This window comes from Euphorbia lathyris, chromosome 5 (assembly GCF_963576675.1).
Source record: "Euphorbia lathyris chromosome 5, ddEupLath1.1, whole genome shotgun sequence".
NCBI lineage: Eukaryota > Viridiplantae > Streptophyta > Magnoliopsida > Malpighiales > Euphorbiaceae > Euphorbia > Euphorbia lathyris.
The window spans coordinates 9282918-9355006 of record NC_088914.1 but is presented as its reverse complement, the minus strand read 5'-3'; the positions used below and the strand labels follow the sequence as shown (position 1 = coordinate 9355006).

Genomic DNA, 72089 nt, shown 5'->3' with positions numbered 1-72089 from the left:
ACTGATTATCTTTTGGTTTTGTGTTGAATCAAACGTTCGTGGTTCACGAGTTGATAATAACAAGTTGTGGGTACTTCGTTTGCAACGGTAGATAGTTCATCAATAAAGGTATTACTATCTATCCCTCTTTATATGAAATAACAATTAACAGATCTTGGAAAAGGAAAATAGATAAAATTTTATTATTCCGCTATGCCTAGGCTTGTCTATTTTCCTACATTGGTATCAGAGCCTATGTTAATCTGTTATTTCATATATGTAAATAAAAGATTTTTTCAATCAGATTGAATAGATTTATTGTTAGGTTAAATAGATTAATCGATTAGTTCAATTAACCTAACGATAAATAAGTTTTGATTACTTGTTAATTAAAACTGATTATGCATAGTTCCTGATTATTTCGGTTGATAATCGTTTTAAACAAAATCTAAAAGTTTTATAGTTAGATAATTAAAACGTTTTGTTTTATTAAATCTAAAAGATAAAACTGTTTTAACATTCTGAAAATTGTTTTAAAACTGTTTTGGAACAATAATATATATATTTATATTTAAATAAAAAATATATATATATAGCAGTTCGGGGTCGCTGCCGCGAGGCGGCAACCCCGAACCGCTATTTGCGGCTGGTTGCTGCAACCAGAAGCGGCGAGCGCCGCTGCCTTTACGGCAGCAGCGTCTGTCCGCTAGCTGCTGCCCTACGGCAGCAGCTGTGCCAAGGGTCGGGCCGATTAAATCGGCCCGGCCCGATTGTTGGTACCGGATTTTAAAATTGTTTTAAAATAACCCGTTTTAAATATATATATATATATATATATATATATATATGTTTCAGAATATAATAATTTGTTTTGATTATCAAAATCAATTTATTTAAAAGTTTGTTTTACCTAAATATTTGATATAAGTAATTCAAAGCATTAAATGAATTATTCGAATTAATTAGGATATGCATAATTGAAATTGGATGAAAATTAATTTAAGTTGTTAATTTGATTAACTTAAATATTACATAAATAGTTTGTGTAATCAACCAATTAAATTTAATTTAATTGAGTCTATGCATGTTTGGCATTATGGACATATTAGACCCTCTTTAATTGTTATTTAGTCTTTTGGTATTTAAATAGGACCTGCGTGTCCTGCCTTCTCTTACTCTCTATTGTATTTCTCTTCTCATCCAAATCCCTTCAAGTAAATTGAAGTTTTCTTTGAAATTGAATATTGTTGTAATTCAAGGCGCCAAGGAAAAGACGGAGGACCCAAAGAGAAATATGTAATAGTTAGTATTTCCCTAGGGTGACCCTTTATTCCGTTTCTGGCTCAACGGAATAAACTTAGAGATATGTCCATAATTGTCAATGTTGAATGTATGAATGTCTGATGTATGCTAAAGCAAATCAAGACTAGGTTAGATTATGAGACTTAAATAAATCCCTCACTAATCAAAAGTTAAGTAAATAAGCAAGTTATTAAAATCGGTTGCCCCTCCCTAATATTATAATTCAGCTGGCAGTACTGGGGGCCTTTGGGTTGTTGAGTAAACTCAAGTTCGGGGTCTTATGGTAACACCTGAATTATCGAAAAACTATTTTTCACGAATATGGGGCAATGTTTAAATTAGGATAGAATAATTAGATGAGTAAACTCATGTTGTTATAACCTAATGGGCAATACGGTTGGGATTGATAAAACGACACATATCAGTTACTAATGTGGTTAGTAACCCAACAACCTAGAAATCACATGTTTTGATGTGATTGATTACATGAATCTACCTAATGAATGAAACTAGCTTGTTGAGTAAACTCAAGGTGAAATTTCAGGAGTTAGGATTCTAGCTCACTAAAGGAATTGTGAATATCCTTCGAATTAATATAGAGGGTTATTAATTTGGTAAAATAGTGGGAGCAATTTAAAAACATAAAAGTCCAATGTATTTAAATTGTAAGTGAATTAAACAAATGAATAACATCCGTCACCTTTTCTCACTCTCAGGTTATTAATTTCGTACTCTAAAAACAATCATGTCGAAAACCGATCTAAGAAACATCCTTACCGATAACAAGTTGAATTGTTCAAACTTCGCCGACTGGTTTCGTAACCTCAAAATTGTTTTGAAGTTCGAAAAGATAGGGTATGTACTCGATACATCGATACCCGCTCTTTCGGCTGATGATGCACCCATTGAAGAGATTGATGCCTATTAGAAGCATAAATCCAATGATGAACACGCTGGGTGCATCATACTTGCATCGATGACACCAGATCTGCAAAGGCAACATGAGGAAATGGATGCCTATTCTATTGTCATGCACTTAAAAGAGCTGTTCGGGAAACAGACTCGCTGTGAACGTTTTGAGATATCAAAACTGTTGTTTCGCTGCAAGATGCAAGAGAGCACATCTGTTATGACACATTGTGTCAAGATGATTGGCTATATCACCAAACTTTCTAGTATTGGCTTCGCGATGGATCATGAGCTAAGTGTCGACTTACTTCTTACATCCCTCCCAGAAAGTTATTCACAGTTCACCATGAACTACCAAATGAATGACTTAAAGACCTCTCTTGAAGAGCTCGCTAATATGCTCAAGACAGTTGAGACAAATGTGAAGAAAGATAAAGTGGTACCCGCTCTTGTGATTGAGGGATCAAAGAAGAGGAAAGGGAATTTTCCCAATCCAAAATATCCCAAGAAGAACAAGGGAGGTAAGCCGGCCCAAGCCAAAGGAAAGCAAGTCAAGAAGCCCAAAGGGGAATGCCACTTCTGTGGTAAAGATGGGCATTGGAGGAGAAATTGTAAGGAGTACATAGCTTCTCTCAAGAAGGGAAAGGACGGTGCTTCAACTTCTGGTATGTTCTATATTGAAATTAACTCAATTTCGCAGTCTAAATCTTAGGTATTAGATACCGGATGTGGATCTCATATTTGTATGAATATACAGGAACTAAAACAGACTAAAGAGTTAAAGAAAGGAGACATAAACTTGCGAGTAGGAAATGGAGCAAGAGTTGCCGCTCTCGCAATTGGAAACTATGATCTACATCTACCATCGGGACTTGTAGTAGTGTTAAGGAACTGTTTGTATGTTCCAGATATGTCTCGTAACATTATTTCTATTAGCTGTCTAGTAGAAGATGGCTTTCATGTTTCAATAAAGAACAATTGTTGTGAATTTTATAGAAATAGTATTTTCTATTTTTCAGGAATATCATTAAATGGGATCTATGTTTTGAATGATAAAGTTTCTGCTTTCACAATTGATACCAAAAGACTTAGATTAGATAACTCAACTTACTTGTGGCATTTTCGTTTAGGCCATATAAACCAGAGACGCATGCTTAAGCTACATCAAGATGGGCTTATAGACTCAATTGATTTTGAATCGATGGGAACGTGTGAGTCATGTTTGAAAGGAAAAATGACAAAGACACCCTTTAGCAATAAAGGTCAGCGTGTATCAGACACTCTAGGATTGATACATTCAGATGTATGTGGTCCTATGTCAGTCCAAGCAAGAGGAGGATTCAGATACTTCATTAGTTTCATAGATGATCATACTAGATATGGTTATATCTATTTGATGAAACACAAGTCAGAAGCTTTCGAGAAATTCAAATGCTTCAAGAATGAAGTCGAGAATCAAACAGGAAAGACTATCAAAATACTTGGATCTGATCGAAATGGAGAATATCTTTCTGAAGAATTTATGAGTTATCTAAATGAATGTTGAATATGCTCACAATGGACACCTTCTTATACACCGCAACACAATGGTGTATCAGAAAGGAGGAATCACACCTTACTAGATATGGTACGATCCATGATGAGCACCATTGCTCTTCCAAAATCATTCTGGGGCTATGCCTTAGAAACTGCCCTATTTACCTTAAACCGAGTTCCAACCAAATCCGCCAGTTCCACGCCATTCGAACTGTTCGTTGGTAGAAAACCCATCTTCTCTTTCATAAAAATATGGGGATGTTCAGCATACGTCAAACGTATTGTGTCAGATAAATTAGATCCCAAATCTGACAAGTGTTTCTTTATTGGATACCCAAAGGAAACTATGGGATATTACTTTTATCATCCAGATGACCAAAAGGTAATAGTATCCAAACACGCAGTGTTTCTAGAGAAAGAGTTTCTGGAAGAAACACAGACTGGAAGCACTATTGAACTTGAAGAAGTTCAAGAGGAATCACATGTTGAAAATGCGGAAGAAGTTGAACCCGAACCCATTTCACTAGATGAAACACAAGTGTCATATCCCACTCGTAGGTCTCAAAGAATTCGTGAACTCCCAATTAGATATGGTTTTCTAGTGGGAGATAACGAACTGGTTCCCGTGTTAGACAATGAACCTGAAACCTACGAAGAAGCTCTTGCTAGTCCAGAATCTAAAGCATGGCTTGAAGCCATGAATTCTGAAATGGACTCCATGTATACTAACCAAGTGTGGACTTTGGTTGATCCACCCGAAGGGATAAAACCCATTGGGTGCAGGTGTGGATCTTCAAGAAGAAGACTGAGATGGATGGAAAGGTTAGTACCTATAAAGCTAGGTTAGTAACGAAAGAAAATATCGTCAAAAACAAGGTATTGACTATGACGAGACTTTCTCTCCAGTAGCCATGTTCAAATCCATTAGAATATTGCTTGCAATTGCCGCTCATTTTGATTATGAGATTTGGCAAATGGATGTGAAAACAGCTTTCCTAAATGGAAACCTACTTGAGGATGTATACATGATGCAACCTGAAGGTTTCACGTCGAAGGATGCAACTAAGGTTTGCAAACTTCAAAGGTCCATTTATGGACTCAAGCAAGCATCTAGAAGCTGGAACAAGTGTTTTGATGAAACCATAAAACAATTTGGTTTCGAACAAAACTCAGAAGAGGCTTGTGTCTACAAGAAGACAAGTGGGAGCTCAGTCGTTTTCTTAGTATTATATGTTGATGATATACTACTTATGGGAAACGATGTGGCAATGTTGCAAACAGTAAATGTTTGGTTATCGGGTAATTTCTCCATGAAAGACTTGGGAGAAGCAGCCTACATCTTAGGGATCAAGATCTATCGCGATAGATCAAGGAGACTGCTCGGACTATCCCAATCTACATATATTGACAAAGTGCTAAAACGTTTTGACATGCATGAATCGAAAAGAGGTAACTTACCAATGGTCCATGGTATCAAGTTATCAAATGGTCAGTGTCCTAAAATGGACAGTGATAAGAATCGCATGGCTGTAATTCCTTACTCCAGCGCGGTTGGTTCGATCAGGTATGCTATGCTATGCACTAGACCTGATGTGGCATTCGCATTAAGTATGACGAGCCGATATCAAGGGAATCCAGGATTTGATCACTGGATTGCTGTCAAGAACATTCTTAAGTATCTTAGGAGAACTAAAGACATGTTCCTCATATATGGACAAGGAGAATTGAAAATTGAAGGATATTCAGATGCTAGTCATCTGACTGATGAAAATGATTACAGATCCCAATCAGGATACCAGTTTATCCTGAATGGAGGTTCAGTTAGTTGGAAGAGTTCCAAATAAGGAAGTGTTGCTTTCTCGTCGACTGAATCAGAGTACATTGCAGCTGCAGAAGCGGCAAAGGAGGCTGTTTGGATTAGAAAGTTCATAACAGAACTAGGAGTGGTGCCTGACATTGTAAATCCCATTACTCTGTACTGTGATAACAATGGAGCCATTGCACAAGCAAAGGAACCACGATCTCATAATGCATCCAAACATTATCTCAAGCGATATCATCTCATTAGGGAGATCATAGCCAGAGGAGATGTGAGAATAGAAAAGGTGCCCACTGAGGACAACGTTGCAGATCCGTTGACCAAGCCGTTACCACAAGGAGCTCACGATAAACATCTTAGTTCTTCTGGTATTAGTTTCAGAAACAATTGGCTTTAGTCCAAGTGGGAGAATGTTGGAATTTAGTGTCCTAAATACAATTGTTTTGGATATTAATATTAATGAATAAATTGTTTATTTGGTCATTTGTTTAATCAGATATATAAAGGCACAAATCTTTCGCAAAGGAAGTAATCCTAAGTTTATTCAAGTAGTTATAAAGTGTTCATACACGCATGAAGTGAGACTATACTTTATAATAGACTGGTAGACTTAAAGTAAACCCAAGTCAAGTAATATGTTATAGGGATTGGCATATTGCTGTTGAGACTTGCATGTAACAGTGTTTTCTGTCGAGACAGAAAGCTGATCTCACAAGCTTTAGATATTCTGATATCTAGATAGTTACATGGATCTGATGAATGAGTTCATTAGGATTGGGACCCGACTTGAGATAACAGAATGGAATGATTTATCTAATGTGTCAACTGTTCATCTCATCGGTATTAGTAGGTATAACTAATCCTCAGACTCAAACATTCATTAATTAGTAATTCTGGATTGCGGAGTCGGGTACTTTGATTCTGTGCGAGCACGATCCAATAGGTGAGAGCCTAGGGTGTGTGAGAGTAGGGTTGGGTATCATGCGAAGTAGTTACAGAATGATTAATGTCAGATTGAGCATTCGTCACTCCCGATAAATGGGAGATATATCCAAAGGGCCACTTGTGGTGAATTGACTGAAATCCTTGCAAGGTGATACAGTTAAGAGTAGAAATAAACATTTCACTTAACTTATCTTTCAGAGTAAATTCAACCTGTACAAGTAAAACCGGACTCTTCGTTATATGTAACCTTGACACGTTCCATGGTTATAAGGAATTGACCGAAAGGATATAAATGATGAAGGATCGTATTATACTGTACCTAATACAGAAAGGTTAATGTCAGTTATCAACCTGACTTCTTAATTGCTCTGGGGGAATATCATAGGTTCTGCTAGTAACAGCTCTCGACGGTATTCCGTTATATATATGTTGGAATTAATCGTGATGAATAATTTCAAATGATATATACGGCTAGTGGCAATAAAGAACCTAATGGGTCGCATATGGGACTTGGAATCGGAGGACGAAAATGTAATTAGTGGGACATACACATATGGGCTGAAATTTACATTAATTTAAGGATAAATTAATTTGATTAATAATTATAATTTAATTATGGTTATCAATTAAATTAAAAGATTATCTGATAATATTAATTAGAAGTTTTTATGTGATTGAAACTCTATTTAATTATCCCTAACATTAATTAATTATTAATTTGATTAATAATAATTATCTAGATATAATTAGTTATTATTTAGATAATAGTAAAGTGTTTGTTTAATTATCTAATTAGGAATCTTATTCCGTATAAGATTCCAATTATTTAATTACCTAACACAACTGGGATTAGGGTTAAGAAAAGTCTATAAATAGACTCCCCTAACCCCTAAATTTCGACACACATAAAATAGAAGAGGAGGAATCGTTCCGTCTCTCATCTCGGCTAATTTACTTTATTTCTTACTCTCTCTTTGATCTCGTATCGATTTCTGTTAGAGGCAGTCATTGCGATTGCTATTCATTGAAGGTTGATTACTGATTATCTTTTGGTTTTGTGTTGAATCAAACGTTCGTGGTTCACGAGTTGATAATAACAAGTTGTGGGCACTTCGTTTAAAATGGTATATAGTTCATCAATAAAGGTATTACTATCTATCCCTCTTTATATGAAATAACAATTAACAGATCTTGGAAAAGGGAAATAGATAAAATAGATAAAATTTTATTATTCCGATATGCCTAGGCTTGTCTATTTTCCTACATATAGGCATCCACCGCGTTTAATCGTGAACTCATCTCTTGATTGTTCTCCATAATATTATCGAAGCGTAAATCATTTGACGACTGTGGGTATTTATTTGGTTCAAAATTTGTTGCAAATTAACTTGATCATCAACATTGTGCTCTTCATCAACATTGTGCCTGTGTTTGGGCTTCAACACGCTCCTCCTTCGCACCTTCTCATGCATATCATCATTCCCACCAAAATGTGTCTGCTCATTACCATCCTCTTTAATACCATTACCATGTGAACTGGAAGTATCAACATCGAACTTGCAAACTTAACCAACATTAGCTAACCACTAAATGAATGTGTAAAAGTTGTGGCATAATCCAACATCGAAAAATAAGTAGGAGTAAGTGATTGAAAACTACTCCATAATACTCGTAGCATCCAAAACAAAACCCGTAATCAAAGGACTGATAGTAACTTGCTTATTGGTTGAAATGGAAGCATGGTTAAATATTATCAAAAAGTAGTCCAATCCTATCTACTATGAAATCCTTGAAGATGTAAACCAAAATTAACAAACAAAGCCGGACTTCGAATCCTGATCTTTTAAATTTATCTAATCTAGGCAAAATATGCCCAAACCGGATTAGTTTGAAAATTGATGGGTTTAACAATAAATTATTTTGTATGATTTCCAAACCAAATACTCATCTCGTCATCCCCAACTTCATAAAATTGACCTAAATCCCTAAATATAATCCGCTCATTCTTTTTAGAATAGGAAAGAGTAACCAATACAATAATGTCTGTTTCACTGTGCACTATGTCCATAATAGTGCTTGGACCGCTTGCCCGACCCCATCTGAAATAATGCTGAATGGAGGTAGAGGAAACCTGATGAGTAACCGTCTTATGTTTAGGCGAGATATAAAAAAATAGAGGAGTAAGTTATGGAGTGTGTAAATGGAAGGTGATGTTAGGGTTTGTGTAAGGGATATGTATATATAGGTATGAATATAGGTGTTAGAAATTAATGTAGAAATAGGAAAAGGTTGCAAAATTTGATAAATTTGTGCCTACAGGTCGCGATACGTCAATTTCAGAGAGAAAATTTCTCGGAAAAGGCTCATTTTCGCTGAAGTTACCGAGAATTATCAATTCTCGGCCAAGAATCTGCACCTGGCAGTGATAAAATGTGCGTGAAAACTCCGGTTGTGCAATTTTTCTGGATAAATATGTCTTGTAATTAAGTAAATCTGTACCTGAACTTAAAAACACAAATTTAAAACATTAAATGGAAGGAAAACCAAAGGGTTATCCTTATTAAATTTTGAGTAACGAAACAATAGATGCCTATAATAGAGTGAATGTAGAAACAATGTTCATTAATGCACATAAGGTAAATTAATCTTCTAAAAGATAATGAATGTAAGTTCATGTAGGTATTTATTCATGCTTAAAACTTAAACATGAACCTTATTCAAATTAAATCAGCATTCAAATAATGAAACATGAACCGTAAACATTAACCGTATTCTAACTGATACAGATTCATATGAAAAATTGTATGCTTTATTTTAATAAGTTCATACTGATATATGTAATAATCAACACGATATAAGTTCATAATTTCATAATTAAATTGAAACTCAATGATTGCATGAAAATGAAAATTTATTATCATGTTCAATAGTTAAGAATGATTATAACTTATTAGCATTAGAGTGATTCATACAGATTCATGTGCGAACAGTGTATAAATCTGAACAGACAAAAATCAGAACGAAAAATTAAAAGTATGAAATGAAACGAAGTTTTATTGCATAACACATATTTACATAAATGAATATTAACATATGTACAAGAAAGATTAAAAACAAACAAATAAAAATTAAACAAATCAAATTATTAATCACTTATTCATATTAAATCTGAAACATTGAAACTTATGCAAATTAATAAAATGATATACAGATTTAGTTTAATATTATATACACATTCATGTTTGAAAGTTATACTGTTTCATTTTAATATTATATACAGATTCATGCTAATAACTTGCATGGTTAACATATATTAATAAAAAATAAACAAAGAATCAAAATTGATTTTTATTAAAAATGAAAAACACATATACATAATAACACAAAGAACATACATATAAAAAATGAAAACAAACCTATGTACAAACTATATACACACAAATTAAAATCAAACAGAACAAAACAAATTAAACTAAATTCTCATCCCATTGAATTGGGATTCGCGTAGCCCGATAACGATCAATCTTCGCTTGCACGAAGATCTGTCTTTCTTCCACAGAAAGAAATCGTGGGCCAACTCATATGGCGAGCAGCAGCATTCTTCTTGGAAGATTCATGCTTGGTAGTCATGTTTATGTGTAAAGGAAAAAGTCTCTGTAACCCTTTTTTTTTATAAAGGTTTGAATAAGTTAGAAGAATAGCAGAATAAAGAGGAAAAGAAATTAAAAATAAAGAATTCTGATCTCCTCTAATTATTAATGATGGATTCAGGACAAATCAATGTGTCTGTTGGGAATGAAAAGGTGTAAATTCACACCATTTGGACATGAACAAACTTGATTTTTCGAAATTTTCAGTAATGGTGCATGAATTGAAGAAGAAAGAAGAGATACAGATCTGATATACGCCCGTGCCGCGACTGAGAATGGCGATTCTCAGTCGCGACACGCTGATTTCCACCAGGAAATCACGCGTCGAAACCCCTCTATTCTGATTCTCGGCCGAGAATATAAATTCTCGGTAAGATCAGAAAATTTCTTACCTTCTTGGACAATTCTGAAAGTGTGAATTCTCAACTGAGAATCCTAAATTCTCGACTGAGAATCACTGAATTTCTTCTAATTCGAACTATTAACCTAAAACCTGATTAAAAACATGACTTAAATATATTTTTATGCATCTAAAACTTGATATAAACTAACCTAAAAACTAAAAATTTTAAGAAATAAAAATTGTAATGTTGAAAATATATCAAGTTAATAATTTGTTGGTTTGAAACCAAAAATCATGACTTATGAAAAATGAAAATGTGTCTTTTGTGTTTCTTGGTGAATAAAATCTAAATTAGAAATTAAATACATAGAGAGGAAAAATAATATATATATTATTTATTTTTTTACAAAATATGCGTGTCGTGATCGAGAAATTTGGAGTATCGAACGTGACACGTCTTGTCCCTTGGCAAGGAATGCTTTGCATTGAGCTCTCTAAGTCTATAGAGATTTTCAAAAATCTCAGTTGAGAATTATAAATTCTCAGTAAGTTCAGAAATTTATAAGGCTGAAAAATCAAAAATCTCAGTTGAGAATTAGAATTCTCAGTAAGTTCAGAAATTCCTACAAGGCTGAAAGTAAAGATCTCAGTTGAGAATTAAAAATTCTCAGTAAGTTCAGAATTCCTCAAAACATCAAACAAAAAGTCACCTGTAGAGATTTTAATAATCTCTATACAAACATAAACTTAAATTTTGTGTAACTTTTAATTCAATTGAGATTTTTTTAAAATCTAAAGACACTTTCCTCATCAATTATAAATATTTAAGATACATAACATATCTTGAATATCTTTCAATGAAATTTTTATTTCTAATCTAATTATTACTTCTAAACTAAACACTAATGTATAAACTAAACTAAAATGAAATGTAAGAATTTAAAATATCAAAAACTAAAAACTAAAAAAAATGTGATAATCCTTAAGAATTCTCAAGGAGAATCAAAATCATGGACAAAATCAATTACTTAGACCGGTTTTAAATAATGGTCCTGTCCATTTAACTTACCTGGAAATAATTTCAAGTAGGAATAAAAGAAAGTAGAAATGTACCCCCAACTTGAAATTATTATTATATTTTTTTTTCTCTTTTTTTTTCTTTTTTTTAGCATTTTTTTAGCGCTTTCTTTTTAGCGTTTTCTCAATTTAAGGATCTAATGATTTCGGTTGAATGGCCGAACTTCTGGTTCTGGCCTCGAACAAAAACTACGCACATGAACCGAAACTTTCAAAACTATATTAAAAGTATACAATTTCTTCCTGGCGGATAAGATAATTTCATCCTACTTCTGATATATCTGTCTGAGAAGATTTTCCATGGTGATTTCTTATAGAGATAGATGTAGGTGTTTAAGGATGTGATAAATAGGGAAATTATTTGGGTTTAGTGTAGGAATTGAATAAATTTTTACAAAGAGATATGATGTTTTAGTGAAGGGTTGAGTTTATAGAAAAGGGGTAAAGGTGTTTGGGGAAAAGGTAAATTTTTCTGAAAAGATTATATCTGTCACGTCTGACATCCTGTTTCAAAAATTTGCTTTCCTCTCTGATGTATCTGCTAGCCAAATTTCTTTTCTGTAGACTCCTTCTGTGAATTTATATTGATGATCAAATCTCCAGTTTATTGTTGAAAAAAACTTGGATTTTTTTTCTGCAAACATCTAATTGCAAACGTTAAATAACAACGAGGATTTAGTCCTAGTGACCATCCTCAATAAATAAAATAAAACTAGAAAAAAAATAAATACATATATTATAAACCAAGGTTCGAAATAAAACACGAAAAACATAAATTTTTGTTAAAAATTTGGCGTTCCCCGGCAACGGCGCCAAAAACTTGTTGAACGATTTCCGCAAGTGCACGGTTTCGCTTGTAGTAATAAAAAGATATCGAACCCACATGGAACACTTTTTAACGAAAACTTATTTAAAATCGGTTTGATTTACTTTCAGGGTTTATAATATGTAAAATCGTTTAATTGGATTTGGTTTTGAAATTGATAGAATAAGAATTAGATTAGAATATGAAGAATGTTAGAAATCACTTCTGACTTAAAGATGAATTTACAAGACAGAAACGTTTAGTGCTTAGAAAAAGTAAATAAATGTATTCGTTTGTATTAAGCAAAGAAAACAACTTTAAACTTTGTATAAATTATAAAAATGTAATAACGTAAATTCCTTCAATTAAAAGGCTTTGAACCGCAGACAATCCTCATACGGTCGGGTTAGATTGCTGCCTTAACCAAATTAATACTTTTTCAAGATATCAATTTGTCTAAGTGTTCAACAAAGTTTCCTTGTAATGATTTTGAATTCAACTACGTTTTAATGAAAACACCAGAACTCACTTCGGATCATTTACCATAAGTGCTACATAAAAAACTATCGAATAGAATAAACTTTATTAGATGAAGTATGAATTTGATACAAGTTTACAGAGAACAAGAAGCATGGAAACTTTCGACGACTTTCAAGCGAACGGGTTATCAATCCTTTTCTTGAACCTCGTTAGAGTTTGTCAGGCTCAGGGGCGGATCCTCTACTAAATCTTCTCGCTGAATCTTCGGAATATCGATTGGTCTATCGACTACCAAAATGTAAACTAATATGAACAAATCTAAACGCTACTGTGTTTGTAATTATTTGATAAACAATGTGTGTACATCATATTGCTTTTACAAAATCGAACTTTAATCTCTGACTCATTTCTGAGTCAGAGTTTCTGCATAACTCCTGCACTAATCTTAAAATCTAACTCTCTCATTATTTCAACTCTCAATCAACTTTTTATTTATAGACGTTGAAGAGTCGTGTCCGTTGTGAAGGGTCGTATCCGTTGTGAAGAGACGTTTCTATCCACCCGAACGAACGCGTTTCTTGGAATTTAAACATGTGAATTTAGTGCTGCAAAGACTGCTGATCTTACTGAGAATGGAAATTCTCGGCCGAGAATAGGGAAGTGATTTTTGGTCTTCGAAATAAAGGAGAGAGGCGCTGGACTTTAGCGTGTCGCGATCGAGAATTCGGGATTCTCAGTCGCGGCCCATAATTCTCTACCGAGAATTTGGAATATTCTCCCATTTCTGACTTCGTTCTCGTCTTCCTCGTATCGGCGTGCTGATTTCTTCGTCTTTTGGCTCCTAACTTAGGGTTTTTCCTTCGTTTTTGACCTCTTTTCGTTCCTATTTGGATTTTACTAAATATTTAGGTACATTGCATGAAAGAAACATATTCGGACGTAAAAGTACTCTAAATAGATATAAACAGCACGATTTCATAGCAAAACTGATGTAAATATTAATGATATTTTAGGTATATTTTGGGCTTAACAATAACCTTCCCTATGATGAGCCTATGAGAGGCAAGCTTGTTGTGAGGAATGTAAGCTTCATGTTGAGGGAGAACATTTTCTATGATGAGCCCATGAGAGGTGATCTTGTTGTGAAGAATGGGAGTTTTATGTTGAGGGAGGATCTTTCCTATGATGAGCCCATGAGGTGTGATCTTGTTATGGGGAATATGAGCTTTATGTTGAGGGAGAATCATTTCTATGATGAGGCCATGAGGGGTGATTGTGTAGTGAGGAATGTGGGCTTCATTGATTATTTATTGAAAGGGAATGGCTTCCTGGGGAATATAGAGAGGATGGAAGGAAGCCAAGACTTGGTAAATTCGGAACTCACTATGTTGTTCCTTATTGACATGAATGTGTGTGGGTATGTGTTGTGCTTGTTGAGGAAGCATCAACCCTATAAGGAGTCAATGAGAAACGATCTTGTGATGAAGAGAGCGGGGTTTATGAAGTCTTTGATGAATGGGAATAGCCGCTCGAGAGATGTTGTTAGGCATGGAATTGGCTACATTTAAAGGTGTTAATTATAATGAATTAAGGGTGTTTGTAGTGTTTTATTACATAAAAGAAGATCTTATAGGTGTTTTTATGCAGATAAGGAAAGACTTAGCTGAATAGACTGGAAGCAGCCTGTTCGCACAACCAAGAGGAGATTATGCCATTCTTTGATCCAACGGTCAAACGCCGGAACCTCTGATGATGGACATCGACTAGACGGGAAGCAGGTACGACAGTAGCTGCTGGTAGAAAGGTGGATAAGTGCAGGCGTAAAGTAACATGATGAAAAGAAAGCTCAACCCTTGAGTGTTCAAGCGTCAAAATGATCTTCACCACTTTTAGCAATTTTTAGATTTCTGAACATTTGACTTTGTTTTGTAATATATTTTGTGCGGATACTCTTCTAGTACGGTTTTAGACCCTGACCTTTCCTTTAAATAGAGGTAGTAAGGAAGGAAAGGGAGATCACACTTTTGGGAGAACAAAAGATAGACTTTGTAGAAGGAAGAGAGCTCCATCGATGGAGTTTCAGAGCTTCGAACTATCAGATTGCTCACTCGCCTGTATGAGTGAGTAATCCTTTTGAATGGGCTCGGCCAGTCGGGGCCTGTAATGTAAGTTTTTCCAAAGTCTAGCAATGAATGAATGATGTTAATGCATGAAGTGTTTGTTGAGGCTTTATATTCCAATGCTTGAGCATGTATGTTTGTGTTAGATGAATGATAGGAAACTGCTTTCATCTTCACCGAACTCTCTATCAAACATCCAACCCTGAAGCAGAAATGTTAGGTGGTTTTATCAAGGGTTTTCTCATAAGAAATGTTGTTTCAATCTTAATGCAAGAAAGAACAAACCTTTAGGACGCTACGGGTTTTAGTAAATTTTAGAATCTTAAGAACACAAGAGAGTTGACTTAAGTGAGAGTTAAAACAGAAACCTTGGCTTCAGTTGAATCATTCATGATTTGTTAGGTTGTTTTGAAGCTTACAGTAACCTGTTCCACTGTGCTTAGCTTGTTCTCCTTTTTATCATTATCAAGCAATCATTTTCACACGTAAAGCAACTTTTTTAGTCATTAGTCTTTACCACCACCAACATCTGTCAACATAAAAGAATCACACACAACGAACACCCTGTTCTGTGAAGCATTTCTTGTAAACTTTGGTCCTCAATCCTTGTGGATACGATACTCGACTTATCACTTTATTACTTGTATCTAGTGCACTTGCTAGAGTCAATTCAAGAGACAACAAGTTTTTGGCGCCGTTGCCGGAGATTGAAAGCATCAAATTTTATACGAAATTTTATGTGAAACAAGGTGTTTTTAATCGGTTTGCTAAATAGTGCAGCCAGAAGGAGTCTTTATTGGTTTATGCGTAGAGCTGGACCTCCCGTTTTTCCTATCGATCTCGAGTTAGAGAGAACGTGTAGAAGAAACCGAGCGGGAGCTCGACGTGCAAGACAAAGAGAGCGACAAAGAGAGAGAAGGATGGCTGAAAGGGTACCACCCGAACAACCAGTCCAACCAAACCAGGAAGAAGAGAGAGAGAATAACAACCCTCCTGTCATGAGAATCAGAGACTATTCGAGGCCAACCACGGAAGGACATTCATCGTGCATCGTGTTTCCCAACGAAGGGAACAACATGTTTGAGGTGAAAGCATCTATGATACAAATGTTGCAGGCAGCAGTACAATTCAATGGATACCAGTCGGAAGATCCAAATGGGTATATCCTTGAGTTTATCACACTATGCAACACTTTCAGATCAAACCGAGGCGTTTCTAACGACGTGATCAGGCTAAAGCTGTTTCCTTTTTCTCTAAAAGATAAAGCAAAGAACTGGTTGAAAAACTTGCAACCAGGAACAATCACCACTTGGGAAGAAATGGCCAGCGCCTTTCTGATGAAATACTTTCCACCAAGACAAGCCATTAAACTCAGAAACGAGGTATCCCATTTCGTGCAAGAAGAGGATGAATCCTTAGCTGAGGCATGGGAAAGGTACAAGGAACTACTAAGAAGGGTACCCAATCATGGCATCCCCATGTGGATGCAGATGCAGAACTTTTACAATGGGGTAACCAACATTTATAAGATCCAGATCGAATCCATTGCCAATGGAAACCCCGAAGATCTGGAACCACAAGCCTTGTACGACCTTATTGAGAGAGTAGTAAGCATGAGTTATAACTGGCACTCCGCCAAAAGTGAAGGAAAAAGAGTGGGAAAAGAAGATGTTGTGTCAAAGTTGACAAGCCAGGTAGAACAACTTGCCAGACAGCTCGGCAAGATAAATATGTCCTCGATCCACAACGAACCACCGTTCAATGATATATGTGATTTTTGTGGAGGGCTTCATTTTAACATAAACTGTCCCGGAGTCAAGCAAGGGAAGGGTGCACAGGCAGAATGCGATTATGTAGGGTATAATCAAAGGAATCCACCGAACCCATATTCTAACACATATAACCTAGCCACAAGAAATCATCCGAATTTCGGATGGACAGGCCAGCCCAACCAGCAGGAACAACCACGATATCAACAACAGCAAGGAGGACACTACTAGAGGCAACCTCAGCAGCATTATAAACAACCTGTTCCACCAAAAGAAGATGTAGAGCCAGACATGAAGACGATGATGATGCAGTTCATGAAGCAGACACAAGCGTCAATCAAAAATCTGAAAACACAAGTCCATCAATTAGCTGCATCTACGTCAAAAGGAAAGGGAATAATGCCAAGCAACACGGAGCCAAACCCAAAGGGCGATGTCATGGCCATCACTCTGAGATCTAGTAAGAAAACTCAACCAACTGTATCTACTGATGAAAATGCTGAGTGTGCAGGAACATCCAAAGAAACTGAAGGAGAGCAGGAACAAACTGTTCCTAGTCAAGAAGAAACCGTAAAAAAAAATCCACCAGTGAGCAAGATCAGGGGGAATGCGGAAAGATGTGCAAGCCACCTCTGCCGTATGTTCCACCTGTGCCATATCCAATGCGGTTAATCAACAAAAAGCTGGAAGAACAGAATTCTAAGGTGCTAGACACCTTGAGGAAGTTGCATATCAACATTCCCTTTGTGGAAGCACTTGCCCGGATGCCGACATACGCGAAATTCCTAAAAGACATCTTGTCAAACAAGAAAAAGCTGGAAAACATATCAATGATCCAACTCAACAGGGATTGTTCTTCAATACTCCAGAACAAGCAGCAGCTTCCGAAAAAGCTAAAAGATCCAGGGAGTTTTTCTATTCCTTGTTCAATTGGAAGGTTAAATATTGAAAATGCACTATGTGACCTAGGAGCTAGCATAAACCTAATGCCATATTCTGTATATGCTAAACTAGGATTAGGAGAACCACAATCAACCAGAATGTCAATTCAGTTGGCCGATCGATCAGTATGTTATCCTAGGGGAGTCGTGGAAGATGTGTTGGTCAAAGTAGAAAAATTCATATTACCTGTTGATTTTATCATAATGGACATAGATGAGGACTTGCATGTTCCTATTATCCTAGGGAGACCATTTTTAGCAACGGGTAAAGCATTGATAGATGTGGGAGAGGGACAACTGTTTTTAAGAATTAATGGGGAGGAGATCATTTTTAAAATGAATGAGGCAATGAGATGAGCTAACACTAGTGATGATACATGCTGTTTCTTAGATGATTTCCAAAGTCTTTCCCCTTTGCAGGAACAGGACACTCAGGAAACTCTATTGGGAGAAGAGGTGAACTTATGTGAAGGAATAGGCTGTTCCATTGAATCCAACTTACCTACACCTCCTTTAGATCCTATTGTCCCCACTCATCAAGAACCACCGGAGATACCAACTATACCATTATCTAAACCTGAACTGAAACTGTTACCTTCACACCTCGAGTATGCCTTCCTGGAACCACCCAGCGGGAGCCCAGTTATTATATCTTCAAAGTTAACTCCTGATCAGAAAGCTCAACTCATGGAGGTACTGCGAAGGAACAAGGATGCAATCGCATGGAAAATTGATGATATCAAAGGTATCAGTCCGGCAGTCTGTGTCCACAGAATTTTGATGGAGAAGGATCACAAGCCATCTGTCCAGCCACAGCGCAGATTGAACCCCCCACATGAAGGAGGTCGTGTGAAAAGAGGTGATCAAGCTGCTGGATGCCAGAATTATTTATCCCATTTCCGATAGTGTGTGGACAAGCCCTGTTCATGTTGTACTAAAGAAGGGAAGAACGACCGTGGTACTCAACGAGAAAGATGAGTTAGTCCCCACGAGAACCATAACAGGATGGCGAGTTTGTGTGGATTACCGAAAGCTCAACGAAGCCACAAGGAAGGATCATTTTCCTTTGCCCTTCATTGACCAGATGTTAGAACGGTTAGCGGGGTATGCATTCTATTGTTTCCTTGACGGTTACTCGGGGTACAATCAGATTGCAATTCACAGTGAAGATCAGGAGAAGACAACGTTCACATGTCCATATGGAACCTATGCCTACAGACGGATGCTGTTCGGACTGTGCAACGCTCCAGCCACGTTTCAAAGATACATGATGTTTATATTTCATGATATGGTGGAGCGGACTGTAGAAATCTTCATGGACGATTTCTCTGTTTATGGAGAATCTTTTGGAAATTGTCTAAACAACCTCGAAGCTGTGCTTGTGCGATGCAAGGAGACCCATTTAGTTTTAAATTGGGAGAAATGCCACTTCATGGTTACTGGTGGAATTGTTCTCGGGCATAAGATTTCGAAAAAGGGGATGGAAGTGGATAAGGCTAAAGTGGAAGTGATAGAGAAGCTGGCTGTTCCAACTAATGTAAAGGATGTGAGAAGTTTTCTGGGATACGTAGGGTTCTACCGCAGATTTATCAAAGATTTTTCAAAGATTGCGCTGCCTTTGTCAGCACTGCTTCATAAGGATGTGGAATTTTCATTTGATACGAGCTGTCTAAAAGCTTTTGAACTATTGAAAGGCAAGCTGATCAACTCGCCCATACTAGCAGGACCCGACTGGGAACATCCTTTTGAGATGATGTGTGACGCAAGCTGTCACGTCCGTGTCTAAAATTTATAGATTTTGGAGTATTAATTAATTACGATATATTATTGAGTTAAATTTATCGGGTTTAATTTAATGTGTTTAGGTGTCAATTAAAAGTTTATGGTTATTTTAGAAAAAAGTTATTATTAGAAGGATGTATTCTTAATATTAATAATACAACATTATATTATATTATGTTAATGTTAGATTAATTATAATAATGGGTTGACACTACAAATGGAGGTTACCATTTACAAGCATATAAGTAATCCTATATTTAAAACGTGGCATTCATTTAATTTTTATGAAAAAAAAAGAATAATAAAATAAAATATGTGTCATGCAAATAATTAAGTGTAAAACAATGTGTCAACATAAAATTAGAAAGAGTTTATAATGACAACAAGTGTTATTGTAGGATAGTGTCAATCTATGAAGTGAGATGAATCCTAGTGGATATATATAGGTCTTAATTTTGCATATAAAAGGGGAAAAAAGAGAGAGGAGAAAAGACCCCATAATGTATTTTAGGGGACGAAATCAGAAATCGAGGTATAGACGATTTTATACTATTAGCTTTCGATAATCAGAATTTAATAGACGATTAATTAGAAGTTTCATTTACGGTCACGGAAAAAAAATAGTTGACGCTAGTTAATTATTGAATTGTCACGGTCTAAATCATTATATATTGAAAAATAATAATAATAGGAAGATGTTGAAACTAAAAATTTGTACGGATAGACTCGTAGCAGTATCATGAGTCTAACTGAACCTTAAGTTGGAATTAACGATACCGTTTAGTGTTACACGTTATAATTTTGGCGACAAACATAAATAGTCTCATGTGGTGACAAACATAAATAGTTTCATAAAAGTGTTTGGTTTAAAATTTAGTTGTAAATTATTTGTATAATATTTAAGTGACTTTAATTTATCGAATTAAATAAATTAAATTAGAAGGATTAATACTGATATTTATCAAATTAGAAGGACTAATATCGATATTTGCCAATTAGAGTCAGTGTAAAGTTGAATAATAAAAATTAGTAGAATAATTTGAATATAAAATTAGTACGAATAAGACATCTAGTAATTTAACGAGTCTAAGAGTATTCATAGTTCAAATTAATTATTCCGTTTAGAATTTTGTTTCGGTGATCGGAACTAGTCCGATAACAATATTTATTTTTAAGCGATATTAAATTTTTATCAATATAATATCTTGAGCTATTTAATTTTTGAAGTTTGATTAAATTATGAATCGATGATTTTATACGAAATTTTAACTATTTTAGTTATATTAAAATATTATTTGATTTTAATAATTGTGATTATTTTTGCGGAAATAGTTATTTTATGTCAAATGATTTTACGGTTATGGAATTATTTGGAAATTTGATTGTGAAAGGAAATTTGAGCACGTTATATTTTTCTGAATTTTTATATCCATCTAGAGTAATCCGGGACGGGTGGTTTTGATATTTGAAGACCATGTCCAGTGAGGGACATGACCTATGTACACAGTGTAAAGACCTAGTCGGGTATTGGCAGCGAAGTGTGGGGTAAGACCAATACGGGATTAGGCAAGGTTAAAGAGACGTCTCGATTATGTGATATATGTGGTTATGGATTGATACATAAGGGGAGAAACTCTAGAATGGATATAAGGTTTTATGTTTTCGGATATGAGCTGATTTGGATATAAGGTTGTATGTTTTCGGTTCTGAGCTGATTTTGATATAAGGTTTTATGTCTTCGGTTATGAATTGATTATGATATAAGGTTTTACGTTTGATTAATTACGAGTTTGATTGATTACGAATTTGATTTGATAAAGCATTTATTTGATTACGGAGTTGGTTTGATAAAATGTTTGATTGATTACGAATTGGTTTGATAAAACATTTGATTGGTTACGAGTTGTTTTGATAAAATGGCGATATAATGATGTCGATATTTATCTGTGATTTAATTTGACTTGATAACGTGATTTTAAGGTTTTTAAGTTTAAATTTTATATTGTCGAATCGATAAAGTATTCGCGTATATTAAATAAATAATAAATAAATTTTAGACGGTCTGAATAAGCGTTTTTGGTCTATTCCGAAATTAAGTTAAGTTATTAGGAAATTGAATTAAGTTATTAACGGGTTAAAAATTGACGAGTCGAAATCGTAGATCGAGATACTAAATATATTGTGAATGGTAGTAACGATAGGACGAAACTATATGAAACGAAACTATATATCAATAAAGTGAAGTTTATTAATTTCATTAACACGTCAATTAAGTTGAGAGAACTACCTAAAATAGGTAGAACTACGTGGTTTTGATTCCCGATTTAAAGATTAAAAGATGTTCGGGATACGTAGGAAGCTCGATAGAATTATCGAGTCCAAGCCTAATAATAATTAATAAAACTTTAGGTAGTCCGATAAATTTTCAGACTGATAGGCGTTCGTTCGGATTTCAGGCTGTTAGAAGTCCGTTATCCCGTTTTCCATTCATACTCGATGCCGATTTGGGTCGGGTGTGACACAAGCGATACATGTGTGGGAGCTATTTTTGGGCAGAGGGTTGAGAAGAAGTTCAGACCTATCTATTATGCAAGCAAAACATTAACCGAGACCCAACAGAATTACACCACGATCGAGAATGAGCTCCTCGCAGTTGTGTATGCTTTCGACAAATTTCGCCCTACTTGGTGCTGTCAAAAGTCATTGTTCACACAGACCATGCTGCACTACGCTACTTGTTCGCAAAAAAGGATGCAAAGCCGAGGCTGATACGGTGGTTACTCTTGCTTCAAGAGTTCAATCTCGAGATTAAGGATAAAAAGAGAACGGAAAATGTGGTTGCTGATCATTTGTCAAGAATTACTCACCAAAGCAGCCAGGAACAACCAGAAATTTTGGAAGACTTTTGCAGACGAACATCTCTATATTGCAAGGAAAAGGAGAATAGTAAATTCAGAACATCTCTATATTGCACAGCCTGCTCCATGGTTTGTCGACATTGCCAATTATCTAGCCAGTTCACTTAAACCTCACAACCTGTCCACTAATCAAAGAAGGAAGTTCTATGCAGAAATTAAATATTATTTTGGGGAAGAACCCTATCTTTTTAGGTTGTGCGCCGACCAAATTATTTGAAGATGTATATCTCAAGAGGAGGGACAGGCTGTTCTAATCCATTGTCATGACAGAGAAGCTGGAGGACATCATAGCGCTAGCAGAACTCCAGCCAAAGTACTTCAATCAGGTTTTTTCTCGCCAACACTTTTTAAAGATGCAAATTTGTTTGTTCGCACTTGCAATGAGTGCTAACGAACATGCAATATTTCAGCTAGAAATGTCATGCCCCTCAATAACATAGTCGTTTGTGAAATTTTTTATATTTGGAGAATAGATTTTATGGGACCATTCCCTACATCTTTTGGGCATAAATACATCTTAGTGGTTGTAGATTATGTGAGCAAGTGGGTTGAAGCAATGGCCAGTCCCACTAATGACGCCCGTGTGGTTGTAAAATTCCTGAAAAGGCTGTTTGCCCGATTCGGGGTCCCACGAGCGATCATTAGTGATCAGGGAACCCATTTTTGCAACACCAAATTTGAGAAGCTGATGGGCAAGCTTGGGGTCTCTCACAGAATTGCCACACCTTACCATCCACAAACTAGTGGACATGTTGAGATTTCTAATCGAGAGATTAAAATAATTTTAGAGAAAACCGTTGGCAATTCTAGGAGAGACTGGGCAAACAAGCTTGACAATGCTCTTTGGGCGTATCGAACGGTCTATAAAACACCAATCGGAATGTCTCCGTTTAGATTATTGTACGGCAAGTCTTGTCACTTGCCGGTTGAAATGGAACACAGGGCCTTTTGGGCATTAACCTTCTTAAATTTTGAGCAATAGGCTGTGGGAGACCAGAGAAGACTTCAACTCTGTGACATGGAAGAGTTCCGGCTGTTTTCGTATGAAAACGCAGTAAATTACAAGGACAAGACCAAGATATGGCACGATAGAAAAATCCAGACGAAGACGTTTCACGAAGGACAAAGAGTTCTCTTGTACAATTCGAGACTCAGGTTGTTTCCTAGAAAGCTGAAATCAAGATGGTCGGGACCTTATCTGGTACACAAGGTGTTTGGTCATGGAGCAGTTGAAATTGGCAAAGAATGGTAGGATCCTTTCAAAGTAAACGGGCAAAGATTGAAACCCTATCTAGAGAATGATCACACAAGGAAGATCGACATAGTCCACTTCCAAGATCCCCCACACCAATAGAAGCACAAATAGGGTGTTCACTACAAACACCAATTGTAGCACAAGTAACATTGCACTTAAATTAGTTTACATTTCCAGTTTTGTCAAATAATGCTAAGGGTAGTTAAGATCAATTTTATGTCATGCGATGGTCCATGAGTTCGTTAAGTCCTGCGCAAGCAAAGATGTTAAACTTATACCCTTCCATATGGGTTAAGTTTTACATTTTTACTTGTTCAAAGTAGGTAGATGAAATAAACTTCTGTTTAAGAGTTATCCTTGGGAAAAGGGAGGCGAACTGTGAACCGAAAAAGCAAACATCTAATCGTCTGTCACTGATACTTATTACATTTTACTTATTCTCCTTTCTCGGTAAAACCAAAGGGCAAGGAGAATAGTAAATTCAAATTTAGAAAAGTGACCGTTTGCCGCCCAGGAGTCTCTTCGACTGAACGCGCCTTTTGCCAACCACTCGTCCAGGTGGCGTTCATTTGAGCGCTCTCATAATGACGGGTTGGCAACAGGCCGTTTCATTCTTCTCCCTACTAAAGGAGACCGACCAAATTACGGACCCTTGTTCGACTTGCTTTCTTTTTCACACATCTTTTTCACTGTTCACCACATGTTCTGTGATCTTTATCATTGGGAAACCCTATTTAGACTTGAGCACAGGATGAGAACTCGAGGATCTGGCAAGCAAGTTAAAATCGAGGGCACAAAGAAAGAAAAGGGAAAGAGCAAAATGGTGGGCACGAGCACAGTTGCATTTGTTCCCAGTTCAAGGACGCCTCCACACAAAAATATTATGATGATCTCGCTCAGCTTGAGTTCGGGCCGATACGAACTGTGTGTTGGGATACATTGAAAAGACTCAAGCTTGCTGAGAAAGTGCGGAAACTAATGGAGTCGGGGCATTTCGGATGTTTCTTTGAAATGAAAGAACCAGCATATAAAGAACTCACCTTGGAGTTTCTTGCAACGTTCAAACATAATCCCGAAATCACAGACCCTGATGAGGAAGGAAAATTTAGTTTCCGGCTCATGACCCACACTCAACGGCCGTCCTTGAACACATTCAACAATCTCCTTGATGCGGCGGATGACGACGAATTGGAGTCGGAAGGTTACAAAGGAGCTTTTACGGAAACCCCTGATGAGTTTGACCCTTCGACTTTCTGGCAATCAATCTCGGGCCAGCCAAGTTATGATGGAAGTGCATCCAAGGCTTCGGGCATAGAGGATTACGCTATAAGGTATGTGCACAAACTTGTCTCAGGAACCATATTTGCACGCGAGAATCAGGCAACCATTCCTCACGCCGACCTTACCGCTCTGTGGAGTATGGTGCAAGGAAAAAGGATGAACCTGTGTTTCTGGTTCGGGGAGTATATTAGTGCATTTGAAAAAAAGAACTCCTCGGTCATATGTTGTGGTAGTATTATAACCCGTATAGCGGAAGCCATTGGAGTATTCAAACCAGAGGATAGGAACCGGCTGACGGTGGTTAACCACCCAGACCAGATTGACTTGAAGATCCTTCAGAGTATGTTGTTTGGACGGATGGTCAACGGGAAATGCGTCTGGATGCCAGATTTTGTAGAAGCCAAAAGAGTTAAAAGTAGAAAGCGAAAGAATGAGGCCGCTGTGTCGGTATCCTCCGAGTCGGAACAGATCGAACAAGCCAAAGATTTGGGCTTTTACCAGAAGTGCGCCAAGCTCTCCAACGAGGACATTCTTACCAAGTTCCATGCCCTGTTCGCTCAAAACCAGGCCAACAGAGAAATGATATTTGCTCTTGAGCAGAAGTATGTTGTGCAGCAGGGAGAGATCGACATGTTGAAAAATCTTTGTGTTGAGGAGCATGGAAAGGAAAGTCCTTCTGGTTTTTCGATCAAAAGTCCGGTAAGAACTAAACTTGACACACCTGCCAACGCCGCTACCTCCTCGAAAGGGGATGGCGCTACTGCCGCTGTGGATAGAGAGGTTGATTCCTCTCTTTCCCCTCCCGCCTGATTACTTCAAATATGTCGTTGTCCTAAGAATCTGGTAACGCCTATCACCCTTCTTTTTAAGTTCTTGCTCACTCTATCCTTTATCATGCGGCTATTGTTTATGGTTTGCTTTCCTTCATACCAACATTGAGGACAATGTTTCATTCTAATTTGGGGGTGGGGAGGGATTACAAATTACAATATCTGTATGCATGAACATGATAAAAAGCCTGAACAAGTTGTTAATTAGTTAAATCTTATGAATAACAAGTATCCTCCTGTGATCTTTGATTCATATTGTCCTTAGTAAATATTCTTCATATTGTTCATTTCTTGGTACATATTCTTATTTCGACTGTTTTGCTTTACTGTAATCACTGAACAGACTGTGCTGGTTATGAGTAGAATGCATGAGGTTAGTCTAGTGTTGGATTTATGTTTTCACGAGTTTTGAAGTTCCACAAATTTAAACATCATTCACCCTGTGAGTGTAAATATCAATTTCCCATCAAATTGGTGATTAAAAATTAAGATTTTCGAAGATCTTTTAATCTAAACTCAAATTAATCTTTGAAATCTCTCGCCTCCTGATAGCCTTACTTTCCAAGCACTGTTAGATAATTCCCCTCCTAATAAGCATACTTCCCAAGCATGGTTTAGATGATTTTCCTCCTAATAACCTTAATTCTAAAGCATGGTTATTATTTAAAGCTTTAAAAACCTCCATCCAAAGCAGAATTTTGATCGATAGGGTGCGATTGTGAGGTATTGGCTTCTAAGATTACAAAGATGCAATTCGTATGCTTCCTAATAAGTAGCCTAATTAAGCATTCAAGTAATTAAAACAATTAATCAAAATTAAAACAAATTACCTCATTGCCTTTGTTACCATAACTAATGGAAATCTCTTTCTCAATTTGGAAGGGAGTTTGTTCAGCTTTCCATTTGGTACAAACAAATAGACACGAAAAAAACGTAATCAATATGAACAGTAACTGTTAAAACTAAATGAAGTTAAGAGTTCAGACTATCCAAAACTCATATTTAATACATGTCTGTAAGGTTTGAACATATAGAGAAAAAATATGAACATCAAATCTGAAATATATCTCATATTCTAATCCAGTGATAGAATCAAATGAAGGATGAGGCATGGGCAGCGGGGTTCTATTGAGAACTACCCATGGTGGAAAAACATGGACACGTGACAAAGATGCTGATAATATTGCAGCAAATCTTTATTCCTTTCAATGTCATTTCCTATAAAATGTTCACATATTAACACCCTTCCTCATCTGGTTTTTTTATTTTCTATTAAGTTGACTGAACATGTACTTCTAAGTTCTAATGAGCAGAAAATGACTCTAAAGAATGATAGGAGTAGTTTAGTACTGGTGGTCAATATATAACTCTTCTCTAACATTATGCAAAATGCTAGAAAACAATGCATATCAACGAACTATTAAGAAAACAATAGGAATCTTAGGACAAGATTTTTTATTTCACAACCATGTATGTCGGAACTCTAAAATTCCTGACATTGAACATTCAAATCACGTTGGTCCAACATTGTAGGGTATAGGTGTATCCATTCCCCAGCATCCAAAATGACAGGAACACCTGCACCCTTTGCAGCCTAAAGACATGAAAACATCAGAATGAAAGAAGCAATCACATAAAAGTTAAAGGGGAAACCTGGGGAAGTATATATAATGTCATAACATTAGCAACATAAACATTTATTAAACTTAACGTTTAATTTAGGCTCAACGTATAAAATAGCACCAATATAAGCTTAACGTTTAAAAAAGGTACCAATTTAGGCCTCGATAACGGATTGGACACGTCATTCATATTAAGCCGTTAGGAACAGAATTTAACGGGGTAATATGAATGATGTGTCCCATCACTGCCAAAATGAGAATGAGAAACCAAAGCATTTATAAAACTTGTTTGTTTGTAAATTGTATGAAGAATATATTGAATACCTTATAGCAAGATAAGTTAATTTTTAAGGATTTCCTCAATTAAGGTTGAAGTTTGAAGGAGTTTAGAAGTGACCTTTTTTTTCACCAACCAAGACAACCCCATCTTTTGACAATATTCCAATAGTTGTTCCTACATTTACAATATTGAATTTTGCAAGAATTGAATCAATGAAAATGAAATGTAATAGCAAGAATTGATGGCAAGTCACAGTTTAAAAAGTCTGAATGTAAAGAAAGTAACTCATTTGAATCAATAATCACTAACCTGATGCAAAAACAGAGAAAGAGTAAAGAAATTGAAAAAAAAGTAATAGAAACGCAGCAGTTCAGGAAGACAGAGATAGGGAAACAACTCAAAAAGGGAAATAGATTGGAGAATAATACATATGTAATTGTAATTTTATTTTTTAAGTTGAAGTTATATGCATGAACAAATTTGTGAAACTAACAGATTGAGAAACCAATGATGGCGAATGTCCAAAGTTGGTGAATCGCCAATGCTAGAGAAAACTTTTCATGTTTAATAATCTTCAAATGACCTGGTATCTGTTGACGGAAAGCTAATACAGAATATTACAGGGTTTCATTATGTGATTCGAATTCGATATTCCAATTTGGAGAGTAACCTATGCATAAGAAAATTAAGAGCATAAAGGAAATGCATTGCCTTAATACCAGATTAGTTTGAACACACCACCAGCTCTGATGTTGCTAAAATAGATAAAATCTTTACCTATTCAAAACACACACCAAAGATTGACGCAACAAAATAGCAAAATTGCCATGGGGATGGGAGAACTGATGAAGGAGATCGATGAAACAGGGAGTTATGGACAGAAATAATGAAACTCAACATGCCGACTTGTGAAGAAGAAAGAAGGATCCGAGATAGTGGAAAGTGGAAATAACTTTCAAAATGCACTTTTACCAATGGAAACGGGTTAAGGGGAGAGAGTAAAAAGAAATTAAATATTCTTGAAAAATCTATGGAAAAGACACATAAGAATAGAGATTTTAAATTACTGTCACATCAGCATTTAGTTTATAGATTTAGTATAGTTTATAGATAGATAGATAATTGTTATTAGGGTGAAGGTGGTTAGGAGTAACTTTACCTCTAACGTCTAAAATGGTGCAATTTTACCTTTAATGTTTGTAGCCAAGAGCAATTTTACCTCTAACGTTGATAAATTGGATCAATTTCAGACACTATTATAAAATACAGTCATTTTTTTCTTTATTTTACACCAATTGCATATCAATTTGTTCTAAAAAAAGGATATAATGTTTTTTATAATTTAATAATAAAATTGGAGATTAATATTTATAAATTCGGTGGATTTTTTTATTTTTTTTTGTCTAATTCGTACAAAAGACAGTATATTTTTAATATTTTTTTCACATCCCAACATATGTTTGTGATTTATTACTGATAAAATAACGCATGTGTGAAGTGTAGATAACAAGATTCATGACCGAGAAGACAGTTTGATGAATTTTTTCTCAAATTAATCCAATTTATCAACGTTAGGGTAAAATTGCTCTTGGCTTCCAACATTAAGGGTAAAATTGCACTATTTTAGACGTTAGGGGTAAAATTGCTCCTGACCCAAAACGTTAAGGGGTATTTTTGCACCTTAACCCTTGTTATTATCATATGATTCAAATATTAATATTGCTCAAAAAATGACTTTAATGAATATTTTCATATAATAATATTTTTATGTTTGACAAAAATATCTACAAATTATTAAACGCCCCAAAAGAACATATGAGAAATTTAGGACGTGTTTGTTTTATCTACTGTTTTAGCACCTGTTTGTTTTACCTACTGTTTGCTGTTACGGTTTGCTGTTTGCTGTTAGTAGTTGCTGTTTGCTGTTGGAAAAAGCTGCTTTTCAAAGGAAGAAAATAAGAGCAGATAGAATAAGATCCATATATATGGAAAATCAGAACTCGATGTTAGAGGCTGAATAAAAGCCGAAGGGAATAATGCTTCAATCGTGGGTTATTTGAATCCGGGAAGCGATAAGAATTGAGTTGATGAGAAACTGAAAGAGAAAGTAACCTATATAGACAATCAAAAGTGGATTAGAAACTATTTTAAAAGTGTAGTTTTGAAAGAAGAAAATAACTCAAACTTAATAACTATTATTAATTAATTAATTAAAATTCTTCAAAAAAAATTGAGAGATTAAGACACCAATGTTTTATAGATAGATGTATAGATTTTCTACACATGTGCATATATACCCTCCATAATTTTCTGCATATATATTTTCACCGTTTAATCCAATAGAACAAGTTAGAGGAAGTTATGCAAGTTAAGAGGTAGTGGGGTGGATAATTACTCAACTTACCCTCACTAAAATGCTATAAATAGAACCCCGATTCTTCATTAAAAATCACTCATTCAACATATTAAAGCTCCATTCTTAAAGTTCTTAAGTTCCAATGCTTAATTCTTAGTAATTCTTAGTTCAATTCCCTTTTTCTACTTTTTAGCTTCAATTCAAGTTCTTAATACTCAATTTTCAAGTTCTTTTCATTTAATTCATCATTTCTAAACCTAGAACCATCGATTCATTAGCTAGAATCACATTTCAATTACTTTTTCGAACTTTTAGCATAATCTGCCCAATTATTTTCCAAGTCCGTTTCAGTCCGCTTAAAGTCTGTTTTTGCTTCTAATCCCTTCTAAACATTTGTTCCTGTTAAATTTAGCTTTTTGTTTTACACAATTCCTTTACCAGAAACTCAGTTTACAAGCCAATCTTTACACATCTTTTACAATTTCTGTTTCCAACCCATTTTTCATTTTTATGTTTCCGAGCATCTGCACTTCGTTTTTGTCCCAGATTTTCACATGAACTCATTCTAGACTCCATGAACTTGATTTTAGCCTTTTACTTTACTTGATTCTGTGTTCGTAAGCTCTCATACAGCCCCTCCAAAGTTAGTTTCGAATCTGCCCCAATATACCAGAAGTTTGCTAACGGGAACAACCTTGTGCCTTGCCAACCGATCGCGGTGCTCGTGAATCTCAAGCTGACACCAAATTCAATGTCTCGCCTAGATAACTATTGTGGTTCCGAGTTTATTGTTGAATTTCATTTATTTATTATTGCATTTTAATTCATATGTATTGGTTTGTTTTTCTCAATTCAATTGATTTAGCTATATGTTAATATAAAATTAATTCAATTGTAATCATTTTCATTATTTGCTGTGAACATATGTATTCCGACTTACATTCAATAACTACCCATTTTTTCTGAATCTCGTGTCAATCTCACACTTTTATTTCCTTTATTTTACTCGTCTTTAATTTATTCGCTATTGCCATAAATAAAATCAAATCATCTAGCAAAATTTTTATGACGGACACTGGAGGCTCAAGAGGAACTTTTTCAATTCTTACGTCACTCGCCAATCGCTTCGTTTAGATTTCAAGTTTTGACGCGCAAATCTACAAACTTAACCCATTTTAATTGAAAAATAATTTCTCCGGCATGCCCGCACCCTAACCACACGTGACAAGATTGAAAATTAGCATATTCACAGAATATCGCTGACAGTTATATACATTTATCAGTTAAAAATATATATATCATAACAACGTGGAAGGTAAGCTTGATTTGGGGTTTTGAGACAAATCTCAATTCCACCTCATTTTGTGTGCAGGCTTAAACAGCTTGGGCCAAACCAGTCCAAACATCAAACACACATATCAAAGCCCAACACATGAAGAGCGGGCAGGACGGACCAACAAGTTCGTGAATAGGTCATTGAGATAAGATAGTAGACCTCTTTATACACTTAATTATATAAAAAAAATTCAAATCCAATCCAACTCGTATTATATTCAAATCGGGTTTTGAGCCGGGCTGATCAAACTAAAGGAATGGATTCCCAAACACAAAACGAAGCTGATATCCAATGCTCTCATTTTCATCTTTGTGCTTCTACATGATTACAAAAGATCAGTTACGGAAGATGAGAGCAGCCAAAACAAAAATTACAACTAAACTATGTATAAAAGCTCATTGGAATTATGATGTGGTACATAACAAACTAAACTATATAATAACACTAAATGATCAGAACAATTTCATTGAATTTACATGAAGTTTAATTATTGTTTTTTGGGGACAAAGAATGAAGTTTAATTATATTTACAGTCACAAACTATTTCAAAAATTACTCATTTTTCCTACCAAAGATGGCTTCCTTTGTCACAAGCTTAATTCCTCCTACCCACAACTCAGCCATCTCAACCCCTCCTTCACAAACAAAATGCACCTCTTTCTTCTTAGTAGTCATCACATGAAACATTCCAGGATCTTCAACATCAAATTTCCGCCGGCGATTCCACCGGAATTTTATACTAGCACCAACCTCAGCCCCTCTACAGATCACATTTCTTTTGCTTGACTTCCCCCACTGCAAAATTCCTGTGCCATTCACCATTCTCAATGATTTAAAATGAGGAGTTCCTTTCCAACATTTTGTATGCTTCTTCACTCGAGTCCCCTCCGAGACTAGTTGTCTCGCAAGTTCGTCTAGTATGACATTTTCTGCATCTTTTCCTTTTCCATTCTCCCTGGCAACCTAATTCCACGATCGAATTCCACATATCCAGGAAAATATTACATGTCAGCAACCTAATTCCACGATCGAATTCCACAATCGAAATACTAATTAGAGCTTGATCATATTATATTAAATCAAATTATCTCTTTAAAACAAGCATAACCACAGATAAAGCGTCCGATTAACCCTAAACTGATTTTTTTTTAATCAGTTCAAAAGCAACACAGGTCTACAAAATGATGAATTCAGTATTACGTAAATAATCAGAACATTCTTATTTCATCAATCGTTTCCATATACAAACAAAATCATATAATTACCAGTAATTTTCTGACGAGCTTTAAATTTCCGGTATGAGCAGTGAGAAACAGAGCAGAGACATCAGTTTTGAACTCCTGATACTCAACGCGAACTTCGTGCGCCGATTCATGGTGAAGCAAAACTTCTGTCTTCTTCGCCTTCAAGCTCACCGTGCCAACAAAATTGACGTCGACGAAAGGATCGTCGACACACTCGAAAGCCGACTTCAAGTCGTTAATATGGGAAGCGTCGAGGAGACGCTGGGAAACTTCGGATTGGTAATCTATAGGGAAGACCTGTTTTCCGGTGCCGGAGTTTCCAAACACTGTCATTTCGAAATCGGTATTGTCGCGTATACAGAGGAAGAGAGGAGCGGGGAAGAAGAGAAGAAAGGAGGGAAAGATTGTTTTGAGAAGGAAAGGAGGGAAAGATTAAGTGCTGTTTCTTGTAGCGATTTTTAGAAACTTTAACGTTTAAATTTTTTTTTATTACCGTTTCAAAAAAAAAAGAATTTATTTATTTACTTATTAAAAATGGATTAAAATATAGAAAAAATTAGCATTAAGATTTAAGGAAAGGTAGGAGCTTAATGTTTTAATATATTTTTAAGTAAGTTCATTAATTCTTTTTAGTTTATAAAAATATTATTTTATTTTATACAATATGAAAATAATATATAAGTTTTTATTTCGTAAAAAGCATAATTAAACCCTTAAACTTTATATATTTTAAATATCAAGCATCTGATCAATTATTTTTTCACATTGTGTCATTGATCATTGATTTTATTATGGATTTGGCCCTTATTTAACTTTTTCGTCGAGTTTAGGAGATGAAAATGTCGGTTTTGCGATTCTAAAATGTTGAAAATCACAAAATTATGGGCGTGCATCAAAAAATTCTTTTATACAATACTATATTTTGGTATATTTTGGTTGATTGGGTATGTTACTCTTATAACACATTAAAATTTTAGTGATAATTTTTTATTTATCTTTTTATTATTGTTGATAAAAAATTTTAGAATCTCAATCTTTTAATATTGACTTATAGTTACCACATTTAATATTAAGTTGGTAGATTTTTGAGACAGAGAGAAAATAGTTATTAACTCGTATAAAGAGAGTTGTTGTTATCTTATCTTGAATGTCTTTTAAATATAGTAACATAGTTGTTGTTGTAGTTTTACTAGTATATTTAGTGGCATGCAACTTAATGTTGATGAGTCATTTACTACCGTTTTACTTTATGTGAAAACAGTGGCGGAGCCAGAGTTTAAAGTCTGGAGGGGCTCCATTACATGAAGATTTTTTTCTTAATAACGAACTTATGGTTTTGATTCATGGTAGCCAAATCAAAATTTTCAAAATTTTGATAATATAAGGGTAAATTTGATCATAATTGGAAACATTAAGGTACAAAACAACTGAGATTCAATATAAAATAAGGATAAGGTGCAAAAATACTCTAATGTTTACACCTACGAATAATTTTACCCCTAACGTCTAATTTGGTGCAATTTTACCCTTAACGTTGGCAGCCAAGAGCAATTTTATCCCTAATGTTGACAAGTTTGGTCAATTGGAGAAATTATTCATCAAATTGTTTTCTCGGTCATGAATTTTGTAACTAAAAAAATACGATTAAAATAATAAAGGAGAATAAGGTTAATAATGATTAAACCACTGTTCGTCAAGGGTGTTCCGGAGGTTCAGAGGGTCGAGAGACCCTCCCCTATCCCCTAGCTCCGCCCCTGTGTGAAAATGTGACCAACGCACTTCTGAGAGAGTGTTTGGTTGGGTAAAAATGCATGAAGCAATGAGAATATGAATAAATTATTCTCATTCAGAGTGTTTGGTTAACCAAATTTAAATATGGAATGAAAATCAGCTTCCTCTAAACAAGGAAAGGAAATGACTCATTCCCTCTTTAATACATGCTAATAAAAATTGATTCCAGAAAATGAAAAAAAAAACAATTTTTTCCTCTAATTTCCATAATTTGCATTTGTACATGTTGCTCAGTCTTTTTTATATAATCTAATTCATTTTATTTAATGTTAGATTTGTTTATATAGTATTATTTTTATGTCCTATAGAATATCATATCACTACAAATTTATATTATTAATATATTGTGAAATATTATTTTATTAATAATATACTTTTTAATATTTTGTATAATACAAAGTAATTTTTATGTTTCAGGTCTGTTAATTATTAATGGTTTATTTTATATTTACCTATTAAATGTATTATTATTATCTAATTAATTTTAGTTTTACCGTATTCTGATTTCGATTCTAAAATTTGAATCAAACACTTATAAAAGTAATTGAATTCCAAATCTGGATTAAACCAAACAAAAAAATAAATAGATATATTTCTATTCTGATGCTGTAGTATTCCAATTTTGAAATTTGAACCAAACACCTGCTTAAGTGTTACAGAGAATTATTTAAGTAATTCAATTTACTGTTCATGTAAGAGATGAGATCTTCTTTTGCACAATAAGTCCACGGAGCAATAGATGATTGATGATTATTATCAATAAATAAATTTATGGGTTAAGGTACAAAAATACCCCTAACGTTTTGGATCAGGAGCAATTTTACCTCTAACGTCTAAAATAGTGCAATTTTATCCCTAATGTTGGAAGCCAATGGCAATTATCCCCTAACGCTGATAAATTGGGTCCATTTAAACTGACTTCTCGGTCATGAATCACACGTGCGTCGTTTCATCAGTAACAAATCACAAACATATGTTGGAATGTGAAAAAAATTAAAAAATATACTATCTTTTTGTATGAATTACACAAAAAAAAAATCAAAAAATTCACCAATTTATAAATATTAATCCATAATTCTATTATTAAATTTTAAAAAACATGAAATTCTTTTTTAGAACGAATTGTTATGTAATTGGTGTAGAACAAGGAACTATATATATATATATATATATATATATATATTTTAATAGTGTTTGAAATTGACCCAATTTATCAACGTTAGGGATAAAATTGCTTTTAACTTTCAATGTTACGGATAAAATTGTATCATTTTAGACGTTAGAGATAAAATTGCTCATGTCTCAAAACGTTAGGAGTATTTTCTTAACCCTAAATTTATTTTCTAAGATGGATTTTTCTTTTTCTTTTTTTAAATAAAATAAAAACATAAGAGAATATTGGAAACTAAATCTTTTATAGTGAATAAGGAAGATTTTGTCAATGACTCCAACTCATCGAATATCCTATTTACCCCATTAACTTCATAAAAATGGTATTTCTCACTCTCTCAACTTGTCCATTTACCTCCAAACTCATAGAATGTCCTATTTACCCCCATTAACTCCATAAAAGTGGTAAATAGATCATTCGATGAGTTGGAAAGATAAAATGACCAATTTAGATAAGTTAAGGGATTGAAGGAGCATTAGGCCTTTTATTTTCTATTTTTGTAGATGTTAATCCAGGGGAATCCTTCTTTACTATATATCTGAAACAAAAAATTTCACATGTAAGGAAAAGACTAAACCAGAAAACTGTGAATAGTGCAGTTTAGCAGCAAAAACAGAAAAAGCAAATGCTAGAGCTTAAAATCCCAACTTTATACTGCACAAGTTTATAAAAATTACAGTACATACATTCCTATTATAAACTAATCTAAAGTATAGGCACTAAAGTGAGGAAGCTAAAGAATTTCATGTAATATTTATTTCGTGACTAAATATTTGAACTTTTACATTACTATAATATTTACAAATTAATGAAATGATAAGAATAAAATTCTCTACTATAATCATCTCTAACGAATCAATTTTTCCTACAAAAGATGGCTTCCTTTGTCACAAGCTTAATTCCTCTTACCCACAACTCAGCCATCTCAACCCCTCCTTCACAAACAAAATGCACCTCTTTCTTCTTAGTAGTCATCACATGAAACATTCCAGGCTCTTCAACATCAAATTTCCGCCGGCGATTCCACCGGAATTTTATACTAGCACCAACCTCAGCCCCTCTACAGATCACATTTCTTTTGCTTGACTTCCCCCATTGCAAAATTCCTGTGCCATTCACCATTCTCAATGATTTAAAATGAGGACTTCCTTTCCCACATTTTGTATGCTTCTTCACTCGACTCCCCTCCGAAACTAGTTGTCTCGCAAGTTCGTCTAGTATGACATTTTCTGCATCTTTTCCTTTTCCATTCTCCCTGGCAAGCATGAGTGCAGTTTCCTGCAGAGCGTGGATGCCGGCAGAGTAGTTATGTCCCTCTTCAAGTGCATACTCCAGTAGTATTTTTTCAATTTCTTCATCGTAGTGGTTTAGTTCTGATAAAGTGAGTGCTGTTTCGCCGTGTTTGTTCTGTAGCTTCATATTAGCACCTGCATACAAAAGTAGCCTGAAAGCTTCCACATGACCACCTGCTGCAGCTATCATAGCAGCAGAGAATCCGTTTTCATCTTGTTCGTTGAGATCGGCCTCCAACTGAATGAGCTTTCTCAAGGCCTCAATATCATTTGCCTGAATCACAAACGTTAAGGAGGAAAACACTGAAATATTGCTTGATTTGGGATTCTTTCCAGCTTGAATTACATCTATCACTGCTTGTTGTAATCCAATTGCCCATCTGCTTGATGTTGCAATCGAACTAGCAGATTGACCGGTTGAATTAACCAAGCCAAAATCAGCACCGGCAGAGGCTAGAATTTTTAAGCATTCCTGTTGTTTATATCTAGCACAAATCATCAGCGCGGTTTCGCCTAAATCTGTTTTGGAGTTGAGACTGCAGCCAGCAATTATCAGCTGTTCAAGAACTTTGGCTGATCCGAGCATTGCAGCTAAATGAACAGGACGCCAGCCATTCCTCGAAGCTGTTTCGATGGGTGATTCTTTATCTGCACCATGTTTTAGAAGTACTTCTGCTGCTCTTGCATTGTTACACAGGATGGCATGGTGGATAAGAGTCCTGCCCAAGTGAAGAATGTTAGGAGAGACGTGTTGAAGGAGCATCTGCAAAATAGCTCCGCTTGCTTCGAAATACTCAACTGCACACCAGGAGACTAAGTAAGCCTCAGCTAATCCAGCTCCAACTCGAAATTCTTCACCTGTATCAGTATCCCAAGACCAAGCTCCTAGCCTCACCTTGATGTCCACCCGAATGCTGACCTGTTTCAAGAGAAGTCTAACTACGGAAATCTGCCTGCTAATAATCGCAGCAGCAAGTGCATTGCAATCAACATGAGCGTGCAACCATGGCTTGGAAGATTGAAGGAGAATCCTATCAACTGCATTGGCATCCACTCCACACTGCCACCAATTAAGATCACCAATGTCAGATCAACATTATCAATTTGATGAAGGATATGATTTCAGATTTGGGCTTAAATTCAGAATTGTACATTCTTAGATGTTACATGAAATAATCGCAACAGCAAGTCCAGAATTATCCTTCACTGCAATTGCAAATCAACCTATGAAGAAAATATCTAATTGCTAAGAATGTACTAGAATACTAAACCCACTCTTTCATTTAGGTTGATCTGATTAATCGGGTTCGAGGTTGAGAGGCAATGTGGTCTATACATAATCATGTATAAGATTTCCATTGTTTTGATGTACATATATAAAGAAGGTAATCTTGTGGCATTAACTGCTTACCCTGATGAGTGTGTCTACAACGTTGACAAAGCCTCTGCAACAGGCAGAAACAAGAGCATGAACAGCAACCTGTGGGCGTATAAGGTCAGAACTCATAAGCAGCCCTGCAAGTCTGGCCTGACCCAGATAGCTCGCCTCTAACAAAGCCTCTTCGCATGCCTCCTGAAATGCCCCACATTTGATAAGCAAATCTAAAACATCTAAATGTCCTTCCCTTACTGCTGCTGTTGTGGCATAGCCTCGAAACAGCTTCTGATTCACATAGGCTCCAACGCTCTACACACAAATTACACCAAAATTGTATCAGAAAAACCATATCACCATTTTTGTTCTGTAATAAAAGACAAAAACAAAAGGTTATAGTGCCAAAATCTCTGTTACCTATGCTTAGTACAAGACATGTATTGATAATTATTGAACCAATATTCTAGAGAAAGAATTATTATCGCTTCCGCTAAAGGACAACATTAGATTTCTGGATCAAAGTATAAGATGGAGAAATAAAGTTGTTAATCATTTTAAAATGGAATTGATAAAAAGAAATCTCTAGGCCTCAGGTAGTATCTGAAATCTGTCAGATTTTATATGGACTTATCTGAAAATATTACATTCCAGCAACCTAATTCCACAATCGAAATACTAATTAGAGCTTGATCATATTATATTAAATCAAATTATCTCTTTAAAAGAAGCTTATACCGCATAACCACAGATAAAGCGTCCGATTAACCCTAAACTGATTTTTTTTTAATCAGTTCAAAAGCAACACAGGTCTACAAAATGATGAATTCAGTATTAGGTAAATAATCAGAACATTCTTATTTCATCAATCCTTTCGATATCCAAAAAAAAGATCAATACATTACCAGTAATTTTCTGACGAGAGTTAAATTTCCGGTATGAGCAGCGAGAAATAGAGCAGAGACATCAGTCTTAAACTCCTGATAATCAACGAGAACTTCGTGCGGGGATTCATCGCGAAGCAAAACTTCTGTTTTCTTCGCCTTCAAGCTCACCGTGCCAACAAAATTGACGTCGACGAAAGGATCGTCGAGACACTCGAAAGCCGACTTCAAGTCGTTAATATGGGAAGCGTCGAGGAGACGCTGGGAAACTTCGGATTGGTAATCTATAGGGAAGACCTGTTTTCCGTTGCCGGAGTTTCCGAACACTGTCATTTCGAAATCGGTATTGTCGCGTATACAGAGGAAGAGAGGAGCGGGGAAGAAGAGAAGAAAGGAGGGAAAGATTGTTTTGAGAAGGAAAGGAGGGAAAGATTAAGTGCTGTTTCTTGTAGCCATTTCTAGAAACTTTAACGTTTAAAAATAATTTTATTACCGTTTCAAAAAAGAATTTATTTATTTATTTATTTAAGGAAAGGTAGGAGCTTAATGTCTTAATATATTTTTAAGTAATTTCATTAATCTTTTTAGTTTATAAAAATATTATTTTATTTTATATAATATGAAAATAATAATATATGAGTTTTTATTTCGTAAAAAGCATAATTAAGCCCCTAAACTTTACATATTTTAAATATTAAGCATCTGATCAATTTTTTTTTTACATTGTGTCATTGATCATGGATTTTATTATGGATTTGGTCATTATTTAACTTTTTCGTCGAGTTTAGGAGATGAAAAGATCGGTTTTGCGATTCTAATGTTGAAAATCACAAAATGGGAGAGGAGAAAATCGAGTTTGAAAGAATATATTGGTAATTAATTTGTATAATTTCGGTTTAGTTTTTAATTTTTTTTATCTCTCCTAGTCAAGGAATTCTTATTTTTATTTGTCTATGTCAACAAGCCGAATCACCTTAACGATGTATGCAGTCCAAACTTGACGAAAAAGTTAAATAAGGGCCTGATGGAAATTGCTTCTATGGTTATTGTTCCAGAAACCACGTATACTGATAACTGGTGTTGGCGATTCTCAAAAACGGGCCGGTACACTACTACTACTGGTTTGGATTTAATAAAAAAATCATGTTGATAGGAGCAGCAATGGTACTCCACATATGGAAGTTTAGTCATCGGCCAGATTATGGGCAGTGGTATGGCGTCTGAAAATTCCGGAATAGGTTCGCAGCTTCATATGGTTAATAGGACATAACTGACTGCTGTGTAATGAAAATAGGAAGGCACGTCACCTTACAGATAGTTTGAAATGTATTGAGTGTGGAGAAGCAGAGAGTCAAATACATGTTTTGCATGAATGTCTAAAAACGGCAGAAATATGGCTCAAATTCATTCCAATTACTCATCATACCCGGTTTTTCAATATGGATTGCAAAAATTGGCTTTGGAAAAACTTAACGTATACAGCTGTGTATGATGGTATCCCCTGGTCGTGTCTGTTCTCAATGTGCTTGTGGTGGATTTGGAAATGGCGTTGTCAAATGGTGTTTGGAGATACGAAGTGGGTACGAGATAAGGCGGTATTCGTCATGGCTCGAACAAAGGAAGTCATAAATGCACGACTTTTGCTAATTAATGCCGCATGTGCTAAAAGTAGGGATAGTTAGATTCGATGGTACCCTCCGAACCCATCTTGGATTAAGGTAAATACTGATGGTTCCAGTAAAGGAAACCCAGGCCAAGCATCTGTTGGGGGCTTAATTAGGGATGAGTAGTGACACTGGAGATGTGGATTCATGGTTAATCTCAGCGTTTGTACGACAGTATTAGCCGAGCTCTGGGGTCTTTATTTTGGGCTTAAAATGGCTTGGGATAGAGGTTACAGAAGGGTCCAAGTGGAGCTTGATTCACAGACTGTCCTGGCAATGATGCATAGGGAGACTGTAGACACCACCGATTAGCATGGTTGTTGACGAGATGCTGGGAGTACATGATTCGAGATTGGGAGCTGCGTCTGATTCATATGTCTCGTGAAGGTAATCAGACTGCTGACTGGATGACGAACTTCGCAGGGTCATTTCCATTGGGTCATCACGAGTGTGATGTGCCTCCTGTAGGCCTACAGGCTATTCTTTGTGAGGATCGGCTTGGCCGACACTTATATAGGATAGGTCGTTAATTAGTTTCTTTTCTTTGTTTTGTTTGGGTTCTCACCCTCCTCCTCTGGTTACCAAAATTTTTTTATAACAAAATTAAAAATTAATTATAATTATTATTATTTAACAAAATGTTTCGAATTATAATTTTCTAATAATAATAAAAAAAACTTACAAATTATTGAAATAATGAAAGACATTAACTAAAAACATGTAAATATTTAAATACAAGAATTAAAAATATACGCACATTTAAATTAAAAATAAGAGATAATGTCTAAAAATATCTCTAACGTTTACAGCCAGGAGCAAATTTACGTTTAACATCTAAAATGGTGTAATCTTACTCTTAAAGTTGGCAACCAAGAGTAGTTTTACCCCTAATATTGGTAAGTTGAGTCAATTTTAGCCATTATTATAAAACATAGATATTTTATTCTTTATTCAGTTCGTTCTAAAAAAATTATATTTTTTATGATTTAATAATAGAATTGAAGATTAATATTTATAAATTCGACGAAATATTTTGAATTTTTTTTTTGTCAAACTCGTACAATAGATAGTATGTTTTTTAATTTTTTTTTAATTTACATCTAATCATATGTTTATGTTTTGTTACTAATGAGTGATAAAATGACTCATGTATGAGGTGTAGAGGACAAGATTCATGATCAAGAAAACAATTTGATGAATTACTTCTCAAATAGACCCAACTTGACAACGTTAGGGGTAAAGTGCTATTGACTATCAACATTAGGGGTAAAATTACATCATTTTAGACGTTAGGGGTAAAATTGCTCATGTCTGTAAACGTTACGAGTATTTTTGTACCTTATCCCTAAAAACAATTCACAATTAATTATTTGTACTTTATTTTATATTATTATAATTAGATACAAATTTAATTAATAAAATTGCATTTTGTTTTATAAAATGTTATATATCATTTCATTAGATAAAAAAGTAGAGATACGAAACTGTATACTACATGGTGAATGAACTTAACGATGAATGATTAAATACAACATTATTATTAAGGTCAATGTGATCAAAACAGTATAGATATAACATGAAAATTAGGAGAAATAAAACCTCGGACACATACATGATCCATAAAGGTACAAAACGACTCAAAAAAGCAATAAAAACCATAAAAAGTACAACTAACTGTAAAAAAAAAATTAGAAATCGTATTTAAAATTATAACACACAATAGTGATATATATTATTATAATTTTAATAACAATGAAAAAATTATCGAATAGTAAAAATACATTAATTAAAAACATACACACTTTTTTTAGAAACATACACACGTTAAGTTTGATTCGGGTTTTTGAGACAAATCTCAATTCCACCTGATTTTATGTGTAGGCTAAAACAGCTCGGCCAAGCCAGTCCAAACATCAAACATACGTATCAAAGCTCAACAAGTTCATAAATAGGTCATTGAGATAAGATAGTAGACCTCTTTATACACTTAATTATATAAAAAAAAATTCAAATCCAATCCAACTCGTATTATATTCATATCATATCGGGTTTTGAGCCGGGCAGATCAAACTAAAGGAAATGGATTCCCAAACACAAAAAGAAGCTGATATCCAATGTTCTCATTTTCATCTTTGTGCTTCTACATGATTACAAAATAACTTATGATAACAAAAGATTATTTACAGAAGATGAGAACAGCCAAAACAAAAATTACAACTAAACTATGTATAAAAGCTCATTGGAATTATGATGTGGCACATAACAAACTAAACTATATAATAACTAAGCATCACCCAGTTATTGATCAGAACAATTTCATTTAATTTACATGAAGTTTAATTATTGTTTTTTGGGGACAAAGAATGAAGTTTAATTATCTTTACAGTCACAAACTAGGCTAGGGGGTAGCAGTCAAACCATTTCAAAAATCACTACCAAAGAATAAATCACTACCATTTTTTGGAAGTATATATTTATCTGAAGATGGCTTCCTTTGTCACAAGCTTAATTCCTCTCACCCACAACTCAGTCATCTCAACCCCTCCTTCACAAACAAAATGCACCTCTTTCTTCTTAGTAGTCATCACATGAAACATTCCAGGATCTTCAACATCAAATTTCCGCCGGCGATTCCACTGGAATTTTATACTAGCACCAACATCAGCCCCTCTACAGATCACATTTCTTTTGCTTGACTTCCCCCATTGCAAAATTCCTGTGCCATTCACCATTCTCAATGATTTAAAATGAGGACTTCCTTTCCCACATTTTGTATGCTTCTTCACTCGACTCCCCTCCGAAACTAGTTGTCTCGCAAGTTCGTCTAGTATGACATTTTCTGCATCTCTTCCATGTCCATTCGCCCTGGCAAGCAAGAGTGCAGTTTCCTGCCTCCAATTCGCAATTTCACAGCTTGCCCCAAATGAGATCAGAAGCTCACATACCTTGCTATGGCCTTGTTTTGCAGCTAACATAAGTGGAGTATATCCATCAATGTCTGCTGCATTTATGTCGTAGCCTCTTCTGGTTAACATTGAAACTAAATGCAAGTCTCCCCGGCTGGCTGCTCGGTGTAGAGCGTGGATGCCGGCAGAGTAGTTATGTCCCTCTTCAAGTGCATACTCTAGTAGTACTTTTTCAATTTCTTCATCATGGTGGTTTAGTTCTGATAAAGTGATTGCTGTTTCACCGCGTTTGTTCTGCAGCTTTATATTAGCACCTGCATACACAAGTAGCCTGAAAGCTTCCACATGACCACCTGCTGCAGCTATCATAGCAGCAGAGAATCCGTTTTCATCTTGTTCGTTGAGATCGATCTCCAACTGCTGAATGAGCTTTCTCAAGGCCTCAATATCATTTGCCTGAATCACAAAGGTTAAGGAGGAAAACACTGAAATATTGCTTGATTTGGGATTCTTCCCAGCTTGAATTACATCTATCACTGCTTGTTGTAATGCAATTGCCCATCTGCTTGATGTTGCAATCGAACTAGCAGACTGACCGGTTGAATTAACCAAGCCAAAATCAGCACCGGCAGAGGCTAGAATTTTTAAGCATTCCTGTTGTTTATATCTAGCACACATCATCAGCGCAGTTTCGCCTGAATCTGTTTTGGAGTTGAGATTGCAGCCTGCAATTATCAGCTGTTCAAGAACTTTGGCTGATCCGAGCATTGCAGCTAAATGAACAGGACGCCAGCCATTCCTCGAAGCTGTTTCGATGGGTGATTCTTTATCTGCACCATGTTTTAGAAGTACTTCTGCTGCTCTTGCATTGTTACACAGGATGGCATGGTGGATAAGAGTCCTCCCCAAGTGAAGAATGTTAGGAGAGACGTGTTGAAGGAGCATCTGCAAAATAGCTCCGCTTGCTTCGAAATACTCAACTGCACACCAGGAGACTAAGTAAGCTTCAGCTAATCCAGCTCCAACTCGAAATTCTTCACCTGTATCAGTATCCCAAGACCAAGCTCCTAGCCTCACCTTGATGTCCACCCGAATGCTGACCTGTTTCAAGAGAAGTCTAACTACGGAAATCTGCCTGCTAATAATTGCAGCAGCAAGTGCATTGCAATCAACATTCGCGTGCAACGATGGCTTGGAAGATTGAAGGAGAATCCTATCAACTGCATTGGCATCCACTCCACACTGCCACCAATTAAGACCACCAATGTCAGATCAACATTATCAATTTGATGAAGCATATGATTTCAGATTTGGGCTTAAATTTAGGCACCTATAAGTAAGGCAAACAGCAAGTCCAGAAATATCCTTCACTGCAATTGCAAATCAATCTATGAAGAAAATATCTAATTGCTAAGAATGTACTAGAATACTAAAGCCACTCTTTCATTTAGGTTGATCTGATTAATCGGGTTCGAGGTTGAGAGGTAATGTGGTCTATACAGAATCATGTATAAGATTTCCATTGTTTTGATGTACATATATAAAGAAGGTAATCTTGTGGCATTAACTGCTTACCTTGATGTATACATTTCCATTGTTTTGATGTGCATATATAAATAAGGGTAATCTTGCGGTATTAACTGCTTACCCTGATGAGTGTGTCTACAACGTTGACAAAGCCTCTGCAACAGGCAGAAACAAGAGCATGAACAGCAACCTGTGGGCGTATAAGGTCAGAACTCATAAGCAGCCCTGCAAGTCTGGCCTGACCCAGATAGCTCGCCTCTAACAAAGCCTCTTCGCATGCCTCCTGAAATGCCCCACATTTGATAAGCACATCTAAAACATCTAAATGTCCTTCCCTTACTGCTGCTGTTGTGGCATAGCCTCGAAACAGCTTCTGATTCACATCGGCTCCAACGCGCTGCCACACAAATTTCACCAAAATTGTATCAGAAAAACCATATCACCATTTTTGTTCTGTAATAAAAGACAAAAACAAAAGGTTATAGTGCCAAAATCTCTGTTACCTATGCTTAGTACAAGACATGTATTAATAATTACTGAACCAATATTCTAGAGAAAGAATTATTATAGCTTCCGCTAAAGGACAACATTGGATTTCTGGATAAAAGTATGGAGAAATAAAGTTGTTAATCATTTTAAAATGGAATTGATAAAAAGAAATCTCCAGGCGTCAGGTGGTATCTGAAATCTGTCAGATTTGATATGGACTTATCTTCCTTGCATACAAGACTGCACTAAAGATATCCAGGAAAATATTACATGTCAGCAACCTAATTCCACAATCGAAATACTAATTAGAGCTTGATCATATTATATTAAATCAAATTATCTCTTTAAAAGAAGCTTATACCGCATAACCACAGATAAAGCGTCCGATTAACCCTAAACTGATTTTTTTTTAATCAGTTCAAAAGCAACACAGGTCTACAAAATGATGAATTCAGTATTACGTAAATAATCAGAACATTCTTATTTCATCAATCCTTTCCATATCCAAACAAAATCATATAATTACCAGTAGTTTTCTGACGAGCTTTAAATTTCCGGTATGAGCAGCGAGAAACAGAGCAGAGACATCAGTTTTGAACTCCTGATACTCAACGCGAACTTCGTGCGGGGATTCATCGCGAAGCAAAACTTCTGTCTTCTTCGCCTTCAAGCTCACCGTGCCAACAAAATTAACATCGACGAAAGGATCGTCGAGACACTCGAAAGCCGACTTCAAGTCGTTAATATGGGAAGCGTCGAGGAGACGCTGGGAAACTTCGGATTGGTAATCTATAGGGAAGACCTGTTTTCCGGTGCCGGAGTTTCCGAACACTGTCATTTCGAAATCGGTATTGTCGCATATACAGAGGAAGAGAGGAGCGGGGAAGAAGAGAAGAAAGGAGGGAAAGAATTGTTTGAGAAGGAAAGGAGGGAAAGATTAAGTGCTGTTTGTTGTAGCGATTTTTAGATACTTTAACGTTCAAAAATAATTTTATTACCGTTTAAAAAAAAGAATTTATTTATTAAAAATGGATATAATAATAAAATATAGAAAAAATTGTCCCTGTCGGGATTAGCGTTAAGATTTAAGGAAAGGTAGGAGCTTAATTAATTAGTGATGGCTGGCTCCACTTTGATTGAAAAGGATAATAACGTCTTAATATATTTTTAGAGTAAGTTCATTAATTCTTTTTAGTTTATAAAAATATTATTTTAATATTATTTTATATAATATGAAAATAATAATTTATGAGTTTTTAATTTTAAATTTGTCCGTAAGTTTTTTTTTTTTTAACCCGAAAGAAGCATTTCATAAAAGAAAAGGATTTGCATCCTCAACAATAGCGTTCAACAGCCATTCCGGCACAACAGAAGATAAAAAATCGCTAGCATTGGAATAGGCCTGCCTAGCTACCAAATGAGCAGCCCTATTCGCTAAACGACTAACAAAAGATACTGAAAAAGTAGGATTAGAACTTAAGATAACTCGACAATAATGAATAAGCGTTCCAAACTCCGAGATATCCTGTTTGTTGGAGTGAATTGCATCAATAACAAGCTTAGCATCTGATTCAAATTCAACGTTTGTGTAACGCATAGAAGCAAGCCATATCATACTTGTTCGAAGTGCTAGTGCCTCGACCACCTTAGGTTCTCTAATGCTTGCAACAGAACTGCTGCTACAGAGTAGAAAAGTACCTGTGTCATCTCTGATCACCGCTCCCATCCCGCAGCTTCTTGCTTCCTTAAAAATGGCACCGTCAACATTACACTTCACTGATTCCCTTGCTGGTGGCTTCCACACTTGTCTTTCCTCAATCTGCCTGATGTTTCTGTTCGACTCATAGTTGCCGCCAATTGCTAATTGTTGCTGCAGCCGGGCAACAGGCGTCGAAAGAGACACATCCACGTTCCCTTCCTGCTGCGGTACTCGGCATCCCGCGGATGGGTTCTGGGCAAGGACGTTGGCCTGCCCTGCTTGCTGGTGGCTGGATGACGGGACAGCGACAGACCCATCCCTTCGCACTGCTGCTGAAACTGCCTTCGACATAGCCTTCGAGCTTTGATGGTAAGCCTTCCAGTCCCGAAATTCATCAATCCCCTGGCGCCAACTAACATCTGTCGGCCACCAGGTCATATGCCATAGAACTCTGTTTCGGTGGTCCCAGATTGTCTTTAGAGCACAACACAGTCGGTCAATGATCTCCTGATTCGGGCCGCATAGAGCCTGCATTAACCACTCTGCAAAATTCATCCCATTAGTTTGTGGAATTGGAAGTCCGGCTATTCGCCAAAGATCACCTGCAAAGCAACATTCAACAAATAAATGGTTATCTGTTTCATCCTGATCCACACACACAGGGCATTCAATTGTGATTGGAACTCGTCGATGGGCTAATCTAGTCCGAGTTGGTAGGCTACCCGAGCAAATTCGCCATATGAATAGCTTCAATTTAGGGGGCATGTTCCGGTTCCAGATCCTCCTCCAACCCTCATTCACCAATCTTCCCTCTTCCACCTCCAACCCAACAATATAACCCGAATGCACATTATAAAAGCCATCTTTTGACCAGTTCCATATTCTCCTATCCTCACTGACAGTGAAGGGTAAAATAATATCGCAAATGGCACTCACTTTAGTTTCACTAAAACATCCTTTCAATTTATTCACATCCCAACCCCTACCATTTTCAAGCAACAAGTCAGCAACTCTTAAATCCTGCATCCCAGGGACCATAAAAGAATTTAAACAAAACCCGTTCAGTTTAGGTACCCATGCGTCCTTCCAAACTCTAATTGAACTCCCATCTCCTACCTTCCACAATACCCATTTTTTAAGAATACTCAGGCCACTCCAAATACTTCTCCAAACCATACTAGGATTATTGCCTAATTCAGAGAAAAGTAAGTCTTCCTTTGGGAAATATTTTACTTTGAACATTTTACTTACTAAGGTATTTGGATTATCCACTAATTTCCATCCCTGCTTTCCTAATAGGGCTAAATTTTTAGTACTCTGATAAATTTTTATTTTTTATTTTTTTAATTGTTATTAAAATTATAATAATATATTCTTCCAAAAAAAATTATAATAGTATATATGGTAGGGACTATTATGTGTTACTATAATTTTAAATATTAAATTGAAATCTTATTAAATAAACTTTTACCTTATTAATTAAATCTTATTAATGTGATTATATTTTTAATTTTTGTATTTAAATGTGTACATGCTTTTAGTTAATGTCTTTTATTTTATTTTTTTTTATGACCAAACTTATATGATTAAACGAGAAAAGAAACATTATCTTGAATACAATAAAAAATACAAACAAAAAAAAAATTAATAAAAATTTCCATATAAAAAAAGAGATCGTGTCTAAGCTATCAAATTATGTGTAATAACATTTGCTTGGCATCTTTAAAAAACAAATTCAACTGAAACAAAAACTCCTGTCACTTCAATAATATCATCAAGAATTACACCAAGCCAATTGGATAGTTTTTGATCTCCTTTTCGTAATGAAATCGCTGAAATTGAATTAGATGCAACCATAATTTCTTGAAAACTACAATTCTTAACCACACGCAAAGAGAATAGAATGGCTAATAATTCAGCATGTAAAATCATAGTGAAATCAATAGGCCCTCCACCAGAAATTGAAACCAAACCATTGCAATCACGAACCACCACACCAAAAGAAGCTTGTGATGATCTTATAAAAAAGGAAGCGTCACAATTGAGCTTAAATGTTCTGAAAATCGGAGGCTGCCAACACCCAGAAGTTGAACCGACCTGAACATTATTTGGTCCCGAACTACAATTCACGGCCTAACCCAAACAAGTTGCAATATCCCGCCTCCTCCTTAGTTGCGAGTTTGACTCAGATAGAAAGCACTGGCCATCTCTAACATGTTAATATCTTTTATTATTATTAGAAAATTATAATTAGAAACACTTAGTTAAATAATAATAATAATTAGTTAATTATTAATATTAATAAATTATTACTTATATCGAAATTGACTATTTTTTTATGAATGAAATAATAACATTTTTTTCCACCGGCACTTTCGATTAAATATTTTTATGACTCATTGGAAAACATCACGGTTTCTGTACAGTGGCACAAGTTCATCTGGAATGATGTTATTCCTCCCTCTCGGTCGATAGTATATTGGGTTCGCTTAAACTTTTCTCTTCCCGTATTTTCCCTTTTCAATATATTTTGTACTTGCTTTGGTTCGGTATGAGAGTGCCAATTTAGTTGGGATGTCATCGCTTCAGGCTTTTACTGCTTCCCAACTTTTATTTAAAAAATTATTTAATGGATTTATTTGGTAAATTCGACTTTAACATTACATAAAGTTCAAAATTTCTTTATGTTATTAATAAAGTATAAAATCCACAATATTAGTATTGTCATAATTAACCAGTTATGGATGGCGAACTTCGCAGGATCACTTCCTTTGGATCATTACGAGTGTGGTGTGCCTTCAGTAGGCCTCCAGACTATTCTTCGTGGAGATCGACTTGACCGACACTCACATAGAATAAATCGCTAATTAGTTGTTTTTTTTTTTTTTTTTTTGTTGTTTTGTGTTGTTTAGATTTTCACCTCCCTCCAATTAAAAAAAATTATCATAAATTTCTGACTTACTCAGGCCGGATTTGGCCTGCATAGTGCATACAATTGGGCCATATAGATTACAGATTCACAAGTGATCAAATTAATATTGTTCATTTTACACTAATTTTTTTTTTTTTTTTATAATTGTTCATTTTAGGCATTCTAATAATTCTTAAAATGACAAAAATAGTAAGACCAATTTATATTTATTTTATAAAGCTGTTGCCATCCAGGAAATATTATTGTTATTGGGAATGTTTTGCTGGCCTGAAAACTTTGGATTTTTTTAGATGCTTTAGTCTTCATTTTATAATGCAATTATGGATAGTAAAATCACCATCTAATCTAACCATATGGTAAAGACAAAAAAAAAAAAAAATATATGAAATGTTTAATATTCAAATGGTGTTAAATATTCTTAAACAATGTGTAAATTTTGATTTTTAAAAAACGGTTTATTAACTGATTTTTCTTTCTTGACAATTCTTATGTTCTATAAGGATATTATAACCAAACATAGCGGACAGTGTCGGATAAAAGATTTGAACATTGCGGATTGTGTCGGATAAAAGGTTTTTGAACAAGTAGCAGTTCTAAATGATAATAATAATATTAACCATATAGATAAAACGTAAGCTAACTATATTTAAGTTAACTATAGTGATTATAGGTATATAGGTAAGTTATCGATATTTTTATTATTCTTCATTCATTCAAAATTTCTAGTATTCTTCTCTTTTTTCATTAAGTTCACTTTGATTTCTTCTTTCTCTGGTGTTACGAGTTTTTCTACCAAGATGGTATTTGAGTGGTCAAACGCTTCCGCAATCTCTTTTTCCTATTTATCTCTTATTTCTTCTTTCCAGATTTCTTCTTTTTCTCTGATTTCTTCTTTCAGATTTTTTGCATGTTGTGATTTTCTTTGCGATTAGGTATTTTTCCTTCATCTGGGTATTTTTTACCTCTGTTTTCTTGATATTTAGTTTCTCGATTTGGGTATGCTTTCTTGATCTATTTCTTCAGAGCTAATTCTTCAATGGTGAGAGTAGAAGAGCAAACTACCAGCCCTTATTATGTTCATCCAAGGGAAAACCCCTCTTTAATTTTGGTTCCCCTTCCTCTTTTGGGTCTGGATTATCATGCTTGGTGTCACAATATGACAATTGCCCTTCTTTTCAAGAACAAGCTTGAATTTGTGGATGGAACCTTGCTGACGTCTGTTCATAATTCTCCCTTACATGCTGCGTGGAAGAGGTGCAATAATTTGGTTCTTTCTTGGTTGCAAAGGTCTCTTTCTCCTTTAATTCACTATGTCAAAAACTCCTTCAGATGACAGTTACACAAGATATAAACCTGTCACGGGGCTCGCTGCCATCTGATGGTACTTCAGATGACGGTCACGTTCTGTCATCCGTAATAGCTCCACATGACAGCGACCAAATAGTGACCTGTCATTTGACCACTAATTATATGAGTTTATCTAATAACAATTGTCATCGAATATGTAACAATTGTAATTGTTCTGTAATTCCATTGATTTGTAAATGAGTATATATAATAAGTACAGTTCACGTTTCAGTGAAAGACTAATGCTAACTAACTATTTTATACAAACAGTAAGTGAGTAAATAATCTATTTCTCTAATATATATCTAATACACCCCCGTAGTCGAAACGTTCGGAGGCCGAACATTGAGACTATTGCGAAAATCATCAAACAATGGTGACGGGAGACCTTTGGTGAATATATCCGCAATTTGATAGCGAAACGGTACATGGAGGACTCGAACTTCACCTTTTGCAACCCGTTCACGGACAAAATGAATGTCCATTTCGACATGTTTTGTTCGATGATGATGAACCGGATTCCCTGCGAGGTAGATGGCACTGACATTATCACAATATACAATTGCTGATTTGTGAATTGGGAAACCCAGTTCGAGAAGAAGATTTTTGATCCAGCATGTTTCGGACACGACATTGGCTACCCCCCGGTATTCTGCCTCAGCGCTGGATCGAGAGAGAGTGGGCTGTCGTTTGGCGGACCAAGATATTAAGTTGTCACCAAGAAAAACACAGTACCCGGAAGTTGATCAGCGTGTATCTGGGCATCCAGCCCAGTCCGCATCAGTATAAGATATCAATTGGTAAGTAGATGATGCTAGCAGGTTGAGACCATAGTCAATAGTACCTTGTATATACCGAAGTATCCTTTTGAGAGCAGCCACGTGAGATGTTTTTGGGTCGTGCATAAATAGACAGATCTGTTGAACGGCATATGAGATGTCCGGTCGAGTGAGTGTAAGATACTGAAGAGCACCTACTAGCTGTCTGTATTCTGTGGGATTGTGATATGCAGAGCCGGAAGAGATACTGAGCTTCTGTTTTGTGTCGACAGGTGTAGCCGCGGCATTGCATGACCCAAGGCCTGCCTTGGCTATAATTTCAGATGCATACTTCCTTTGTGATAGGAACATGGAACCCGGAGAGTGGGTAACTGATATACCCAAGAAGTAGTGAAGAGGTCCCAGATCTTTCATAGCAAATTCTGAATTTAGTTTGGATAGAATATGACCCTGAAGCTTATCAGAAGAGGTGATCAACACAATATCATCAACGTACAACAGGATGTATGCAGTGTCTGAGCCATGCTGGTGAATAAACAGTGAGTGATCAGAGATGCTATGTGTGAAACCCAAGGTGGTGACAAAAGTTGCAAATCTGTGGTACCATGCGCGGGGAGCTTGTTTCAATCCATACAAGGATTTCTTCAATAGACAAACATGATCAGGTACCTGGGATCCCGGAAGCCCAGTGGTTGATGCATATAGACTGTCTCATTCAGTTCTCCATGGAGGAAAGCATTATTGACATCCAGCTGCCTAATGTTCCAATTCTTTGATAAGGCAATGCTGAGAACTGCCCGAATGGTAGCTAGTTTGACTACAGGGCTGAAAGTCTCACCACAGTCAATACCGGACAGTTGTCCTGAACCATTACCAACCAGCCTTGCTTTGTATCTCTCAAAAGATCCGTCAGATTTGGTTTTGTGCCTGAAAATCCACCAATTATGAATAACATTAGCATTATTTGGACGGGGTACGAGTACCCACGTCTTATTTTGAATAAGAGCCTCAAATTCATCAGTCATGGCTTGTGTCCAATTTGGATCAGATAAGGCAAGAAGTGGTGTTTTGGGAAGAGGAGAAACATTAGAGGATACAGAAGCAGACAAATTTAGCATTCTACGCGGCTTATGAATGCCGTGTTGGGCACGGGTGGTCATGGTGTGTGTGTTAGGATTGGGTGCAGGAATTAAGGAAGTTGGGGAGCCAGTGGGAGAATGTTCAGATGATGTTGAATGAGAATCTGAACTGCTGTTAGGTGAGGATATGTGTGTGAGGGATGGAGCATGCGATAAGGACTCGAGGGTCGACGAGGAATTAGACGCAGATGAGGTTGATTTGGACGACACGGGGACGGACGAATGAGGAGATGATGGACTGGACGACGCGGAATTGGGCGACATAGGGCTGGACGACATAGCCGAATGGGGCGACAGGGACTCGGACGACATAAGAGATGATGTGACAGAGTTCCTAGACGACGCGGAAGGGGACGCCGGGGTTGGCGTAGGCTCGGACGCGGACATCGCCGGAGAGGACTTAGGAGACGCTGGGGAGATGACAGACGCAACGATAGGGGAGACTGAGGTGGATGACTCAGACGCAGACACGGGAGACGCATTCGATGACTTTCGAACTACCGACACAGGGACTAGATGTGGAGGGAAGACGGGAATTTCACTAATTTGGGATGGGACAGTATCTGATGCGCACGGCGCGGATTTAAACGAGAATGGGTACACCGATTCATCGAAGATGACATGTCGAGAAACAATGATTTTGTGCTTGGTTAAATCATAGCATTTATATCCTCTATGGTTCAGTGGATATCCAAGGAATACACATGGGAATGAACGGGCTTCAAGCTTATGTCGTGATGTGGATGGAATAAGAGGGAAACAGAGATAGCCGAAAACCCGTAGATGAGTGTAAGTGGGATCTTTTTGGTAGAGTATTTTGGTGGGAGATTGATAATTGAGGATTTTGTGAGGATAGATGTTAAGTAGATATGTGGCAAGTTCAAGACCATGATGCCAGAAATGGAAAGGAATGGACGCATGATTCATTATGGTTCGTACAACATTATTAATTGTTCAAATTGTGCATTCGGATTTACCGTTTTGAGGTGATGTGTACGGACAAGAAAATCGGAATTGCATTCCGTTTTGATTACAAAATTGGCGAAAAGAGTTATTGTTAAATTCGCCGCCATTATCACATTGAAACACTTTTATATCACGCTCAAATTGAGTTCGAACAAAAGAACGAAAGGTAAGAAATACCGAATATACTTGAGACTTGTTAGCTAGGGGAAATGTCCATAGAAAATTTGTGTAATTATCAAGAAACAATACATAGTAACGATGACCACTAGAGCTTAAGATAGGAGAAGTCCAGATATCACTATGAATTAAATCAAATGGCATAGAAGTAAAATTATGCGAGGACTGAAACGGTAATTTAACTTGTTTTCCATTAATACAAGAAGTACAAACAGAAACATTCTTATTCCTATTACATAAAATTGAATTTTGACTCATAAGAACATTCAGAATAGGGGGCCCTGGATGTCCTAGACGATTGTGCCAGACTTCAGAAGACAGTGCAGTAAAGACGGAAGGGGAGGACGACGAGGTGACCGGACTTGACATGACTGGATAAAGATCCCCGGTACTGTTACATCTCATGATATGTGTTCCCGTCTGTAAATCCTTCACAGAAAAACCCAAGGGATCAAATTCGACAGAAACTTGGTTATCTTTAGTAAATTGACGGACAGAAACAAGATTTTTGATAAGTTGAGGAGCATGCAAGACGTTATTTAATTTCAATGAGTGGTGTTTAGGACCCAAACTAGCATTACCAGAACCACAAATAGGTACACAGTGACCATTACCAACAATAATATTTCCATTGAGGCTCGAATTAAAATAAGAAGTGAGTGTACCTTTGTGAGCAGTCATGTGAGATGTTGCTCCTGTGTCCATATGCCACTGATCAGGAGGAGGTGCAATTGACATCGTGTGCATGGCTTCGGCAATGTCAGTAGGCGAATAGGGTTGTTGATACATGTTCAGATGAGCCTGAGGAGCATGTGGGCGTGGTCCTAGGATTCCTGGTTGCTGTGTCTGATGTCCGGATGGACCCTGGGGCTGCCATGAGTTCGTTGGAAACGGGCAAGGAGGTGTCGCCCATGGCTGAGAGTAAGCCCAAGTTGGGGAAGAGGAGGGGCGATAATTCTGGTTATGTGCAGGTCGGTATGGATATCGGCCCCCTCTGCCCCTGTAGTTCCGATTATTGTACCTTCCGCCACGGTAAGGTGCAGAGTTGCGATTATGCACAGGTCGCGCAGGTTGGTGGTGCGAAGGCTGCACGGCTGGTTCGGCCGATGTGGCTGTGAGGGAGACAGATTCAGTTGAGGTACTATGTTTGCGAGAGCGTGCTGTTTCTTCAAGAATGAGCATTGAGCGAGCCTTGGGAAAGGAAGATAGTGGATCCCCATGACGAATCTGAGTACCGACTGTGTCATAGGCATCAGTTAGGCCAGAGATAAGTTGGAGGACCATTTGATCATTTGTGACAGGACAATCCACATTAGAAAGTTGATCAGAGATGGATTTTAGGTGTTGGCAGTATGAAGAGATATCTGAAAAATTATCCAATTTGATTTTGGAAAATTTTTGTTGGAGGAATAGGGCACGGGAATGTTTGTTGTCTGAGAAAATGTCTTGGAGTTTGCTCCAGGCTATGGCAGCGGTAGAGTCTGCCTCAATGATGGTCTGTAGCAGATCAAGGGATATGGTGCTGTAAATCCATTGGAGGACAACAACGTCAATTCAGGACCAGAGGGCAGGATTAGTAATTTCCAGAGAGTTGTCGGAAGCGTTTTCGGGTGAGGGAATGATGTGGTCAAGAACATCGAAGGCTTTGGCGTGGAGTTTGAATAGGGAGGCCCAGGTTGGATAGTACCCTTTTTCAGTATCAAGGGTTATTTTGATGAAGGTGGAGATGTTGGAGACGGTAAGGGATGGATGATGGCTAGGGTTTTTGTCTGACTGATTTATGTGAGAATTGTTGGTTGGAGGAGTGCCGGTGGAGGATTTCTCGGTATTGGTGCTCATGGTTGCAGGGTATGTGATGATTTAGTGGTTGCGGGTTTTAGTGTTACGGAATCGGAGGAGGTGCGCCGGAGGTGGCTGCGGCGGCCGTAGGTCGGAAGCAAGAGGAAAGGGGAGGTGATTCGAAGGGTTGGAAGAGAGAAGGAATTAGGTTTAGGTTTAGGTCTCTGATACCATGTAACAATTGCAATTGTTCTGTAATTCCATTGATTTGTAAATGAGTATATATAATAAGTACAGTTCACGTTTCAGTGAAAGACTAATGCTAACTAACTATTTTATACAAACAGTAAGTGAGTAAATAATCTCTTTCTCTAATATATATCTAATAGAATATATGTTCTCATGACACCATTTTTAAATAATTTGTCAAAATATCAAGTTAAAATGAAGCTATTATGTTAATGTTATGACCGTTTTTATTTTCATGACTATCGTTGTAACGTAATTCACATGACATATTTTGTATTAAATCATGTTGTTGGAACGTAATTAGTATGACATTTTCTTATAAGAATTTTGTCATTGTTTTTTTTTTGTTTTGATTTTACCTCTTTCATGAACTTATATAAATAACCAAAGTTTCTTGTAAATAATGTGGAAATAATCTTTATATGTAACAATAAACTTGTACATATGTGAAGATCACAATCCTAACCAAAGGTTTGTCATTACAAAGCTAACATTTAACTATGTGAAGATTTTGAGGAGGTTACTGATGTTGAATGGCCTTATGGGCAAGGTTTACGAGCATCTCCATTACGGATTAAGAAGGTTAGTGTGGATTCACAATGCAATATCATTACCGACCATCCTCGGGAGAGTAGAGGTCCATGTAAGAAGTTAAACTTTGTTTTGGGAACTAACTATGGTACAAGAAATTGTCATGCACATGATTCAACAAGTTCTAATCCAAGTGATGGAATAAATGAAAAAAGGGTATCAGGAGTTGATAGAAGTGATGTGAGTGCAGGAAATAATGATTTTGAGTTGGGGTTAATGGAAGCTGCTGGTCCAAATAATGAATTAGTGGATAATTCTTTGGAAGTGCATACATGTGGAAGAAATAAAGCAGGTGCTGGTGAACCTCCTGATATTTCAAGTCAAGACAAAAGTCAAGATGTGAAATTGGTACAGGACGGTGGAGGAATCAGTGTTGCTGCTAAGCCCAATGGTGCACCAATTAACTATTTTAACTCACGGATAAATGGAGTTGTACCAATAAAATCCAAAAAAAAAACAGAATTGGATCATTTGATGAAAGGAAAGGCTGTTTCTGCTAGTTCGGCTATTGAGAGTCCTAATCAGTTGGTTTCTTTTCAAAAATTACCAAATGGTTTTTCTAAGGGGCGATGGAAGTCTCAAGCTCGTCGTCTCGGAGCAAGTACCACCATATCTAGCCCAAAGTCAGGCAATGCTGTTGACAAAATTTGTGGAAAGCGCAAAGATTCAGTTGATAGGGGAGCTCAGGATATGGTTTGTGATTATGATGGCTCTGGTAAGAAGGTCTGCATACAATCTTGTCCTATCGAAAAAATATTATCGGTGGAGGCTGTTGATCAGCCCCGCCGGGAATTATGAAAATTTTAAGTTGGAACGTTCGTGGGATGGGTAATTCACGAACGGTCTGTGCTTTGACTCGCTTGGTTCGGAGTCATTACCCAGATGTGGTATTTCTAATGGAAACAAGGTTGCATGGGTGTATTGATGGTTTAAGAAGAAAATTTATGGGCTATCAATTTTTTAAGGTTGATTCAGTTGGACGTTTAGGAGGACTAATTTTGATGTGGAAGGATGATATTGTGTTACAAATTTTGGGATATTGCCTTCACTGTATTCATTTCGAGATTGAGGATGATAAGGGTCGATTATGGTGGCGTGGGACTGGTGTATATGGTTGGCCAGAGGGGTCAAATAAAAATCGAACTTGGGATTTGATGAGAAATTTTCATTGCCGTGAAAATTTACCTTGGGTATGTTTTGGAGATTTTAATGAAATAATGTATTCCAATGAGAAGGAATGTGGTATTACTGATAATTATCGCTCAATGGAAGCCTTCCGAAATTGTCTGGATGATTGTGATTTGTTTGATTTGCGATCTTCTGGTGGGAGCTACACTTGGTCTAATGGTAGGAAAGGGAGTGATCGCATTCGGGAGAGATTGGATCGTGCAGTTTGTCAGGTTAGTTGGGAATTATTATTTCCAAAAATAATGATTTCGGTTTTGGCAAGGGTGGCATCAAATCATTCTCCTATTCTTTTAGACACTGATGGTGTGCATGTTCATAAAAATCGTCCATTTCGATTTGAAAAGATGTGGATTCGGGATCCTAATTGTCGTGATGTTATTCGGTCAGTGTGGGATTCTGATGTGGGAGTGGAGTTGAGTGTGTGTGAGAAGTTGGAACAATGTGGATTATCTCTTAAGAAATGGAATAAAAACCGTTTCGGTCATGTGGGGACAAAATTAAGAAAACTTAATTCTGATTTGCTTAATCTTGAGATGGGTGTTATGTCAGATGCTACGGAAATGGCTATTGAATCTATTCAAAAAGAGATTTTTCGTGTTCGGGAGGATGAAGAGATTATGTGGCATCAACGATCCCGTGTGTCTTGGCTAAAGGAGGGTGATAGAAATACTAAATTCTTTCACTCTAAAGCAAATGCTAGAAGGCATGTGAATTGTATTAAAAGATTGCAGGATAGTGATGGAGTTTGCCATGAAAATGAGGAAGAACTAGAGAAAATTGTTGTTTCTTATTTTTCAGGGTTATCTTCATCTACAAATCCTTCACCATGTGCTGAAATCTTGAGTTCTGTTGATCGACATCTATCAACTGATGAAGTGGATTCCCTACAAGCACCATTTGTAGCTGAAGAAGTTTTGGTAGCATTGAAACAGACGGATGGTTCTAAGGCTCCTGGGCCTGACGGTATGTCTGGTCTATTTTTTAAATCCTTTTGGGATGTTGTTGGTGATCAAGTCTTAGCTCTTGTCTTAAATGTTCTTAATGGTGCCCCATTTCCTCCTTCTTTGAATGATACATTTGTCACTTTAATTCCAAAGGTGAAAAATCCGAGCACTTTAAAAGACCTATGTCCAATTAGCCTTTACAATGTTGTGTATAAGCTTATCTCCAAGACTTTAGCTAATCGTCTGAAACACTGTTTGCATTCTATTATCCATCCTGCACAAAGTGCCTTTGTTCCAAATCGCTTGATAACTGATAATGCCTTGATTGCTTTCGAGTTATTTCATTCTATGAAGCGTAAAATAAGTGGTAGGATGGGTGTGTGTGCTATGAAGTTGGATATGAGTAAGGCATATGATAGAGTTGAATGGTGTTTTGTTAAGGATATGATGTATGTGATGGGTTTTCCTAGTTCTTGGATCAATTTGATTCAAAGTTGTCTCTCTTCAGTTTCCTTTTCTTTCCTTATAAATGGGGTACCTAAAGGCTTTGTTAAGCCAAGTAGGGGTCTTCGTCAAGGGGATCCAATTTCACCCTATTTGTTTTTAATCTGTGCGGAAGGGCTGTCAGCATTGATTAGGAAATATGAGAGTAACAGAGCTTTGCATGGGATTCAGGTTAGCAATTCAGGACCAACTATTTCACATCTTTTATTTGCAGATGATTCAGTTATCTTTTTTCGAGCTACTTCTACTGAATGCATTGTAGTTCGTGATCTATTAAATGTCTATGAAGCAGCTTCTGGTCAATGTATTAATTTTGACAAGACCGATATTACTTTTAGCATGGGTGTGGGGGTGGAAAGCCGGAATAGGTGTGCAGATTTGCTAGGGGTGAGAGAAGTGAGGTCCTTTGAAAAATATTTAGGTTTACCATCATTGATTGGTAGGTCTAAAAAAGCAGTATTCCAATTCCTTAAGGATAGACTGATGAAGAGAATAGGTGGGTGGCAGGAGAAATGTTTATCTCGGGGGGGAAAGAGATTCTTATAAAGTCAATTGCACAAGCTGTTCCCCAATATATTATGAGTTGTTTCTTGTTACCCAAGACTTTTTGTGATGAGTTACAACAGATGATGGCAAGATTCTGGTGGAATCATTCTTCTGGGCAAAAAAGAATTCATTGGGTTGGTTGGGAAAAATTATGTTTGCCTAAGGAAAAAGGAAGTCTGGGTTTTAGGAATATTTATGCTTTTAATCTTGCTCTACTTGCAAAGCAGGTTTGGAGATTGGTTAAATATCCAGATTCGCTTTGTTCGCAGGTTTTTAAGCATAAATATTTTCCAAGGATTGGTGCGATGGAGGCTACTCTTGGATTTCGACCTAGTCATGTTTGGCGGAGTCTTATTAAGGCAAGACATGTTATTATTGATGGTAGTTGTTGGAGGATAGGGGAGGGGAGAACGGTTAATTTGAAGGAATCAAGATGGATCCCTGATGTCCCTTGTAATCGTCCACTTTACTTTTTGAATCCAACCCCTTCACAATATGTCTCATGTCTTATTGATTTTGATTTGTTTTGTTGGAAAACAAATCTGATTAAGTTATGTTTTTCACCAGATGTTGCATCTGCTATTTTGAAGATTCCATTAAGTCGACAAGTTGTTAATGATTCTCTTTTTTGGATACATTCTAAATATGGGGAGTATTTGGTGAAGTCTGGGTATAAAATAGCTTGTGTTGCTTTGCAGTTAAATTCAAATTTTGCTTCTTCTTCGTTGGGGGTTCATAATTTTTGGTGTTCTCTTTGGAAGGTTAATGCACCAGCAAAATTCATTCATACTGTTTGGTGTGCTGCAAAGAATGTCTTGCCCTCTTTTGATAATCTTTTGAGGAAAGGTGTTAATTTGCAGGGTCAATGTTGTTTTTGTGGATTTAATTCTAAATCTTTGATTCATCTGTTTAAAGATTGTCCTCATATAAGATTATATTGAAAACAGGCGAATTTAAGTTATCCTGTTTATAAGAGATCTGGTGTGGATTGTCTGGAATGGTTTAGTGCTGTAATGATGATTTTATCAAAGGTTGAATTTGCTTTCTTTTGTGGGATGATTAATTACATTTGGTTTGAAAGAAATCAAATTATTCATGGAAAGAAGCCAATTGGGGAGATTAAAGTGGTAGGAGCTATCAGGGATTCAATTTCAGGTTTTGGTGAATTGTTGAGATGCAGGACATCAAATTCTTTTGGAGAGCTGCTGCTGTTCATCAGGAGGAAGGAGGGTGTGATTATGGAATTTTGGAAGTGGATCAAGTGTGTGATAATATTTCACAAATTCGGAATGTGAATGTTGCAAATTCTTACCATGTTTTCTTAAATCCAATAAATGATGGAGCTGATTGGTTTTCTTCACAAAGAGTTGCAGAAAATGAATTATCTTTTGTTGGATCAAATCTTTGTTTAGAATTTGCAGGATTTGATGCGGCTAGGAATGCTGATATTTTTCTATCTAGGCATAATAATCCACAAATGATGCAGCAAAATTTGGAAGTTGATAGTCATATTAATGGAAGCCAAATTGAAATTTAAAGAAAAGATGTCTTGTTGGGCAGGGGAGAGATGTAATGTGTTGCTGATTTTGAAGGTGGATTAAGGTTATGGTCTTCAGAATTAAGTGATGTTCGATCAAGATTAATTGAGCCCGTTGTTAATTATTTGTGGTTACCACCTGTTCCTAATTCCTATAAGCTAAATTGTGATGCTGCTTTTTCGGTTCAAACTTTTATTGGATCATTTGGTTTAGTTGTTAGACTGAACGGTCTTGTATCCATTTCTGGTGGTGGTCCAATTGGTACTACTTTATCGGCCCTACATGCAGAGCTTTTATCGATTCTTTATTCATTACGTGTGGTACGAGATTGTGGATATCAGACTCTCTTGGTTGCTTCCGATTCAGCCTCTGCTATTGAGTTAATTAAAGGTGATGTGGTGGTATCAAATTGGCTGGGGATCATTTTAGAAGACATTTATGAAGTGGCTCAATCCTTTGCTTCAATCGAGTTCGTGTATGAGAGACGTCAAGCTAATGTTGCGGCTCATAATTTAGCTGCTTGGGCACGTTCTCTTTCTCAAATGGAAATTTTCATTGAAGGTTTTCCTAGTTGTATTAGAGCTTGTATTCAAAACGATATTTGTTCACTTGCTTCGTAGTAATATATGGTTTTGATTATATAAAAAAAAATTATATAAGAAGCCTAAAAACCTAAACCTTGAATCTCATGACTTGTTATGCCCATTCTTTGCAGGTTTTCTTCCATCCCTTTGCTCCCTACAACATAAAATACACAAGTTAATTGAATATTGATCTTCAAAGTATAAATATAGAAAATGAAAAGTGAAAATGAGTACAGACATTGGATCACAATTCTTCATGGTGTATCAGATAAATGAATAACATAATCAATCTTTATATCATGACATTTTATAAAGGAATACACCAAATAGATTAGAAAATCCACTATAGCTACAAATTGGTAAAAAAAACAGAGTTATATAGAGATATAATTTACTTCAACTTACTATTTGAGTTTACATACCATTTCTAGTTTTATTGTATAATCCTTTTTCATTGTAGAAAATGCTCGAACAGCATCGGAATTTTTGGGTGATTAAAATTCCTATAAGGTCACAAGATATCCGGTAATTAAAATTAAAGGTTAACAAACATTTAAAAAATGGTAGTCAAAAAGTACAAGTCAAGCATGGTCGAAGAGAAAATAGCACGCACTCATTCATGATTAGGGCTGTAAACGAGCCGAGCCGAGCTTTGGCTCTGCTCGAGCTCGGCTCGGCAGTTTCTTATCGAGCTCGAGCCGAGCTTCGAGCTCGGTTCGAGCTCAAATTTCTGTTCGAGCTCGGCTCGTTTAGCAGCTCGCGAGCTCACAAGCTGAGCTCGTTTATGAGCTCACGAGCTTGCTCACGAGCCGAGCTCGTTTATGAGCTCACAAGCCGAAAATGGAGGAGATGATGAAAGAGGAGGAAGACGGCGACCGCGTGGAGGAGAGGATGCAAGAGGAGGAAGACGGCGACGGCGTGGAGGAGATGATGAAAGAAGACGTAGGCGGCCGCGGAGGAGGAGATGATGAAAGAAGACGTAGGCGGCCGCGGAGGAGGAGAGGAGATGAGGAAGAAAAGAGAAAGAAGACTCAGGCGGCGTCGAGGTGGAGAGGAGATGAAGAGAGAATAAAAATAAAACCCTACCTATCCCTCTAATTATCATTTTTATTTAATTTAATTGTTCTTTTTATTTAAAGTTTAATTGTTTCTTTACATTTGTGGACTCAGGCGGTATGATGTTGTTTTTATTTAATTTTTTCTAATGAGATGATGATGGGCTTAACTTAACATTATCATTTTTATTAAATTTTAATTATTATTTTTATTTATATGTAAATTATATTTTATGTAAATATAATTTGTATTATTCACGAGCTTTTATCGAGCTTCATCACGAGCTTGTTCATGAACTTGTTCACGAACCTCTAATCGAGTTTGCTCGCGAGCTTTCGAGCCGAGCTTTGGTCTGCTCAAGCTCTGCTCGTTTACAAACCGAGCTTGAAAATCATGCTCACGAACGGCTCGTTTACAAATCGAGCCGAGCCGAGCCGAACTTTTATCGAGCCGAACGCCGAGCTGCTCATGAGCGGCTCTGCTCGCTTACAGCCCTATTCATGATGTCACCATTAACAGAATCACAGTATCATTTCAACCATTGTAAAAAATCCAAGTTGTCCAAAGGTCGGCCCTTAACAAGCATGTTGACTTCAACATGCTGCCACGTAACCAAAAGAACAGGGTGTCAATTGAAATATAATGTAATGGAGGGTAAAAGTAACATACTCAGGCTGAGCCTGTTGGGTAAAGGTTCGGCCCTTAATATCTATTGATAGCAGTTATAACTGCAGGGCGTATTTATTTTCCATTGCTTCAAATTTATTCATTAATAACTTACTAAAAGACAGAGCTTAGCACCTCAACAAAAATAGAGCTTAGTATCTGAACCAGTTCTGAAAAATGGAAGTATAAGAACTGGTTCAGGTACTAAATTGAAAGTTATAACAAAACATTGTCCCTTGGTTCAGGTAATGTCTAATGTATGTATAAAATAGATATTACCAATGCATTTTTCCAACTACTTTTACACTCTTGTTCATGCCTATTTATGTTGTTCCAAGCACCAGAAAAGTAGGGACTAAAATAAAGAAAAATAGAATGTTGGCTCACCATGGCAACGGCTAGGGTACCCGCGGGTAGTGCCAATCCCAAACCCTTACCCGTTTATTTTTCAATTACCCGTATCTGTCCCATTACCCTAACGGGTATATTTTTGCATCCTATACCCTTCCCATATAATTCGCGGGTAGCCACGGGTACCCTTACCCGCTAAAAATCAATAATAAAATAAAAAATATTACAAATTTAACAAAGTATAAATTTAATAAATCATTTATCTAAAAATTGAACAAATTAAACCTTAATCAATAAGAATAAATAGCTTAGTGGTATCACTCAATGATTGAAAAACAAAAGGTTGAGCTTTAAAATCTCAAATATTACATCTAAAAATCAATAATTTTTTTAATATATAAAAGAATTATGACGGGTAACGGTACCGGGTACCCTAGGGGTATTCCCATACCCGTCCCATTACCCTAACGGGTAATTATTTTGATCCCATACCCTACCCATACCCTTTTATACAGGGTACGGATAGTCCCAGTAGGGTCGGGTAGTGCCGGGTACACTACCCGTTGCCATCCCTACTCACCACCATCCTTGGCATGTAAGAGCCGTTAAAATCGAAACCACGTCAAAGCCATCATAAAGCCTCATTTGCTCTTCATTCTCCGTGATCACAAGTTCAGCAGCATCAAGTGAAAATGAAAGCCTCCTTATAAGCCTCATTATCAAGTTTAGCAGCATCAATGATACCAGCCATCTTTGTTCATTTGGTTTGCATCACATAAAAATTTGCATCAATTTTAGGTTCAATATTGCACATCAAAATTAAGATCCTAAAGTTCACTTACACAATAACTTCAAAAGCATGCTCATTCAATAACTACACTACAAATGAACAAATTCAGCTCCTCTACGCCATCCTATTACTAGTTTTCATACAAAATTTAATATAAAAGAGACTTGCCTCCTATGGGAATTCTTATTTGATCCTACCTGATTAATATCACAATACTCTTCCCTAAGTGTTTGCTGCCCCGAGCCTGTTGTCAGTACATAATAAAGCATCTGGCCGAGAAGCTTTGTCTGCCAAGCAGAATTAACAATAGCACCAGATGTAAATCAAGTAGAAAAATTATAATTGTAAAAGGCTAATAACCTCACTCTGATAAGCCAATGCGACTCTTATACCTGCATAATAAAGGAGAATGAAGAGATTGATTTTCACGAAACTAGATAAGCAATTAAATGTCATTCATGTGCAATAAAAACATGTTGTCACATTAGTATTTTGCTTCAACTACATACTCCTTCCACACTAGGGCCATGATTAGCTCACTGAAACCCCAACATCAGACGATAGAGCAATCATATATTTAGGAGCATAAGATAAGTAAGCAGCAAAACAAAAGATAAATCCAGGGAACAAAGGATTATAGGAGGTATTTCTTTCTATTTTATTTGTAAATGAACTACTATTATTTAGGACACTAGAGCAACGAGACTCAACCATACAAACAATAGAACACTCTTCCTTATTCCATACCCAAAATAAAGAGCTCTTTCATAAACCTAAAACCTCCAAATGAGCAATAATATAAGCATTGTAAAGAGTTGAGAGATCAATCTACAGCAAATGATTGTAAATATCAATAAAAACAATTTCTATAAACCTAGATCCCAAAACATAGGTTTATGGAAACTATCCATTGTGAAACTCATAATTAAAAGGACAACATCATAGGTAAATGCAGTTGATTCGCACCATCGCTCAATTGAGAAACTGAGATATAAATTAACTAACCTAACCTGTTGAAGCTACTGAAACTACGTACTGGGGAGTTGTTCGCACCATCTCCAGGTATCCTTCGAGTCACCACCGCCTCAGGATAGAAGAGCGATGTCATCGATGGTAGGAGACCACGATGAAGAGAAGAAGATTAGGTTTTCAGAAGAAAAAGAAGAACATAAAAGATTTAGGGTTTGGACAGAGTTTAAAATGGATTCAAAATGTGGAAAACCTTACCTCCATTAAAATCAATTCTCTAAGAGCGGAAGAAAAAGGAGGAATAAGGAACATAGAAAGCAGAATAGAAAAAAGAGACCATGGCTGCTCTAAGCTCTGTTGCCATCAAAGCTTTGTTGAGAGGAGAGAAGAGAGAAACTATTTCAAAATCTTTAGTTTGAGGAAGAAAGATGTAGAGATAGAAAAGAGGAGATGAAATTAGAAAAGAGAAAGAGGGGAATCAAATTTAGGTTTTGAGTTTTGGGCGCGCGTTAAAAATTTTGCTCTTTTTTGCTCCGCGTGCCTAAGTATAAAATTTTGGATTTTTTTATCTTTTACATCAATGATAGTGCGATTTAATAAGTGTCATCTGAAAGTGATGGACATTTTGGTTTAAAATCAGGATTTTATGAGATGACAGACATCTATCATCATAAAGTCATACATAATTTGAGTTTTTTTAGAATTAAGCTTTCAGATGACATAATTTTAATATACTATCACGAAAAACAATCAGACGATACGAAAACAAATGTCTGTCATTTATCTTGTGTCATGTGAAAGGGAAAATGGCATAGTGATTGCTAAAATCATTTTATGGCTTGATGATGTAAAAAGGGTATGGGATAATCTCAAAGAGCGTTTTTCCCGAGCAGACATTTTTCACACATCAAATTTATAAGGTGAGATTTATGTAATTAGGCAAAATAAGAGGCCAGTGACTGATTATTTTGCTGATCTTCAGCTTTTTGTGGGATGAGTATACAACTCTTAAGGCAGTTCTGAGTTATGTGTGTGATGGATGTGTTTGTGATATCACTAAAGATGTCAAGATTAATTTAAAGAAAGATGTAGTCATTTGCTTTTTAAAAGGGTTGATTCTTTCTCTAATGTGAAGTCGCAAATTATAATTATGGATCCTTTACCCATGATTAACAAAGCTTTTTCGTAAGTCTACAACATAAAGGCAATTTTCTACGCCAAATGTTCAAGAACTGTCTCAAGATGTTGTAGCTATGGTTAATAAGTTCAAGAAACCACAATTTCATAATCAAGGTGTTAAGCTTGTAGTTTGTACATGTTTTGGAAAGTAGAGACACACTGTGGATACTTGCGATAAGAAACATGGCTTTCCATCATGTTTCAAGTTCAAGAACTTTTATACTAAAGCTAATGCAACTATTGATTTGAGTTCTGATGATCATTCCATGCAACATGGTATTTTAGGAAGTGCTCCAACACGACCTCTTTCTACGAATTCAATTCTTTTAGGGAATTTAGTTAGGTTCACTTAAGAACATATAAGTCAGATTTTGGCGGATTTGAGTATACCAAAGTAGCAACAAAATCAGGATTTGGTCAATTATGCTTCTACAACGTGTGTTTCTTCCATTAACAACAAAACGCCAGCACCTAATGATACATTTTCTTTTGCTATACATTGTGATTCTACTCAGTGGATTCTAGATACAGGAGCCAATAATCATATTATTGGTTCATTGTCTTTATTAAAGAAATGTAGACCAATTGATAACTGGTATGTAATTTTACCTGATAATCAACTAATCAAAGCCTCATATATAGGGACAGCCAAGTTTAATAAGGATTTGTATTTACAAAATGAATTATTTATTCTTACTTTTTCTTACAACCTAATATTTATTTCTAAGCTAACTAGTTCATTGAGTTGTTGTCTAACTTTTATGGTTGATCAGTGTTTGATTGGAGACCAAGAGAATGATTGTATTAGTTAAGATGTATGGATGGTTATGCCATATTGTTCAATCTTTAGTTGAACAATATGCCATCTTACATGAACATGAAATAGCTATTAATCATGCAATTGGTGACTCTGATGAGAAAATATGAAGGGAACAAATGAGATAAGAGCTGCCAGAATTTTGATATTTACTATTTATGCCATTCCTTATTTTACTATCTTGCCATGTAGGTGTATTTCTCTAAATGCCATTTTGGCATTCCTTTCCCATCCTATCCTTACCTTTCTTTATTGTGTTGGAACCTAGCTAAGTTATTTTAGTCTTTGCTTTATTATTTGGGAAGAGCTATTTAAGCCTTTTGTTTGTAAGTATGAACTAACTTTTCATTAATTAAATTTATATCTTCTCTTTGAGAGCTTTGTTTAGGGTTCATCCCTTCAACAATAGGGGATCCTTGATTCCTACTGGTTTTAGCTCGTGAATAGTTTAGCTAGAGAAGAAACCTCTTTGTTGATTTAAGATTAAAATCAACTCGTTCAACAATAATTCATATCAATTCTTCTCTTTCTTCATTAAGTTCATTTTCATTTCTTCCTTCTCTTGTGTTACGAGTTCTTCTACCAAGAAATGGAGCAACAAATTTAATCTTATATTGAAAATGGAGGGTAACTGAAGCTTATTAGTAAGGTATACTTCTAATATATATGTAGGCACATTTTCAAACCGTGAGATTTAAGGTATTGGAGTTGGATCAAAGCGAGCAATATCTACATTGTATTTGACCAAGTTGTTACAATTGGTACCAAGGCTGATTCTCCATGTAATCTGTGTTGGTTCAACGTGAACCAAGCGAAAATTGGTGGACCTATATGACTCGGTTCGGAGTAGGTGTTGTAGTGGTAGAAGACTTAAGCAATGAGTGGTCATAAAAAATAGCGATGAGAGAAGAAGTGAACTGAATTTCATATCGGAAATGGAGAGAGTGTGATTAGAAAATTATAAGTAAGATAAAATTTTAATACATATAGACGCGTTTTAAAACCATGATATCTAAAATATTAAATTTGAGCCAAAGCGAACAAATATAATATTGAACCAGACTATTATAGATACAAAACTCTGAACCTTCCATATAAAAAGAGATATAAGCAAGACTAGTTAAATAGAAGTTAGTTAACTTTCGTTTTGAAACAAAATAACTATATATATATATATATATATATATCAAAAAGAAAACCATGTGATTTAATACTTTGACACTTTGACGGCTGTGTTTTTTTTTTGTGATAAAATGATATATGTGATGTTCTATATTAGAAATTTTTTTTTTTTTTGAGCATATTTAGAAATGGAGATGAGGATGGAACACGTATAACCATACCCGTCCCATTCCCGATTGTTTGGAACAAAATAAAAACCATCTTGTTGAACTACGCTTCGATCGATCAATCAACCACACAGATAAACAAAGTTCACAAAGATCACAGATTGGATCTTGAAACAACAATCAAAAGAATACACACAGAATTTACCCTGGTTCGGCTTAACTGCCTACATCCAGTAACTTCACTAATCAATGGAGATTACAACAAGATTGAAACAGTTTCTTCTTTTTCAGAAACTCTCGTGTTTTTCCAATCCCCAACTCAGTATATCACAGTGTACACTACTGACTTAGTCTAAGAATAATCTCTCGTATCGTCTATTAAACTACTTCCCAACCCAGACCTTTTATAGCCTTTACAAGGTTGTGAAAATACCCAAAATATCCTTACTCAAAATGTACAAACTCAGCAAGACCTACTGACCAGTGGTAACTCACCAAGACCATGTTGACCTGTATTAACACCTCAGTACCATAATGACTACAGCCGTGCTGACTTGACGACTCATTAATCATACTGACTTGATGACTTACAATTATGCTGACTTGATAACTCAGCATCATTCTTGTAACAGAAAACAACAACGACTAACAATGCTGACTTGTTGACTCATCACCATCAGCTAGTGATAGAAAACAACGACTTACAATCTCCACCTTGTCTTTCTAATCACTCCATCAACTAGTGAAGAAAATACGCTCAAGGACCACTGACCATCCTAACCAGTTTCAAGCAATGTTCAAATTTATTACTTGAAACAGATTTGGTCAGCATGTCGGCTGGGTTATCCTCAGTTCCTACTTTCACCACCTGAACAGTACCAGTGCTAATCACATCCCTGACGAAATGCATTCTCACATCTATGTGTTTGGATTGCTCGTGAAAAACTTGATGTTTTGACAGATGTATAGCTCCTTGGCTATCACAGTAAATCTTTAAACCATCAATCTGTGTCACTCCAAGTTCCGTTAAGACTCCTCTCAGTCACATTGCTTCCTTTACTGCCTCTGTGACGGCAATAAACCCAGCCTCAGTTGTCGATAGAGTCACAACTGACTGTAGACTTGCCCTCCAACTTATTGCAGTTCCAAATACAGTGAATACGTACCCGGTTTGGGATTTTCTAGTGTCAATGCTACCAGCATAATCAGAATCAACAAAACCTGCTACATCATCCACTAGGGCTTCAGCTCCACCATAACTCAAACCTTTACTCAATGAGCCTTTGACATACCTCAGCACCCACTTCACCGCTGACCAGTGAGCTCTACCAGGATTTGCCATGAACCTGCTGATGACACTCACAGCATGAGCCAAATCTGGACGTGTACAGACCATCGCGTACATCAGACAGCCCACAACACTAGAATATGGCACCCTCTCCATGTCTTCCTTCTCCTCATCAGTTTGAGGATTTTTCTTACTGCTCAGCTTGAAGTGACTTGCAAGTGGAGTGAGAACGGCCTTTGAATTCGTCATACCAAAACGTTCTAACACCTTACTCAGATAAACTGACTGACTTAGGAACAACTTCTTTCTTCCTCTGTCTCGAGAAATCTGCATCCCTAAAATTTTCCGTGCTGACCCGAGATCCTTCATCTCAAACCGTGTGTTTAGTTGTGCCTTTAACTGATTTATGGCTGTTTTGTTGTGACAAGCTATAAGCATGTCATCAACATATAATAAGAGATAAATCTTAGAGCCATCACTAAGGTCTCTACTATACACACACCAGTCATAACTAGACCTATGAAAGTCCTGACTTATCATAAACTCATCGAACTTCATGTACCACTGTCTAGGGGACTGTTTCAGACCATATAGAGACTTCTTAAGCAAACATACCCTCTGGTCTTTATCTCCTATTTCAAAACCCTCTGGTTGTTGCATATATATGACCTCATCCAGGTTTCCATGAAGAAAAGCTGTTTTGACATCTAACTGTTCTAATTCTAGATCAAAACGAGCTACAAGGGAGAGAATAATCCTTATAGGCCTATGTTTAACAACCGGTGAATAGATTTCATTAAAGTCTATACCTTCCTTCTGAGTAAACCCTTTGGCCACCAACCTAGCTTTAAACCTAGGTTTCTCTACACTAGGTATCCCTTCCTTTCTTTTAAACACCCACCTTGAACCGACCAACTTCTTATCAGGAGGTTTATCTACCAAAATCCAAGTTTCATTTTTATCAAGGGATTTTATCTCATCCTTCATAGTGTTAAGCCACTGTTCCTTATCAACCGAATTCACAGCTTCCCTATAGGTTACAGGTTC

General features: G+C 36.2%; 2 protein-coding genes, 1 long non-coding RNA gene and 1 other non-coding gene across 4 annotated transcripts; all 4 read right to left on the bottom strand.

Annotated features, from left to right (window-relative positions):
- Positions 1-16332: 16332 nt before the first annotated feature.
- On the bottom strand, positions 16333-16439 carry LOC136231451 (small nucleolar RNA R71). Its single transcript, XR_010689834.1, has one exon. It is a non-coding gene; the product is annotated as a small nucleolar RNA R71 (small nucleolar RNA).
- Positions 16440-36305: 19866 nt separating this feature from the next.
- Positions 36306-39493, bottom strand: LOC136230575 (uncharacterized). Its single transcript, XM_066019695.1, has 3 exons — positions 39111-39493; positions 38245-38520; positions 36306-37893 (listed from the first exon to the last, which is right to left on the bottom strand). Exons 1-3 carry the CDS (start codon positions 39420-39422, stop codon positions 36397-36399), a joined length of 2085 nt encoding a protein of 694 aa, XP_065875767.1. The 5' UTR covers positions 39423-39493; the 3' UTR covers positions 36306-36396.
- Positions 39494-43063: 3570 nt separating this feature from the next.
- On the bottom strand, positions 43064-46599 carry LOC136230724 (uncharacterized). Its single transcript, XM_066019890.1, has 3 exons — positions 46202-46599; positions 45308-45583; positions 43064-44901 (listed from the first exon to the last, which is right to left on the bottom strand). Exons 1-3 carry the CDS (start codon positions 46511-46513, stop codon positions 43228-43230), a joined length of 2262 nt encoding a protein of 753 aa, XP_065875962.1. The 5' UTR covers positions 46514-46599; the 3' UTR covers positions 43064-43227.
- Positions 46600-62671: 16072 nt separating this feature from the next.
- LOC136230956 (uncharacterized) lies at positions 62672-63678 on the bottom strand. Its single transcript, XR_010689624.1, has 3 exons — positions 63251-63678; positions 63060-63140; positions 62672-62791 (listed from the first exon to the last, which is right to left on the bottom strand). It is a non-coding gene; the product is annotated as an uncharacterized lncRNA (long non-coding RNA).
- Between the last annotated feature and the right edge of the window lie 8411 nt (positions 63679-72089).

Excerpts from the sequence above, each read along its gene's own strand:
- LOC136230575 (XM_066019695.1), bottom strand. The coding sequence starts at position 39,422 with ATGACAGTGTTCGGAAACTCCGGCAACGGAAAACAGGTCTTCCCTATA. Across the intron at positions 38,521-39,110 it reads CTCTCGTCAGAAAATTACTG|AGCGTTGGAGCCTATGTGAA; the intron begins GTAATGTATTGA and ends ATTTGTGTGTAG. Across the intron at positions 37,894-38,244 it reads TTGTAGACACACTCATCAGG|TGTGGAGTGGATGCCAATGC; the intron begins GTAAGCAGTTAA and ends AATTGGTGGCAG.
- LOC136230724 (XM_066019890.1), bottom strand. The coding sequence starts at position 46,513 with ATGACAGTGTTCGGAAACTCCGGCACCGGAAAACAGGTCTTCCCTATA. Across the intron at positions 45,584-46,201 it reads AGCTCGTCAGAAAACTACTG|CGCGTTGGAGCCGATGTGAA; the intron begins GTAATTATATGA and ends TTTGTGTGGCAG. Across the intron at positions 44,902-45,307 it reads TTGTAGACACACTCATCAGG|TGTGGAGTGGATGCCAATGC; the intron begins GTAAGCAGTTAA and ends AATTGGTGGCAG.